Genomic DNA, 72,089 nt, shown 5'->3' with positions numbered 1-72,089 from the left:
ACCATCAAAAGGCTCAGAAACTGGTGCAAACTCTGACAGGAAGTCAGCGTCAACTGCCAAACATGGAGCAGGAAGTGTGATGGTCTGGGGCTGTTTGCTGGATCCAGGGTCGGTGACTTGTACAGAGTGAGAGGCTCCCTGAACCAAAACAGCTACCACAGCACTCCATGCAGGTCCCTCCAGCATGCAGTTGGTCAGGGGTTCATCCTACAGCAGCGGTCCCCAACCTTTTTTGCGCCACGGACGGTTTATGCCCGACAGTATTTTCATGGACCAGCCTTTAAGGTGTCGCCGATAAATACAACAAAATAAAACCAGTACCGGTACCGAAAAAAAGAAGATTTATTCATAACACACGTGAAAAGACCCAGGAAAACCGAGTAAACGATAAAAACGATAACAAAATAACGCTGAAAACCGATAAAAACCCTGAAAACTATACATTTCACACCTGAGCCTCAACTCTCGCGGCCCGGTACCAAACGACTCACGGACCGGTACCGGTCCGAGGCCCGGGGGTTGGGGACCGCTGTCCTACAGCAAGATAATGACCCAAACGTAAGTCCAAGCTCTGTCAGAACTACCTCAGGAAAGAAGAACAAGATGGTGAGCTTGGAAACCTGGAGTGTGCAGCACAGTCTACAGACCTAAACCCCATCGAGCTGGTTTGGGATGAACTGGACAGAAGAGTGAAAGCAAAGCAGCTACAAGGTCCACATTTATGGGAACTTCTGCTACAGATATGGGAGAATATTTGATTTCTGTTGTAGAAAGAATGCCACAGGTGTGCTCAGCTGTTGTGTCTGCCACAGGTGCTACTTTTTCTTTTGGTCTATAAATTGACTCCATTATTTCTTTTTCTTTCTTTCTTTTTTTTTTTAAACTCCAACTGTTTATTTGTACGATGCTTTCATTTCAGAGTCCAGCAGATATTAAAATGCAAAACTTTGCCTACTGTTTCCACCTATATTTATTTATTTATTTATATACTCTTTAAGTGTGATCACTCACACATCACACAAATCACATCACTTTTATTCTCACGCTACACTGGTGCAGCACATGTGAGTGAGATTCTTGTGTGCAAACTTCACAAGAATCTCACTGTTACATGTTACACCATAACATGTTATTCAATGTAGAATTAAACTTTACATTTTTCTGTTTTTCTGTTGTTCAATCCACTTTGAATAAAAGTGACTTAAAGAATTTCTTATCTGCTTGAAAATCTGTAAATGATGCTTTAATTCAGTGTAAGCGATATCTGTCGTCAGTTGGTGTGTTTGGCACTTTAGACTCGTGGAATGTTTTGTGTCAGGTTACAGTCACACAAAACTATGTTCACTAAACATTCAGAATCATCCGATTCTTTTTTAAAGAATTAAAAAAAAAAAAAAAAAAAAAAAAAAAAAAAAAAAAGAATCATCCGATTCTTTAGAAAAGTCATTGAGTCCTTTGTGTGCCTTCCACAGAAGTGCTACCCCCAGAAATGAAAGCAGACAGGAGACATACCTGGACTTGCCTAACCAATAGAAAACAAGAGAGAAAAACAGACACACAAAGACAAACAACAAGAACCGAAACTTCTTGCAATTTGAATGTGTCCTTTTTGTTGGAAAGAAGCTGACTGTTATTTGTTGAGGAAGTCCAAAACGATAATGATAACGTTTGCGTGTCAAGTGGCAGCTTGAGCTGCATTGAGATAATTCTAAGATAGAATAGAACAGAAAATAAAAGAGATGGCTCCCTGGAGATTGGAAAAACACAAAAAAGTGACACAAAGGGGACTAAACTCTAAAATTTCATTGATTTAAGAGATAAATTGTTAAAAAAAGAAAGCAAAAACTGAAATTAATATAAAGAAATGTACAGGTTTTTTTTTCAGGGCATTGGGGTGGATGTGACACAGATTTGCAGAGCAGGCTCTCTACCAATCAAAACAAACAGTGGACCTACTGTATGCAAATACTAAGGATGCATACACATCATCATCCCTCCCCCCACTGGGTCGCTCAGACCATAAACTGGTCCAACTGGTTCCCTCATACATGTACTTTTGTGTGTAAACAACCCCACTACAAGGTAGATGACCCCCCCCCCCCCCCCCTTTTACTAATAAACACCTTCATTTAGAAACTGCATGTTGTGTTCACTTGTGCAATATTTAAACTTGTTTGATGATATGAAACATACAAAAACATACAAAAAAAATAGGAAATCAGGAAGGGCGCAAACACTTTTTGCCTTGTCTCTACCAGAGGTTTCCACACCTGCTGGGCCTGCTTCCCCTCCGCCAGAGGGCTACACCAAGTGCCCTTCTGTCCTTCTGGCTGAACCAATACAAAACAGTTATCTGAAACACACAACACATGGTACTGTATGAGTTATTATAAATCACAAAGTAAAGAGGTTTTAGTATGCAGGTTAACTTGAATACTCACCTTACTCAATGTTGGGGGATAAGTATTTTCTTCCACAGGTCGCTTTTTTCTGCAACTCTGTCTATGACCAAGTCATTGTCAAGGGACATGAGGATGTCTTTCTCTGTAGTCATAAGGTGTCAAGGATTCTGACTTTTTCATCAAAATTATTTTCTCAGAATTCTGAGAAAAAAGTCAGAATTCGGACTTTAATCTCAGAATTCAGGAAAAGAAGAAAAAAAAAAGACGTGCCCACTTTTGTTTTTTCCTAGTGGCCCTAATCCTCTTCCATATATACCTATTACCCATTAGTATATAGGTTGTTTTTTTTTTAAAGTTGTATTTCACAGGAGAGAACCTGTGCTAAAAGATAGAAAGATAGAAAACTATTTAAATTCTCTTTGAATTTATGCACACATTCTCCATTTACTTCATTATATTGCATAAATGTCTGTTACAAGCTTAAATTTAAAGTTGAAAAAGTGTAATTGCAGCCAGGCTATTGATCAAGTAATTGCGATTAATCGCGATTAATGACAGAAAATTGTGCGATTCATTAGTTAATTTTTTAAAAGCTATACATAGTCTGTTATACTGTTTTTATACTGGTGAGAGACTTGTGTTCTGCTCGTCAAACACATTTCATTGCAATGCTGACCCTGTGCTAACTTGCATATGGCAAATAAAGCTGAAACTGAATTGAAATTGAGCTGGTTAAAGAACTGGTGTGGGAGTTTTGCATTCTTCTTTACTAGAGTAATAAGTGTGCCAGAAAAATGGAGCAGACAATAGGCTCATTGACAGCTCCTGGTTTTTGCTTATGCTAACCCTTGCTTCCCTAGGAAGGTTTGTGCTAAAACTAACAATCTACTCAACTAATTATTGTCTAAGTTTTGTCTAAATTTTTACAATGGGGTGTCTCAAGATAAATGTTGACACAGTAGCCTGCTGTGTACCACTTGTGCTTCGCTTTAGCTACTTAGTCACTACTTCAGCTTGTCTGACTGATGCCCTGTTACTGGGCCGAACCTATGTTGCATTTCATTTTCTAAAGAGAGCCCACTTACCACATTTGCCCTACAGCAATGACATGCAGTGACTTGCATACAAAAATGTAAGCACAAATGATAACCACTCCATTCCACTGCCACGGCCTTAAGGTTAAAAAATTGTTGACAATGTGGATGCATAATTAACTACAGGAAGCTTCTGCCCTGTCCCTCCCAGTGTCATTTTGATAATATTGCAACACTTTCTGGAGTTCAATTTTAATACTGAGCATCATAACAATGCTTTGTACCAGGGGTGTTTTTAGAAGCACCCCCCAAAATTAATCAAAGAACCCCCAAAGATTTCCTAATTTTTTGACAATATTTGCTGTTTTTGTGACACACTACTAATAATATATAAACCATACAGTACTTGGTTGAGATGCAATAGTTTAACGACAAATGTTTAAATACCCCCCTCCCCAAATGGTTTGTTCCAGCTCGCCTCTCCCCTACTCTGGCTCTAGCGCCTAGTGATGTGCGATACCACTGATTTCTTTTCCGATCTGATACCAAGTAAAATTCAGGATGGTATCGAGGATACTGATACTTTGTACAAAAACGTATTTTATTTATTGTATCTTTTATTGTATCTCAAATTATAGCTTCATAATGATTACAGGACATCAGACTACTTGTTCTTATCACTTAATAATGCAGAATTATCATATAGAAATAAAAACACTGAAGTTGTGGCTATTTGAGCATCTTGCCTGCCTGCAGCACTAAAAGACTCCGTGAGAGACGTCTGTCTCGCCCTAGCAGCACCTGTCCCTGTCCTCCTCTTCAGTTCGCCTCAACATACGCTCGTCATATTCTGCGATATGATTTACTCTGAGGTGTTTGACAAGGTTAGTAATGTTGCCACAACACCTCACTTTCTTGCCACATGTATCGCAAACTGCATCTTGGCTGTTTGTGGAGGTAAAATACGTCCACACATGACTCCATTTATGCTCAGCCATTGTTGTGAGTGTACACGCCAAGGGGCTGCGACACATTTATACAGCCGTGTTTCGCATAACCAATCGTGGCACAGTCTACAGACCTAAACCCCATCGAGCTGGTTTGGGATGAACTGGACAGAAGAGTGAAAGCAAAGCAGCTACAAGGTCCACATTTATGGGAACTTCTGCTACAGATATGGGAGAATATTTGATTTCTGTTGTAGAAAGAATGCCACAGGTGTGCTCAGCTGTTGTGTCTGCCACAGGTGCTACTTTTTCTTTTGGTCTATAAATTGACTCCATTATTTCTTTTTCTTTCTTTCTTTTTTTTTTTAAACTCCAACTGTTTATTTGTACGATGCTTTCATTTCAGAGTCCAGCAGATATTAAAATGCAAAACTTTGCCTACTGTTTCCACCTATATTTATTTATTTATTTATATACTCTTTAAGTGTGATCACTCACACATCACACAAATCACATCACTTTTATTCTCACGCTACACTGGTGCAGCACATGTGAGTGAGATTCTTGTGTGCAAACTTCACAAGAATCTCACTGTTACATGTTACACCATAACATGTTATTCAATGTAGAATTAAACTTTACATTTTTCTGTTTTTCTGTTGTTCAATCCACTTTGAATAAAAGTGACTTAAAGAATTTCTTATCTGCTTGAAAATCTGTAAATGATGCTTTAATTCAGTGTAAGCGATATCTGTCGTCAGTTGGTGTGTTTGGCACTTTAGACTCGTGGAATGTTTTGTGTCAGGTTACAGTCACACAAAACTATGTTCACTAAACATTCAGAATCATCCGATTCTTTTTTAAAGAATTAAAAAAAAAAAAAAAAAAAAAAAAGAATCATCCGATTCTTTAGAAAAGTCATTGAGTCCTTTGTGTGCCTTCCACAGAAGTGCTACCCCCAGAAATGAAAGCAGACAGGAGACATACCTGGACTTGCCTAACCAATAGAAAACAAGAGAGAAAAACAGACACACAAAGACAAACAACAAGAACCGAAACTTCTTGCAATTTGAATGTGTCCTTTTTGTTGGAAAGAAGCTGACTGTTATTTGTTGAGGAAGTCCAAAACGATAATGATAACGTTTGCGTGTCAAGTGGCAGCTTGAGCTGCATTGAGATAATTCTAAGATAGAATAGAACAGAAAATAAAAGAGATGGCTCCCTGGAGATTGGAAAAACACAAAAAAGTGACACAAAGGGGACTAAACTCTAAAATTTCATTGATTTAAGAGATAAATTGTTAAAAAAAGAAAGCAAAAACTGAAATTAATATAAAGAAATGTACAGGTTTTTTTTTCAGGGCATTGGGGTGGATGTGACACAGATTTGCAGAGCAGGCTCTCTACCAATCAAAACAAACAGTGGACCTACTGTATGCAAATACTAAGGATGCATACACATCATCATCCCTCCCCCCACTGGGTCGCTCAGACCATAAACTGGTCCAACTGGTTCCCTCATACATGTACTTTTGTGTGTAAACAACCCCACTACAAGGTAGATGACCCCCCCCCCCCCCCCTTTTACTAATAAACACCTTCATTTAGAAACTGCATGTTGTGTTCACTTGTGCAATATTTAAACTTGTTTGATGATATGAAACATACAAAAACATACAAAAAAAATAGGAAATCAGGAAGGGCGCAAACACTTTTTGCCTTGTCTCTACCAGAGGTTTCCACACCTGCTGGGCCTGCTTCCCCTCCGCCAGAGGGCTACACCAAGTGCCCTTCTGTCCTTCTGGCTGAACCAATACAAAACAGTTATCTGAAACACACAACACATGGTACTGTATGAGTTATTATAAATCACAAAGTAAAGAGGTTTTAGTATGCAGGTTAACTTGAATACTCACCTTACTCAATGTTGGGGGATAAGTATTTTCTTCCACAGGTCGCTTTTTTCTGCAACTCTGTCTATGACCAAGTCATTGTCAAGGGACATGAGGATGTCTTTCTCTGTAGTCATAAGGTGTCAAGGATTCTGACTTTTTCATCAAAATTATTTTCTCAGAATTCTGAGAAAAAAGTCAGAATTCGGACTTTAATCTCAGAATTCAGGAAAAGAAGAAAAAAAAAAGACGTGCCCACTTTTGTTTTTTCCTAGTGGCCCTAATCCTCTTCCATATATACCTATTACCCATTAGTATATAGGTTGTTTTTTTTTTAAAGTTGTATTTCACAGGAGAGAACCTGTGCTAAAAGATAGAAAGATAGAAAACTATTTAAATTCTCTTTGAATTTATGCACACATTCTCCATTTACTTCATTATATTGCATAAATGTCTGTTACAAGCTTAAATTTAAAGTTGAAAAAGTGTAATTGCAGCCAGGCTATTGATCAAGTAATTGCGATTAATCGCGATTAATGACAGAAAATTGTGCGATTCATTAGTTAATTTTTTAAAAGCTATACATAGTCTGTTATACTGTTTTTATACTGGTGAGAGACTTGTGTTCTGCTCGTCAAACACATTTCATTGCAATGCTGACCCTGTGCTAACTTGCATATGGCAAATAAAGCTGAAACTGAATTGAAATTGAACTGGTTAAAGAACTGGTGTGGGAGTTTTGCATTCTTCTTTACTAGAGTGTGCCAGAAAAATGGAGCAGACAATAGGCTCATTGACAGCTCCTGGTTTTTGCTTATGCTAACCCTTGCTTCCCTAGGAAGGTTTGTGCTAAAACTAACAATCTACTCAACTAATTATTGTCTAAGTTTTGTCTAAATTTTTACAATGGGGTGTCTCAAGATAAATGTTGACACAGTAGCCTGCTGTGTACCACTTGTGCTTCGCTTTAGCTACTTAGTCACTACTTCAGCTTGTCTGACTGATGCCCTGTTACTGGGCCGAACCTATGTTGCATTTCATTTTCTAAAGAGAGCCCACTTACCACATTTGCCCTACAGCAATGACATGCAGTGACTTGCATACAAAAATGTAAGCACAAATGATAACCACTCCATTCCACTGCCACGGCCTTAAGGTTAAAAAATTATTGACAATGTGGATGCATAATTAACTACAGGAAGCTTCTGCCCTGTCCCTCCCAGTGTCATTTTGATAATATTGCAACACTTTCTGGAGTTCAATTTTAATACTGAGCATCATAACAATGCTTTGTACCAGGGGTGTTTTTAGAAGCACCCCCCAAAATTAATCAAAGAACCCCCAAAGATTTCCTAATTTTTTGACAATATTTGCTGTTTTTGTGACACACTACTAATAATATATAAACCATACAGTACTTGGTTGAGATGCAATAGTTTAACGACAAATGTTTAAATACCCCCCTCCCCAAATGGTTTGTTCCAGCTCGCCTCTCCCCTACTCTGGCTCTAGCGCCTAGTGATGTGCGATACCACTGATTTCTTTTCCGATCTGATACCAAGTAAAATTCAGGATGGTATCGAGGATACTGATACTTTGTACAAAAACGTATTTTATTTATTGTATCTTTTATTGTATCTCAAATTATAGCTTCATAATGATTACAGGACATCAGACTACTTGTTCTTATCACTTAATAATGCAGAATTATCATATAGAAATAAAAACACTGAAGTTGTGGCTATTTGAGCATCTTGCCTGCCTGCAGCACTAAAAGACTCCGTGAGAGACGTCTGTCTCGCCCTAGCAGCACCTGTCCCTGTCCTCCTCTTCAGTTCGCCTCAACATACGCTCGTCATATTCTGCGATATGATTTACTCTGAGGTGTTTGACAAGGTTAGTAATGTTGCCACAACACCTCACTTTCTTGCCACATGTATCGCAAACTGCATCTTGGCTGTTTGTGGAGGTAAAATACGTCCACACATGACTCCATTTATGCTGTGAGTGTACACGCCAAGGGGCTGCGACACATTTATACAGCCGTGTTTCGCATAACCAATCGTGGCGAAGCGCATCTGTAACTGGAAAGTCGCCGGTTCGATCCCCGGGCTCTCTGTCCTGGTCATATTGTGCCAGAGGGTAAAGACACTTTACCCTCTGGCACAATATGGCAGCCTCGCTTCTGTCAGTCTGCCCCAGGACAGCTGTGGTTACAACCGTAGCTGCCTCCACCAGTGTGTGAATGTGAGAGTGAATGAATAGTAGCATTGTAAAGCGCTTTGGGTGCCTTGAAAAGCGCTATATAAATCCAATCCATTATTATATGACTAGGAAAGGCGGAAGAGGAAATAGTAATGTAGACAATCCAAAATATATAGTTTCTTTCCACTGTGTTCCTGTTAATGATAAACTACAAATGTACCCAAAATTACTAAAATATCGATATTTTAAAATGAGAATCGATTCTACAGGGAGTGCAGAATTATTAGGCAAGTTGTATTTTTGAGGAATAATTTCATTATTGAACAACAACCATGTTCTCAGTGAACCCAAAAAACTCATTAATATCAAAGCTGAATGTTTGTGGAAGTAGTTCTTAGTTTGTTTTTAGTTTTAGCTATTTTAGGGGGATATCTGTGTGTGCAGGTGACTATTACTGTGCATAATTATTAGGCAACTTAACAAAAAACAAATATATACCCATTTCAATTATTTATTTTTACCAGTGAAACCAATATAACATCTCCACATTCACAAATATACATTTCTGACATTCAAAAACAAAACAAAAACAAATCAGCGACCAATATAGCCACCTTTCTTTGCAAGGACACTCAAAAGCCTGCCATCCATGGATTCTGTCAGTGTTTTGATCTGTTCACCATCAACATTGCGTGCAGCAGCAACCACAGCCTCCCAGACACTGTTCAGAGAGGTGTACTGTTTTCCCTCCTTGTAAATCTCACATTTGATGATGGACCACAGGTTCTCAATGGGGTTCAGATCAGGTGAACAAGGAGGCCATGTCATTAGTTTTTCTTCTTTTATACCCTTTCTTGCCAGCCACGCTGTGGAGTACTTGGACGCGTGTGATGGAGCATTGTCCTGCATGGAAATCATGTTTTTCTTGAAGGATGCAGACTTCTTCCTGTACCACTGCTTGAAGAAGGTGTCTTCCAGAAACTGGCAGTAGGACTGGGAGTTGAGCTTGACTCCATCCTCAACCCGAAAAGGCCCCACAAGCTCATCTTTGATGATACCAGCCCAAACCAGTACTCCACCTCCACCTTGCTGGCGTCTGAGTGGGACTGGAGCTCTCTGCCCTTTACCAATCCAGCCACGGGCCCATCCATCTGGCCCATCAAGACTCACTCTCATTTCATCAGTCCATAAAACCTTAGAAAAACCAGTCTTGAGATATTTCTTGGCCCAGTCTTGACGTTTCAGCTTGTGTGTCTTGTTCAGTGGTGGTCGTCTTTCAGCCTTTCTTACCTTGGCCATGTCTCTGAGTATTGCACACCTTGTGCTTTTGGGCACTCCAGTGATGTTGCAGCTCTGAAATATGGCCAAACTGGTGGCAAGTGGCATCTTGGCAGCTGCACGCTTGACTTTTCTCAGTTCATGGGCAGTTATTTTGCGCCTTGGTTTTTCCACACGCTTCTTGCGACCCTGTTGACTATTTTGAATGAAACGCTTGATTGTTCGATGATCACGCTTCAGAAGCTTTGCAATTTTGAGACTGCTGCATCCCTCTGCAAGATATCTCACTATTTTTGACTTTTCTGAGCCTGTCAAGTCCTTCTTTTGACCCATTTTGCCAAAGGAAAGGACGTTGCCTAATAATTATGCACACCTGATATAGGGTGTTGATGTCATTAGACCACACCCCTTCTCATTACAGAGATGCACATCACCTAATATGCTTAATTGGTAGTAGGCTTTCGAGCCTATACAGCTTGGAGTAAGACAACATGCATGAATGAATGAATGAATGAATGAATGAATGAATGAATGAATGAATGCTTTATTGGCCATATGGAGGTTGCCCCACAGAGGAATAGGACCCCCCCCCCCCCCCCCCCCCCCCCCCCTGACTTACACATACAACACAACAACAAGACAACACAAGGGAATACAGTCGGAGATCGGCAGCGTTAGGAGAGTAACACCGAAAAAATTACACAACAATGGGAAAAGTACAAGAGGAAAAAAAGAGACCTCTTCACACGCTGGGCAACCTATGGGAGGACAGCATGAGAACAGGAAACAAAAAAAACTCCTCTGCACAGAGAGCACATTAATGTCCACATCACAACATCAGAGCACATGACAAACCACAGGGGATGGATAGGGGGATGGGGGGTGATTCGAAGGAACACATCAGTCGTGCTGCACCATGCTATCATTTCAGCGCGGCACACAGACCCGCTGCATTCCCCCGCAGGAACAAGCATCGAAGGCGTTTGGAAGGGAGGGGGACGAGTGCGTGCTTATCAGTGTAAGTGTGTGTGTGTGCGTGGCCATAGTTCAGCTGAGACAGTGTCCTTCGGCCTATCAGGCTAAGTAAACAGTCCTCCAGCCGATCCAGGTGTCCTTCATGGGATGGGAAGAATAGTCTTCACACAGTCGTTATCAGGGAGTTGTTTTGGTGGGCTCCAGCCTTGGGCCTGGGCAGCTGGCGCCGTGGTGTCCAAATGTAGAATATTGTTGATGAAGAGGATGATGTGGACAAAATACTCATTTGCCTAATAATTCTGCACTCCCTGTAGAGCATAAATGATTGGTATCGGAGGAATTGATATTTTAGTATCAATCCGCACATCACTACTATTGCCCTTTCTGATAAAGATTATGTCTATGGCAAAGCAACAATCATTGAAACCGACCACCAGTCCCTGGTGACCATAATGAAAAAGCCCATCCATGCCGCCCCTGCCCGGCTCCAGAGGATGTTACTGCGACTACAGAGTTACAACATCAGCCTGGTCTACAAAAAGGGGAAATACATGTATCTAGCAGACACCCTTTCAAGAGCCCCGCTCGCCCCGCTGTCACACTGCCCGGTTGAACACACTGATTATGAGGTGATGACAGTGAGCTACATCTCCACTGCTCACCTGGAGGAGCTAAGACAGCACACAGCACGAGATGATGTGCTACAAGCCGTCAGCACAGTCATCCAGCGAGGATGGCCCATCAGAGAGAGCCAAGTACAGCCCGCTCTAGCTCCATTTTTTCCATATAGAGATGAGCTCAGCATGCAGGATGGGATCATCATGAAAAGCCACAAAACAGTCATTCCCCAGTCCCTGCACAAAGAGTACAACAACATCGTACACAAAGGCCATCCAGGTAACCAAGCGCAGAGCTAGGAGTGTCATCTTTTGGCCAGCGATGTCAAAAGACATCACGGAAGAGCTGCTCTCTGGCACTGTGTGTAACAGCACTAAGACACATCAGCAGAAAGAACCGCTAAAACTGCACCCTGTTCCAGACCTCCCACGGTCGATGGTGGCTGCTGACATTTTTACCTGGCATGGAAAACAATACCAGGTTCTTGTAGATTCCTATTCAGGATGGATTGAGATTGACCTTCTCCGTGACTCGACCACAGCAGCGGTCATCTCCAAGCTAAAGAGACACTTTTCAGTTCATGGCACACCGCACACGCTCCTCACTGACAATGGCAGACAATACACTAGTCAACAGTTTATTGATTTCACAAAGCAGTGGGACGTCACCCATTTAACCAGCTGCCCAGAGTTTCCACAGTCAAACGGTCTTACCGAGAGAGCGGTGCACAGTGCAAAACAGTTCATGGGAAAATCACACAGAGAAACATTCCCCGTCACACAACTAGGCTCCCCTGCTGAACGCCTCATGTCTCGTCAGACGCACGCAGGCATTCCTGTGTGCAGCAAGCTGTTGGCACCCATTGCAAAAGACACAGGACAAATCTGTGACCAACTTTGCGACAAAAGACTCAGACTGAAGCGTCACTATGATAAGTCCAGCCGCATGCTACAGTCGTTGCAAGAAGGACAAGTGGTCCGGGTGCAGCCAGAGAAAGGTTACGACAAGCTGGGAATTGTGGAAAGGAAGAGCAAGGAGCCACGATCCTCCCAGTGGCAGAACAGCCGCCGCCACCACTCCATGACTATGACCCTGAGTGCCAGGACACTAACCATTCTACAATGGACAGTTCCACACTCACACCGCAATCACACACACGCTCAAACGAAGATTCACAAAACACATCCTCTCCTCAGCCCCAACCTGCTGTGCAGGTGCCCGGCCAGAACATTGTGAACCCGACACCATACTCTACGCATGCAGGTCGCATGTGCAGACCCAATCCAAGATACATGTAAACGGAAAACACTAGGATGCCTCAGGTGTAATCAGTTTTGTCAGTATGTTGAAATATGATGCTTGCTGGCTATTTGCATTTCTGATAATTGCTGTTATGTTAAGGTGTGGGGTTACTCCGAGCATAAACATTGTTAAGTTAAAGTTGTGTGAAGAAGCACTGTTTAGAAACTTGTGAGTGAATTAGATTTGTTAGGTGCTACTAGCTAAATGGGGAGGATGTACAGGGTGGGCCATTTATATGGCTACACCGTAATAACATGGGAATGGTTGGTGATATTAAAGTCCTGTTTGTGGCACATTAGTATATATGAGGGGGCAAACTCCTCAAGATGGGTGGTGACCATGGTGGCCATTTAGAAGTCGGCCATCTTGGATACAACTTTTGTTTTTTCAATAGGAAGAGGGTCATGTGACACATCAAACTTATTGGTAATGTCACAAGAAAAACAATGGTGTGCTTGGTTTCAACGTAACTTTATTCTTTCATGAGTTATTTACAAGTTTCTGACCACTTATAAAATGTGTTCAATGTGCTGCCCATTGTGTTGGATTGTCAATGCAACCCTCTTCTCCCACTCTTCACACACTGATAACAACATCGCAGGAAAAATGCCAGCACAGCCATCCAGTATCCGTAGTTTCAGGTGCTGCACATCTCGTATCTTCACACCATAGACAATGGCCTTCCGATGACCCCAAAGATAAAAGTCTAAGGGGGTCAGATCGGGAGACCTTGGGGGCCATTCAACTGGCCCACGACGACCAATCCACTTTCCAGGAAACTGTTGATCTAGGAATGCTCGGACCTGGCACCCATAATGTGGTGGTGCACCATCTTGCTGGAAAAACTCAGGGAACGTGCCAGCTTCAGTGCACAAAGAGGGAAACACATCAGCATGTAGCAATTTCAAATATCCAGTGGCCTTGAGGTTTCCATTGATGAAGAATGGACCCACTATCGTTGTTCCCCATATACCACACCAAACCATCACTTTGTTGTTCCAACAGTCTTGGAGGGATCCATCCAGTGTGGGTTAGTGTCAGACCAATAGCGGTGGTTTTGTTTGTTAACTTCACCATTCACATAAAAGTTTGCCTCATCACTGAACAAAATCTTCTGCGTGAACTGAGGGTCCTGTTCCAATTTTTTTTTGCCCATTCTGCAAATTCTGTGCGCCGATCTGGGTCATCCTCGTTGAGATGCTGCAGTAGCTGGAGTTTGTAAGGGTGCCATTTGTGAGTAGCTAATATCCGCCGAAGGGATGTTCGACTAATGCCACTCTCCAGTGACATGCGGCGAGTGCTACGCTGTGGGCTCTTGCTGAATGAAGCTAGGACAGCCACTGATGTTTCTTCATTAGTGACAGTTTTCTTGCGTCCACATTTTGGCAAATCCAACACTGAACCAGTTTCATGAAACTTAGCAAGCAGTTTGCTAACTGTAGCATGGGAGATGGGTGGTCTCGTAGGGTGTCTTGCATTGAAATCTGCTGCAATGACCCAGTTACTGCGTTCACCAGATATCAACACAATTTCGATCCGCTCCTCACGTGTTAACCTCTTCGACATGTCAATGGCTGTGAACAAAGAGAAACTTGTAAATAACTCATGAAAGAATAAAGTTACGTTGAAACCAAGCACACCATTGTTTTTCTTGTGACATTACCAATAAGTTTGATGTGTCACATGGCCCTCTTCCTATTGAAAAAACAGAAGTTGTATCCAAGATGGCCGACTTCTAAATGGTCACCACCCATCTGGAGGAGTTTGCCCCCTCACATATACTAATGTGCCACAAACAGCACTTTAATATCACCAATCATTCCCATTTTATTATGGTGTATCCATATAAATGGCCCTCCCTGTAGATCATAGGTGTCAAACTCTGGCCCGCGGGCCAAATTTGGCCTGCAGCCTACTTGCATTTGGCCCGCGAAGCCATACCAAATTACTATCAGAGCTGGCCTACTGGTATTATTCAGCTAATATATATATAGTTTAGTATTAAGCTTTGCTTGTTCCATATTTTTCAGTAAAACGTGTTTGAGTCTATAAGAAAAGATTCATTCTTATATCTGGAGGAATAAATATATTTCAATAAATATTAACGTTAGCCCGCAACTTTGTTCCAGTTTTGAATTTTGGCCCACTTTGTATTTGAGTTTGACACCCCTGCTGTAGATCATTGGTTAAATGATCACCAAGCAATATTTGTTTATGCAGACCTGCCATAACTGTGGGGGCTAGTCCAACCGGAATAGTATGGTGGGGGGAGTTTTGTACTGCCATTATGTTTTGTCATGTGCTGGAGTACGCATTAAAGTGTTACAGCGGACTAACATCCACAGTGATCATTGGTTCGTCGCATCACATGAGAGTGCTACAGTTACTAACAAGAAAATGCGGTGCGGTCGCGGTACTATTTTCCAACAGACAGACGGCTCAAGCTGTCTTCAGCTTACCGCATCTTATATCAGTTGCACGGAAGTAGCTGTCTGCGTAAGTAATCTGGGCGCTACAGCTTTAAGTAGCTGCGCGTGCTCCCACGGATGGCAGTCACTTTCTGCCCGACAATCACTATCTGGTAAAACACCTGGAGCTAAGGGGGCAAAACAATCGCATGAGTGCTGCTGTTTGACTGAGGAAGAATAAAGTAGTCGTGGTAAGCCAATCACATGACCACTTCAAGATGACAAAGCAACAAGGTGATATATACCAGTTTTTAAATTGTGTTGATAGGCCACGTAAAATCAGAGTCATGATAAACAATATATACGCGTGTTTTTTCCTGAATAGTTTCGTCACGTTTACTGTCTAAGGACAGCGCAGCGAGCACTCTCTGCTTATGAGCAAAAAATAAACAACCAAAACAAAACAGCTCGTTCGTGTTGGTGGAAAAATGCACCATGTCGACCAATCAAAAAATGACATGGCAACATGACATGTGGATGTTTAGGAAGAGGGGGAAGTTTTAGGAGCAACGGTGAGAGAGAGAGAGAGAGAGAGAGACAGCAGAAAAAGAGAGAGCGAGTTTTGAGATGTGAGAGATTTGTGACGTTTAGCGTGTTTCGAGTGTGTAGTTAATGTGTTGTCTTGTGTAGTTAGTGTGTAGTGTTGTGGATAGTTTTGTGTTGTGTGTCAGAACAATTAGGTGACTGCAGTCTCCAGGTAGAGAGCAGGAGCAGGGATACACCTGCTGCTGTCAGGCCTGCAGGTATCAGGCTGTGATGTTCTCCTTTATAGTGGACAGACATTTTTTTGGGGAGTGGCACAAATAATTTGTGTGGCATCTTATTGGATGCAGAACAGCTGATGGTTATATAAATAGTTTGAAATGGTTATAAAAAAGGGTAAAAGGTAAAAGGCTGCAAATAACTTTGTTGTTTGCAAAACTTGTGCATATGATTTTAAAACTGACAATTTATACTTGCATTTAAAGTTATGAAATATGATTCAATAAACATGTTTGTGGTTGTTACAGTAAAAAATATAACTTTTTCTACTCAGGTTTTATGTTTTTGTCTGATTTTAGATCAATTCTGTTAATACAGTATATTGTGCTGAAAAGAATGATACCAAACAAGGCAAGTAAACAGTTTTTAAAGGTGAAGGAGGAAACATAGTGGTTAAAATCGTCAATTATACCATGGTCCCCAGAGGGTTAAACATTTTTTTTAAAGTAGTGCAATAGTTACTTTTCAAGTAATTATTACTTTTAGAATCTTGTGACTCAGTTACTAACTCAGTTACTGTTTTGAAGAAGTAACAAGTAACTATAATTAATTACTTTTTCACAGTAACTTGCCCAACACTGGTGATGTCAGTTGAGAAAGAGATGTTTGAGAGAGTTGACCACCAAAAAGTGATGGACAGATTTGTCAACTTCAAGGTGAGGCGACACAGGTTAAAATAAAGGAAAAAACCCTCCAGAGCCATAGTAGCATCTGAGTAAAGATCTTTTCATACATTGTATACATTGTACCATAGGCAAAGTTGCCTCCATGTTTATAATTTTTTTGGACTCTCCTATTTTCAGAGTGTATTTTTAATGTATCTATTATATTACACACACATTAAAAGTGAATTTCTGTCCAAAAAATGCACTCAGTTTACTTTTTACTCACTATGAGCATCACTCATTATTCTCCCCAGTAATTAAGGTTAGGATATATATATTTTTTATTCCAATCCATTCTTCTTTTGCAGCATTTAAATAACCTTTATCAGATTTGATGGTTTTGTTACAGACTTTTAAAAAAAAAGGTGTTTTTCTTTCACAAATGTGGGATTAAATTGTGTTAAAATATACAAAACAGTGATGTCATGTTTTGTGACGAGGACCCAGGCACAGAGAGACTTGATGAATTTAAGAATCTTATGATTTAATAAAGAAACGTCCAGATTTGCACAGAGAGGGTAAAGTTATGATGACTGATAACAGAGACGAAGACAACAGATGACGAGGACAGGGAGGAACAGGTTACCAAGTAGACAGTCAGAGGAAACTCGGGACAACTGGAGATATTTAAGGATGCAGGGACTGACAGAGACAGGGAAGACGTCTCATCGTGATGAGTAAAGTTTATCTTGCCTGGCTGAGCAGCTCTCTGGGTGCTCAGCACCCCCAAAGCTCTGGTCCTAGAATCGCCCCAGCTTTGTACCACTGCGTCTATAATTTCAATGACATCTTTTCCTACAATAATTTTTTCTATGTCCAACAAACATGGTGATAAGATGAAACAGTTTTGCTTTCTGTTTTCATAAAATTTGAGTTTAACCTATAAATAAAATGCCAGTAATTTGTTTTTACCATTTAAAGCTATTTAACCTTTAAGAACTTTTGAGCTATTGAAAAATTACTCCTAATTTCTTTTCAACTAACTGCCAAAGCACACATTTACCTCCCACCAGTCAATAAAATCACTACGCTTACATTCAGAACCATATATTAGCCTTTTTAAGGTAAAAATATGTATAAGTATAATATGTACTACCGATACTTTTATGAGGCTGTCTGTGTCTGTGTGCGTGCATGACAGGAACCTCATTGCTCCAGCTTAATATCTCTATCCTCTGCATGTCACAATACTTCAGAGTGTTACAGAATCATAAACAAGGTGACTTTTTCATGCTCCACCTGCATGTAAATACTTCCTTTCTTTAGCTTTCATGAATCCATGATAAGCGGCTGATTCAATTATAATGTTTTTACTGCCATGGTACTGACTCAAATTACTGTCAATAAATGGGCCAGAACTTCTCAAGTGTGTATTTATTAAACATGGGATATTACTGTGACTGTCTTACAGTATCTCTTTGATTTGGATGATTTTTGATAGATGGAATTTTTAACACTCTTTCCTTAGATGAATCGTCGCCTGCAAAAGTGTCAAAGTGTGTGTATCTTAGGGTTGCTTTTGGAATTTTGGTCACTCCCAATAAAAATCTTGACACCTCCAGCTCGGCCTCCTGTTTTTTTTGTAAGTACTATCATCTCATCTCTAGATCAGCTTCAACAGCTCTTTTGCAGAGCTTCAGTTCGGCCACACGGCTGAACAACGAAACACAACTGGGAACTGACCAGTAAAATCTTATACATTGCTCACAGAGACCCTGGACTACAAATCTTATCTTTTAACAGAACAGAGGAATTCAGCGTCTTTACTCACTCTATTGGTGGTGACTAGAATAAACACTCACTGCTGTTGCCGATGTTTTTGCCATCAAATTAGACTGAATTGCAGCTCTGCTGCCCCAGTTTTACTGAATCATGTCATTGAATCAACTACAGGTGAGACTGGATGACTATAAGGCTCTTACTAAAGACCTGGAGGACCATGTATTTTTCAAAAGTCAGTAATTTATTAAAAAAAAATCTTTACTGTGAAATGTGTGCAGCTTCAAATTCTTCACGTGTGACTCTTTGTTCTCTGTGTCCAGCAAAACATCAGTTTGTGTGAAGCAGATGTTCGATGCTGTAGAGAAAACCACAGTGCATGACAGAAATGAAATGAAACCGAAGTAGAAGCAGTGCATCAGCAACACCCAGTGGTTAGCTTTAGCAGTCACAGCCAGGTGTTCCCCTGCATTCAGAGCGCCATCTAGTGGATCAGTCATAGAAAGGCCCTTATGTCAGCGTCTGCTGTATCTGGGAGTTCATGTAAGATTTTTCCCGAGTCCACCGCGGGACAGGGTGATGTCTTTGTGCTGTTTAATGTCTTCGTTCTGTGAGAGGGGTAATGAAACCTCTGTAACAGTCTCTGAACACAAAGAAGATCTTAAATGATTAATTAATGTTATGTTTTTCTGCCACATTCATGCTACATTTACGGTAAAATTTCTAACTTCACTTTCGTTATTACTTACTGTCTTTGTTTTTGTGTAGTGAAATCAGTATTGATATAATAAATAATACGTCATCCTTTCTTCTCCACAGTTATTTTTGCACATGCCTACCTGGCTGTTAGAAGGATTACACAAAGCCTAGGGTGAATTTTTGAAATGTGTTGGAGAGGTAGAGGATGGGATGGAAGAACTCTTAATTTTGATGCCAGTCTGAAGTGTCAGCAGGAGATGCATCAATGACAGGAAAGAGCTGGGGGTTCTTTGGTTCAGGGATATCCTCTGGACAACATCTTCAGCACAGGTTTGTTGTAGTAGACCAAGGATTTTGGAAACCATGCCACCCTTTTGAAGATCACAGTTCCCAATTTAGAGTTGGAATCTCCTGCTGTTAGGCTCTTTATTTAATTCTACCTGCAGATGTGGCGGTATATATATATATTTTCTTTTTAAATGTTGTACTCGCAGATTGTTTATATTTCATAAAATCAAACCTGGTATGTAAGAAAATGACTAGCCTCTGGGAATATGGGGGAAACAAAATGAGGCTGCTGCCTGCCAAGAGTTGGAAAAGCCTGGGCAAGCCATCACACAGGACCCTATAGTGGGAATAATGCCAGCCAGTAAGTCAGAATATAATGAATTCCCATTCTGCTGGTTAAATCTGTAATACAGATATCAAAGCTGTCTGGAACCAGGATCAGTATGTGACATGCACTGTGACAATTCTACTATTCTCTTACAAACACAACAGTCAGAAAAAGACTACAACTGTAGCATATGCCCCCACAGCATTGCAGTATTGCAAGTTTGATCTCTGCTATTTTGTTCCTTTTCCTCTCTACCTCCAACCAGTTGCAGTATGTGGCTGCCCTCCCTTTGCCTGATTCTGCTGGATGTCTTCATCTCCATCATCCTTGACTCACTGGGGTGCTCTGTCTAATATTGTAGGGTCTTGGAGAGACCTACAATAAATACCCCTTATGAGGTCCTAGAGCCAAAAATCGACCACGCCATAAAAAGTGCTATAAAAAGATGATACATTAATATTTTATTCCACTTTAAATTAGCCAATCTTTTAGACCTACTTCTCCTTGAAATATTCATGTCAAGTTTTAATTACATTTCGCGGATTTTAACCCTCTATATCCCAGTTTTGTCACATGAGCGCACGGCCGTTTTTGGCGAAAAAAATGAAAAAATTAAATATTTTCCATAAAATACATTTGAAAGTTATATTTTATTGTACTTTTAATTAGGCCTTTGGATGGTATAAAAATTACCACTGACCTTCACTTTGATCGGCCGTTAGTTTTTCTGCAGGAGCTCGTGTAAAATAAATACCCCTTATGAGGTCCTAGAGCCAAAAATCGACCACGCCATAAAAAGTGCTATAAAGTTTTAATTACATTTCGCGGATTTTAACCCTTTATATCCCGGTTTCGTCACATGAGCGCACTGCTTTTTTTGCCCCAAAAAACAAAAAACTTGAATATTTTCCAAAAATAACATTTGAGGTAATATTCAATTGTTATTATAATTAGGCCTTTAGATGGACCAAAGATTGGCACCAACATTCATTTTGATCGCCTTTTTTTTTTTTTTGCAGGAGCGCATTTCATAAAATGCACACACTATCGGTCCCAATCGACCACGCCCAAAAAAGTGCTATAAAAAATTTATATATTAATATTTTATTCCACTTTAAATTAGCCAATCTTTTAGACCTACTTCTCCTCGAAATATTCATGTCAAGTTTTAATTACATTTCGCGGATTTTAACCCTTTATATCCCGGTTTCGTCACATGAGCGCACTGCTTTTTTTGCCCCAAAAAACATAAAACTTGAATATTTTCCAAAAAAAACATTTGAGGTAATATTCAATTGTTATTATAATTAGGCCTTTAGATGGACTAAAGATTGGCACCAACAGTCATTTCGATCGCCTTTTTTTTTTCAGGACCAGAAAATGGTCTCCAGGCGGCAAATGCTGCTCCTCTAGGCCGAAATAAGTACATCTTCCCGGGGTACGTCGCGACGATGACCGGGGCACGATCACCAGGGACTCCTTTTTCCAGCACACACGTCCGATACCACGTGACAACAAATACGTCATTTCCTGTTGACTAAAAAAAAAATGCACCCTCAAATGGTCCTAGGGGACCAAAAATGGTCCGATCAGCGGGCGAAGCCGCTGCTGCACGCCGGAAATGAGGCTTCATTTCCCGCAGGTCTGTCTAAGCAGCCCGCTGTTTTCCAGCCCGGGGTCAAATGTGGAGCAAGGGCGCCACCCGGTGGACAAATAAAAAAATTACAACTCTAAGGCCCCTTCTCCAAAACGGAAATGAAACTTAAGCCATTGCCGAGATGCTTATGGTATAAATCCTGCAGTGAAAAATAGCGTTTATAATGGGTTTCAATGGGGCGATTTATGGCTCTAGCGCCTCATGTGGATGTCGGTTTTTAGCTTAGCCACCTTAAGCTAATCGAATAAACGGAGACGGCAATTCTAAAGAAAAAAAAAGGGTTGGAAGGTTTGGCTATATTCTATTCAACACAGTGAAAATGGCCTAATATTAAAAAACGCTGTGGATGAGAAATGGCGCTAGGTCTCCCAGAGGGTTAAAGAAGGCTGTCGTTAGGGCTGTTTTGAAGTTGCATTATATAAATTAAATTTAATTGCAAAACACATATTGTTTGAAGATAATTTAATGTTTAGATTACAATAGCAAGGATTCCTTGGTAGGTAGATTTCAACTTTCCATATGATTTGCTCACTAAGTGGTCAGATTATATAAAAGATGTAGCCACCGTAGGCACCAGCTGGTCAACATTGTTTCCAGTTACTTTTCTCGGGCATGGGGATCTACTGGGACTGATTTGCATTTGCTGTCAAACCCATGTGGCCATGAGAAGAACTTCAGCACTGGGCACTTGATTCACATGGATAATACTCCAAAATAAATTCTGCATAGTAGTAACAAAGCCTCCTTACTATCAATGCCAACATCACTCATAGAACATAATGGCATTCATGGTATATTGTAATGCTTTTGTAATTTTAAACAGCTGGTTAGGTTGGGTTACTGGGTTAGTTACTCCCCCCCTGTATTCCTGGTAGTAATGTCAGAGTTAAGCTGACAGACAGACACAATCTTAAAAGCTAAAGGAATGTAATGTTTGACTTTTCTATTTACCTTCCAAATATTACAGGAGGACGTTTGCTTTGATCTCTCCCAGCTTTATTCAGATCCCTTTCATTACTTGAGCATTTGACTGGGCATACCTCAGGCCATGGTGCTGAAAGGTTTCATAGGCTGGGGGTCCCACGGGGTTGCTGGGGTCTTATTAGCTACTCATCAAGATTCTAAAAGACAGGAGGCCCGAGTACAGGGCAACAGACTAACATGCTCCGTCAGCCATACAGGAAAGAGATCATTACAGGAGAGGATAGCTGGTTTTGTTTAGCGCAGACATTCAGTGAACCCAGGACAGCTACACACACCTGCATATCTTACTGTAAACATATTACATTGCAGAATGTTGAGGCTTTCAACCTAATGACATGTTAATCAGAGCCAGAAGAGAACAAAGACCTTGCAAAGACAGGTAGAGAAAAGCTCCAGTTGGTGTGCAAATCACTTTATTCTGTTAATCAGGTATTAGAGGTCAGAGCAATTAGTGAAATCACAACAGAGATTTGTTTTGGTGAGCGAGGGAACAACATTCTCTCCCTGAATGAGAAAGCTTGGAGATTTGGTCATGTATCTAGTGCCACTGCTGTTTAAGATGCTTGAACAGACCAGAATCTTCTTACTGAGAGTCCCACTAATTCCTCCGAGTAGTAGTAGTAGTCATGGTAGTAAAAGGCAGGCTGTAGTGTTGTAGTTATCACAGTCTCTCTTAACAGGTGAATTTGCACAGGGAGCCTTTGCTCACTGCCTGATTTGACAGTGCCAACGTGAAACCAGTCCACCGATTACTCATTCAAACATCTGTAGGCAACTTAATAAATGAAAATGTTCTGATATCTCACTAGTTTTCTTTTTCTTTTCTTTTTTTAATCTGATTCAAAATTATTCACAAATTCATTTGTGTACAAACAAATTAAACAGAATGCAGGAAACGAAGGGATCAACAGTTCCTTGGAGAGAGGGATTTCACAGATTCCCACTTAATGTTTCCCCTTAAAACAAATCAACAACAATGTAGAGATGTCAAAATAAAATAATAACAAAAACAAATTTAATATAAACATAAAAACTATTGGATCATACCCCATACCCCTTACTGTATGTATTTCAATAAGAAGAGGTCAGAAGAAAGAAGAATATGACTTCTTGATGAACAGACTATACAGAGGTTAGACTCTGATGGCACTGTGATGGGATTACAGCAGGTCCCCCCAGAGCCTACATGCTGGTGGTGGAGATAAAGGTAGCTTGAATGGGAATCCCCGGCAGCCTACGTCTATTGCAGCATAACTAAGAGAGGATTCAGGGTCACCTGGTCCAGCCCTAACTATATGCTTTAGCAAAAAGGAAAGTTTTAAAGTGTGGAGTTTTTCCTGGTTTACAACTTGGCAGTTCATTCCTGTGCAGGTTTACAGACTAACAACCTCCTTTGTTAGATGACATTCAGTTTATCTTGACAGCCTTAGATGTTTGTGGTGTTAGTCTGTGAACTCCGTCTACCTGTTGCATTCACTGACAGTTCCTCTGCATTACCATACAATGCAGGTGTAAAGGAGGTGTGAGTGCTGCAGCTGTAATTTCCCAAATGTATTATTGTCTTTGATTGTGTTGTGGTTGCAAGCATGGTTGTTTACCCACAGAGCATTTACTGCAGCTTCCAGCAGATCATTGCTCCATATGGTGCTGGAGGTAAGCTGTGTGGACACATTGTCTTGTTGTAATCTGTAAAGTATTTGCTTGTAGACATGACAGCCCCCCTGTCATGGTTTGTGTCTGGCATGGATGAAACCCGATTTATCTGTCCAACAAACAAACTGTCTTACAAACACAATCTCAAACATTTAAAAATATTATTGTAATGCAATATCACTTACAGAGCAGAAATATGATGCTGCAAAAAGTATTTTCCCTTCCTGATTGCTTCTTTGTTTTTATATATTATATATTACATGCTTTGTAAGTGGCATCATTTGGTCAAGGAGAAAAGCTATCCAAGCCTACCAATAGTTTGAGCTCATGACTTTTAGGGAGTTAATGGACTGCTGATGTGCGATCTCCAGCTCTACTGTCCAGACTGTAGCCATGCGGTATCTCTTGTGGTGTTAGTTTTCCTCAGAAAATCACCTTTTCTCATATAGACTGGCCAGTTTTCCCTTTCATAAACTCTATGATAATGTAGGTCTGAAGGGTCAATCCCAAGACAAGGAAGACATATGTCATGGTCCTGGGTCGTGCGACCCAGTGTTTTGAGTTAGTCTATTTTGATGTTTATTGTTTGTTTAGGTTCATTAAGTTATTCTAGCTCATTTGTAATTATATTACCCTTGTGTTACGTCTCCCTTGCCCTTCATGTGTTTATGTCTGTGTGTCTTATGTTGCCAAGTTCATGTTGGCGTTTCTGTCATCTTCCCCTGTACTCCGTCTCCCTGGTTCGTGCGTCTACCTGTCATGAGTCATGTCTGCGTGGTTATGTCTAATCTCCATGTTTCCTGTTTTACTTTGAAAGTCTGTATTCAATGTCAGTGTATTCAGTTTCACTTCTCCTGTCCTGTTTTTAGGTTCATGTGTGTCAGCTGTGCTCCCATGTGTGGCCACTTCCCCTGATCATCCCTCATGTGTATTTAGTCTCTGTGTTTCATGCAGTCTGTGTCGCGTCGTCTGTGTTCTCGCCTCAATGTTTTCATGGTCAGTCTTTGCAGTGATCATCATAGTCTCTGAGTCTTCTTAGTTTGTCACAGTACTAGTTTTCCCAGTTTAGTTATAGTCTAGTTTAGTCACGCTATCCCTGCTTTGTTTGTACACTTTGTCTTCAGCCATAATAAAGGCTCGCTTTCTGTTAAGTTCACTCCCGTCTACTCACTTGTGTACGCACCTGGGTCCATCACACACACCACCACACGGCCTGTCTCCACAGACCGTGACGCATATGGAAGTGTAGTGGAAGAAATCCCAGTACAAGAAGCCATCAACCCAGGGCTGGTCTTGGAATTATGGGTCCACACAACCCATTATGATTTATTGCAAACTGAAGGAATAAACTACAAGACATAAAAGTTGATTAAAGACAGAAAGTCTTGGATGGATTAACATTGGGACTTTGCTGCAAAGCCATAAAAACAGCCCTGAACACATTAGTGAAAGTGTTTTTGGGCTACATGAAATCTCATTCAGGGCCACCAAAATCCTAGCTTTATTTACAGAACTTTCACCTATTTGGTGTTTCCATTGAAACGTCTTAGTTTGCCACAGTTTCATCGCCCTGCGTTCTCTAGCAAAAATACCTGCTACTGACTAAAATTTCTATTCACTGACATGAAAAAAGTAACAGTTCAATGTCCATGAAAAAAAAATGTGCAAAAAACTTTACAAGACTCTTTCATGAACTGCTGTGAGAGCAGGCGGTCAAAGCTACAGTTTTGCTTTGCTTAAAACAAACTGCACCTTCTGTAGCACTGAAGAGCACAGGCTGAGGTCGAGGCAAACTGAATATAATCTTTTCTATAGAATCTCATTATTAGTAATTATTTGTTGGAATTATCTGACAGATATGTGGCGGTACAGACCATCTAAAGAGTTTCTCTTTCTTTTCTGAAGAATAAATTTCACATATTTTATTTATTTATTTTTTTAAACTAATTAGGGTGGGGGGGGGGGGGGGGGGGGGGCTGGGAGGAGGAGTTGGCCGTCCGATTGGGGTCTGGAATGTGGGGCCTCCCTGCTACTCTGGAGTCAGGAGCGGTCTGCTTGCCTCCACCCCAGGGAAAAGGGTAACACCTCCTGGGTCTGGGTGCAGTTTCCCCCTCTAGGGGCAAGGGTACCTAGACCTGGGGTATAGAGCAGCGATCCCCAACCCCCGGGTGGGTTGGGTGGGAATGGATGTTTGTATCTGTGTGTGCCTGTTTGTCTGTGTCTATATGTCAGGTCGGGTATCAGACGCCACCTCTCTAAGGACATCAGAATCAGAATCAGAATCAGAATCAGAATCAGAATACTTTATTGATCCCTGGGGGAAATTATTTTTTGTTACAGTGCTCCATTTTAAACCAACATTAAGACAAGACAGACAATACACTAACTAAGAATAGTACAATATATACATATATATACATACATACATACATAAGTCACTTATAAATAAATATTTGGAAAAGAAACATGTGTAGTTGTAGCAGCAAACAGTGTGTTAAGTGGATGCGTTGTACAGGGAGATGGCCACAGGCAGGAATGATTTCCTGTGTCGTTCAGTGGTGCTTTTCGGTAATCTCAGTCTCTCACTGAACGAGCTCCTGTGACTGACCAGCATGTCATGGAGTGGGTGGGAGGTGTTATCCAACATTGTCTTTATCTTGGACAGCATCCGCCTCTCCGACACCACCTTGAGGGAGTCCAGCTCCATCCCCACAACATTGCTGGCCTTACGGATTAGTTTATTAAGTCTGTTGGCATCTGCGACCCTCAGCCTGCTCCCCCAGCATGCAACAGCATAGAGGATCGCACCTCTCTAAGGACATCTCAGGCCCTCCAAGGTATGGAGGCTGTGGAGCAGGGAAATTATTTTACTGCTATTGTTAAATAATTGTCATCATTACCATTGCATTAATAATAAAATCTGGAGTTTATATTGCATTCAGGGGTTAAACAGTGTCTCTTTCAGAAAGACTGAGTTGCAGGCTGACAGGAAGTTGTATGCAGAAGTGAAAGCAGATAGTTATTTTGAGCCGTAGGCTAAGACGAGGCTTTAACAATGTAACAGATAGCTTTAAGAAGGCCTTAAGCAGTTATGACTATTTTATACACAATGCATATCTGTGCTTATTAAAGAGTTGGAGCTCGGTCAATTAATTGGGGGTCGGAAGCTTTGTTCGGCGCGATGTTCGGACAATCTATTGTGCAAGTGACTTGGAGCCATAGAAGGAATTGCAATACATGCTTACAAAACACTTATATATCAGATCATTTTATATTAAGGTTTTAGTAGAGGTTCTTGGTTAAAACATTTATTTAATAGAAGACATACACATAGTCTCAGTGAGCTTCTGGTCTGGTAAAAGGTCAGAAGTGCAACAGGTGAATTGAGAAAGAGCATTTGAGGACGAGACACAGACAGTAGGTGAAGAGGTGACACAAAGAGCATGTGAGGTCGTGACACACACACATAGAGTTAAATTTATTTAGAGGAACCGTCCTTGTTGTCTCGGCAAGAAAGAGGAACAATTCATTTTAAGATAAGAACGGAAAGTACCACGCCATGAAAATAGAAGATGATTTTCTAGGTGAAAAGTCATGATGATGTTGATCTGATCTATGTATAAAATGTACCGGTGACGCATGAAGGGGCGTCAGTAAACAAACCCTGATGCTATAAAATATCTGTTCATGCTTTGATTAAGTCGAAGACTACTTCCTGTCTGCGTACAGAGTTGTCTTCCCACACGTGTGTTCATTAAAATCATCGTTTGACTTCACCCGGCCGGATCGGTGTGGTTATTCTTCGATCACCTCTTGTACCCTTCCTCAATATTGAATCTTAACATTTGGGGGCTTCGTCCGGTTATTGAGGAGGGAGAGTTGGAGGTTTAGACGGAGAAATCCGGGGTCTTAGGTGGTCTGACGGGCAGACATGAATTCCAGTGGTCTAAGTGAGTGGGCATAAGCCGGCTTATCCAAAAGGTAAGGCACTACCTGTTGAATTATTTCCAAAGTGTGCCAAATTGGACATGATAAAATTTAAGTCTACTCACTGAAGTTACTGGTGGATGTCTGTTTTGATTTTGATAAGAATCTGAGGATTTAAAGCAGTTGGACTGCTGGTAAGGATTTAATACGGTTGGACCGTGGGAAGCAGTGGACTGCTTAATGATTTTAGTATGTTAGGGAATTTGCTTATTTTTTGGTTATAAGGTTGGACCTGCTTCAGTTATACACTTGTTTCGGGTGTTGATTGTTGTTTCAAAGTATTATAAATTATTTTAGAACGGAACCGTGGGGGTTCTAGGAAGCGCAGTTCTCGGAGGTAACGCTCCCTCCCGGCCAAGGACGCTTGGCCCTGACCTATCGGCGAATAGGGTTAGTACGGTTGGCAACCGGGGAGAACTTGGGAACCTCCAAAATAGCTAGAAGTTAGAGTCTCCTTACCGTTTGGAACGGTATCTGCGCTTTTTTGGGCAGCAAAGGTTGGACCTTGGGTGTTGGACACTTTTAAATTGAGTTAGGGATTTTAGAAATGAGGCCAGAAACAGTTAAAGTCTTGATACTGGTTAATTGGTCGCAAAAAACTCAGGGAATTTATCCGCTGGGCGGTTATTTTAAATTTGTCTAAATTGTGTAGGCGCTAAAGCTGACAGATCTGACAGTAGTTGTAAATATAAGACGTCTTTGTAAAATAAGAGATCTCTGTGTGAAAGGAGTCTGAGGCAATGCTGCTGCTATTTTTAGACGGTGTGTGTGAGTGAAAATGCAAATGAGTAAGCAGTGAACTGTTTAAGCCACAGTTGGTTTTACAAATACTGCTGCAAACATTGTTGAGTGTGTGTTTCAAATGCCATTTATGTTTATTAGAGGACTATAAATAAAGTTTTGAGTTGCCGTAGTGGATGTATAGTAATTGACTGAGTTTGGATGTAGATATATAAATATATAGAGTGCACTGTATATACTTAAGACTAACACATCACTTTCAGTAGTAACTTTTCTCCAGCATTAGTTGCTGGTGTGTTTTATTTTTTCAATCTCTTGTGTGTGCGGTGAGAATTAATAGAGATTTCAATTTTTGTTTGTTTGTTTTTTACTTGCTTTTTTGATTATGACAACCATGTCTAAAATACTCTTAGGAAAGTGGGTTTTGAGTTATATCCCTCAACTCTAGTCACACTTTAAGTGTGAATGCGGTGACTAGAAGGTTTTGAATGATGAATAAAGGTGTGAGAGGTATTTCTTTGGTGATGTAAAGTAGGATGTTTTAAAGTTTGGAAGTGTTTTTAATTTGAGAGAGGCATGAGTGATGTTATAAGAGTTTGAGTTTCTTTTTCTTTCAGTTTAAAACACATAAGTACATACACTTGGTACACCTGTTTACTCTTTGACTTTATTAAAACAGACGGAGTATTTGAGTTTGAATTTCAGTAATTGTATGTTGATATGGTAATTTAGTTTTATGTTAGGTGAAGGAGATGTCCATCTCTGCGTCTTGCAGGATCGAAAGTGAAAGTTGAAGGTTGTGATGTGAATGCTGTGAGTACTCGATTTGAATGATTCTGTGTGAGGTGTACAAAATACTAAATAATAATAACACTATGAAAGTTGATAGTAGAGTGAGTGCAAGGTGATGTGTGACCAGAGGAAGTCTGAGAGAGAAGTGTGTGCGTGGGCAAAATGCAGAGTGTGTGCGTGAAATAAGGGAGTATTGTTTTTACATCAAGGTTTAGTAGAACTGAAGTAGAACGTTATAAACAAACAGATAAATAAAATAAAATAAAGAGAGAAAATAACTGATAATTACATTAATGAATAAGAAAACACACATACACATAGTGCCATATGTGAAATTATTCTAGGAAGGAGTCAGAAGTGAGATAGTTTAATATAAGATGCAATGAAGGAAGCAGCTTACATTCCTTTAATTCCCAGAGCCAGTGTGTTCCCTCCCCTGCCCACTTGGGCCCCGTATCAGGCGAGTATGGAAGGCTGGATAGCCCATGACGGGTAAGATCCCACCTCGAAACCCTGGGACAACCTAAGGCAGGCACAGTCACGATTACTCTCGGCTTCAGTAAGAAGACGGGACCTGACGGGTAAGGCCGCTGGGCTAGGGTGGAGGTGGAAAGTGGCAAGTGGAGCCCTACCTTCTGGCTGAGGACAAGGAATGCTGCTATTTAAGGTAGGAAATCAGAATTTGGGTTAGTAAATTTGGGGAGGAGAAAATTGACTGTTTAAAGGCAAAATTATGAAGGAGTCTGACACCCTGCAAAAGCACCATATGCAAATTCACACACACAAACAGAAAATGCATTAAACTTATAAAGACAAGACAAGCTCATGGAGTTTAATGCAGAGATAGAGATTAAACCTGGCTAAGAACACAAACATAGGCAATGAAGAACAGCTTGCTATTTTGTATGAATGATACAATGGTGTGAATGTTTAATAAAATATATTTGAGTTTGTAATTGAGGAATAGAAGAAGCCATATGACAAAGGGGGTTATGTTTTATGCTGAATTGAAGTATGTTACAGAGCATAAGGGGGTGATTTTTGTTTGCAAATTGTGTGGTTTTAATGAGACTTTCGGTGTATTGAGGAGGTGAAATTATGTGGTGGCAAGACTTGTGTGTTTAAGGTTGTTGTGGTGATGGGTTGATTTTGTCAGTTAGGTTTGGGTTGGTGTTTTTGTTTTTAATAGAGGGAGTTTTAGGAAACATGGACATGTCTAAAAAATTGGGCCCATTATTCTGTAACAGTGCACTTAAAGAAAACCTGTCAGGTGATTTTGTTTTGTTTTTAGGAGCTAATAATCAGCTCTATTTTTCATTTCTGTTTTAAGCAGGCCTGTAACAGTGAATAACGGTGCTGAAAATTATCGGGAAGAGCAAATATAAGGTGGGCTTCCCAGATTACAATTGGCTGAGGAGAGCTACCTGTGGGGACTGATCAAGGTCGTAAGTCCCTGTAAAAAGGATTTTATGCGAGTCAATCCAGTCCAAAAGCATAAAGAAATATTTTCCTATGGAAAATAAAAAATGACTGAGCTCATTTTGCTGAGGGTGGAGTCCCTGATCGTGCGGGAAGCTCCACTATCAGCAAATACATGGTGTGACTGAATGTGAGTGAGGATGAATTAATGTGGACAAACAATTTGTTTTTACCAGAGAAAATTTCTGTTTTGTTTTGTTGACTGGGGTTAGATTATGGGATTATAGTATATTGTTGGGAGAATGCCAAATGCTAAAGGGGAAATATTTTTTGATGTAACTCAGTTATCATTAATTGAAGAAACACATGACTGATAACTGTTCTGTTTTAAGTTTATTTTTATGACATAGATTGGATCATGAGTGGGGAAACTGAGCATTTTTAAGTTTTGTATAGTATCTTGACACATGAAATGTATCAAGATAAAGGGGGGTTTAGGGTTTAATAATTTAATTGTTTAATAATTTAGGATCATTTCAGGACCTTTTGGGTTTTTGATCATTTGGATATGGTAAAACTGAAACTGTTATTTTTAAGTTAAGGTTAAAGGATTAAAAGTGAACTTGTCACGGTTTGCGAGGCAAGCCGTGTGGAGTTGTAGAAAAGGACCCAAAAGGCGGCAGCTCTGGTGCAGGTGAATATTTATTTACAACGGTGGGCACAAAACAGCACTGGTGGAAAAACAAGAAACCGGAAACCTAAACTGGGTAAGCTAATAACACAAACCAGAAACGAGGATGCAGGGAGGTCCGGGGAAATACACAAGAGACGCAGGGAGACCGAGGGGAAACAACACAGACAAACCAGCAACTACCATAACAGAAGACACAACTTAAATACACCCAGAGAGCACGGGGAGAACACAGACATAACAGGCTGGGGAAAACATGGAATAAACACAAAGAGAGACGAGAGCTCATAAATACACAGAGGGGCACAAGGGGGTAAGAGTCACAAAGGGAAAAAACACTTAGGGAACACCACAACAGGACACCTCAGAAAACCTGGCCTAAATAAGGAGCGAAAATACAAGGAACCAAGAATACTGGGCCAACATGGCCCAGGACCAAGACAGAACTGAATCCTGTTTAGAAGATACAATGCCGGTTTTTCAAAGCTGTGAATGAGTCTTAGAGGGAAAATTAGTGAGGGTTGAAGGAGTAGAACAGCTTTGATTTCTTTTGATTTCTAGAAGTAGTGGTTATAATGTAGGCGTACACATACAGATATTACATAGGTTTATCTTTAGGATAAAGGGGGAGCTTCTACGTAGAAATGATTTTTATACATATTGCATTGTGTGCTTTTAAAGGAGTTATGGCTCAAATTTGTCTCTGGAGGGTCACGAGCCTTTGGCTAGCGCTATGATTAGCCAATCTACTGTGAGGATAATATGAGTTCATGAAGGATTGCACACGCTTACAGACACAGAGTTAAGAAACACACATGACAGTATTGATTCCAGGCAACAGGCCTCAAATTCATTTAGCTTTTTGACTGAACTTAAAGAAGGACCAAAGAGGAAGGAAAGCATATATTTTGGTTAGGTCTGATAAATTAGAATTAGAAGGTATTGTTACATTAAAGGGAGCAAATGAAATAAAAAGGCTATACCAAAATGGGTTATAACATAGGAAATGTGAGGTTAAAATGAAGTTAACACATAGGAGTTGTTTCAAGGAAGCATTTGGCTATGATGAAATGTATACAGGAGTAATTGCTTATATGCTTAAACTTAATTGATTAAAGTGGTTGTTTTCTTTTAGAGTAGAGGAACTTGCAGCAGCGACAATTTGTGCACAGGATGTTGATGATCAGATAAGGGAAAATAGAGCGAGCAACCGGACGTGAAAGCAGGGCTTAAAGAGTTTAAAGTGATGAGGAACGTTGAAGAATATACATAAATACAAGTCAATAAGTTAAGAGCATAATTAGGATCATGCTTTTGATTAAAGAGTCCCAAAAAGGATAAGTTAGGGAGATGCAAGAAAAGGTGTTTTGTTTCCTTTGCAGAAGATCTCGACGACCACAGGAGGGGCGAGGATCCTGGAGATCTCGAGGCCTGCTGAACCACAATGTATTGCGACCTCTGGTGTTCCAGAGGTCGTGAGAGGGAGTGTGGAGCAGGGAAATTATTTTACTGCTATTGTTAAATAATTGTCATCATTACCATTGCATTAATAATAAAATCTGGAGTTTATATTGCATTCAGGGGTTAAACAGTGTCTCTTTCAGAAAGACTGAGTTGCAGGCTGACAGGAAGTTGTATGCAGAAGTGAAAGCAGATAGTTATTTTGAGCCGTAGGCTAAGACGAGGCTTTAACAATGTAACAGATAGCTTTAAGAAGGCCTTAAGCAGTTATGACTATTTTATACACAATGCATATCTGTGCTTATTAAAGAGTTGGAGCTCGGTCAATTAATTGGGGGTCGGAAGCTTTGTTCGGCGCGATGTTCGGACAATCTATTGTGCAAGTGACTTGGAGCCATAGAAGGAATTGCAATACATGCTTACAAAACACTTATATATCAGATCATTTTATATTAAGGTTTTAGTAGAGGTTCTTGGTTAAAACATTTATTTAATAGAAGACATACACATAGTCTCAGTGAGCTTCTGGTCTGGTAAAAGGTCAGAAGTGCAACAGGTGAATTGAGAAAGAGCATTTGAGGACGAGACACAGACAGTAGGTGAAGAGGTGACACAAAGAGCATGTGAGGTCGTGACACACACACATAGAGTTAAATTTATTTAGAGGAACCGTCCTTGTTGTCTCGGCAAGAAAGAGGAACAATTCATTTTAAGATAAGAACGGAAAGTACCACGCCATGAAAATAGAAGATGATTTTCTAGGTGAAAAGTCATGATGATGTTGATCTGATCTATGTATAAAATGTACCGGTGACGCATGAAGGGGCGTCAGTAAACAAACCCTGATGCTATAAAATATCTGTTCATGCTTTGATTAAGTCGAAGACTACTTCCTGTCTGCGTACAGAGTTGTCTTCCCACACGTGTGTTCATTAAAATCATCGTTTGACTTCACCCGGCCGGATCGGTGTGGTTATTCTTCGATCACCTCTTGTACCCTTCCTCAATATTGAATCTTAACATGGCCTATCTCCCCCCTCCCACTCTGACGCTCTCAGACATCGGTGCGTTGGTGGTTCTTGGTGTCCGGGGCTGGGTGCTCATGTATGCACCAGCTCACTCCCAGTGACTGCTTGTCAGGGCCTGGCACCTGTGGCAGGCACTAACAAGGTCACACATTACTCCAGTTTTGGCTTCTCTTCATTGGTTGCCAGTAAATTTTAGGGTTCATTTTAAAATTTTAGTTGTAATGTTTAGAGCTCTCCACGGTGAAGCGCCACAGTCTGACCTGCTGAAACCTCATGCTTCATCCCGAGCACTTAGGTCGTCAGGTCAGAGGTTACTGGTGGTCCTACGTACGAGGTTCAAAACACGTGGTGATCGGGCTTTTCAGGCACCAAGGCTGTGGAACTCCTGCCATTGTGTTTACGCTGTCTGGACTCCACTGACTCCTTTAAAAAGCAGCTGAACACATTTTTACACAAACGAGCTTTTAATTGATTTTTTCACTATTTTATATTATTTTATTTGTATTTCTGGTTTTATTGTGAAGCACTTTGTGATTTTTATCTGTGAAATGTGCTATATAAATAAATTTTACTTCCTTACATACTTACTCAGTCGGGCCACTTCGGGGGGTGGGGTGCCCTCGGCCTCTGGGCCTGGGGCTCGGTCACTCTGGCACAGCTGGCCGCCGGCGGACCTCCCGGGCGCGTCACTGCAACCCCCCCTGGCTTCTGCTCCGCGGCTGCTGAGTGAGCCCTCATCTGGGACTCTCCTCAGCTCTTTCTGGGACAGTGGCGCAGCTGCCCCTCTGTTGGTCTTCCTTGGTCTCTTGTGTTCTGGGGGCCTCTGGATGTCTGGAGTCTTGATCTCCTCCATACCTGCTTCATGCCCTGGAGGACGGGGCTGTGGCCCCCCCACACCCTCTAGCAGATCATTACCTGAAGGAACCTTTTAAATACAAGCGCGTCCATGCTCACAGGTGTACACACGGGTGCTCACACACACAAACTACACCCTTTTTGGCTCCTACCTCAAAGCACACTGTGTTCTGTTGATCTTATGTGCTGCACAATAATGTTTAATATTTAGTATTTACTGTTATATTCACATAGATCATCACGATGATGTTGTTTATTATGTTGCTCTGTTTTTGCTTGTTTTCTCTTCTTTTTTTTCCTCAACAGGTGATCCAGGTGATTGATATGTATTTTTTTTGTGCCCTTTATCACCGTTCCTCTCCCTTTCCTTTCCCCTAGTCATGTCTGTCCCGTGTGTAACAATTGAAAATAAAATAAAACAACAAATAAAAAAACAACAACAACTAATTATCTAAGTTAAACTATTTAAAAATTAGTTTAAAGCATTTAGTGTGTTACTGTTTCTGTCTTGGAGCAACTGTAACCCACATAATTTCCTAAAAAGCATTCTGATTCTTTTTATGACTGCAAGACGAAGAAAAATCAAGCAAAAGAAAACTTTATGCTGTCAGCCTTCTGTGCTTGCTCTCTGTGTGGCCTAACTGAGACTCTATGTGAGTGTGCTGTCTGTGTCTATTGTGTGGCACCTTAAAAGAAAGCAGCATCCAGTCACAGAGGAATGTAAAACTGTGGGTGTTGCTTGTTGGAGATGCTAGAGCGAGCCTGTCTTCTTAACTCCTCCTTTCTCTCTCCTCCACACGCCCACCCTCCCTCCTTTGCCAAGTGTTTAATTAAAATTTTTACTTGTTGTTGAAAAGGCTGGAGTTAAGCCTGACATTAGGCTCAGGGGCCGCACGGGGTTCCAGTTGGGGGTTGGTAGTATACGTGGGAGTGGGTCATGTGTGCGGGGGTGGTGGATTTGGAAGGGGTAAGGCATTCGTCTAGCTGTCACATAGCCCTCCACCAACCAGATAGGTGCTGGATAAGCTCCCTCCACCTCCAGTGTCATGGTGGGGGTGGATGTTGAGAGGAATGGGAGCAACAATCCTCTTGATCCCAGAAATACCCTAATAATAATCTGGACTGGACTCAGGCTCTGCTCCTAGTAAAGTGTCAGTCGATGAAATGGTCATTCACACGTATTTTTCTATGCAAATATGCAAGAAACATATTAATCTGTGCAGGAAAGACATATTTAAAGACATATTTATTTACACTTTCAATGCAGGAGTTACAAACTCTACCATGTATGCTTGTCCATTTTTGATATTTTTGGTCAGCATGAAAGACTAAATCATCAAATTCTAATATAAAGCATCCTACAGAGCAAAATTAATGGGTTTCAGGGCATGTTGAGATAAAGGCAACGTTCTCAGTGTCATGAATGTAGCTCTCTTTCAACATTGGCAAGTCAACACAGCAGCTTTTTCTGTTTTTGCAGTGTCATACACATCAGGAATGTTTTGTGTACACGTTGAGACAAATACTGAAAAGAATTCAGTTGTTTATGCAGAAAATCACTAATTCCATTATTGACACTGGTCTGTGCCCAAGTCTGTTTTACACTGATGGGACTGCAACAAATCTATTTTAAGAATATTTGATTTAATAGGGGAAAACTGGCCCTATGTAAAAAAATAGAGCCTAATATTAGTTGTGTCACCCTTAACAGCAGGAAGTGCGCTCAAGCATTTGTGAAAGCTGGCAATCTATCAAGTCTTTCATATCACTGTGGAGGAATCTGGACCACTCTTCTTTGTAGAATTGTTTTCATTATGCTGCGTTGGAGGGTTTTTAAGCATGAATGGTCTGTTTAAGGTCACGCCAAAGCATCTCAATCAGATTCAATCCCCAAAAGAACAGATGAGAAACAAAGTCACTGACGTCTATCAGCCTGGAAAGCGTTACAAAGACAATATAAGGCTTTGGGGCTGTGGTGAACCACAGTGATAGTCATTATCCACAAATGAAGAAAACTTGTAACAGTGGGGAATTTTCCCAGCAGCGTACCAAAAGTACTGTAATCGAGCATCGACCCGACCAGGAGGTCACAAAAGAACCCAGAACCGAAGGCCTCACCTGCCTCACTGAAGCTTAATGTTCATGAGTTGATATTAAGAAAGAGATTAGGCAAAAATAGCTTCTGGGGAAGAGTTCAAAGGAAAACAACACTGCTGACCAAAAAGAACACAAAGATATGAAACAAAAGTTGAACTTTCTGGAGGATTTGCATCCTGTTATAGTAAAACTAACACCTGATTCCATAAAAACATACCAACAGTCAGACATGATGTTGATAGTACGATTGTCCCTTTAGGACCTGAACAACTTGCAGTATTTGTTGAAACTACGAATTCTATAGAACCAGTTAAGTTTGGATATTTTTTTCCTTAATAAATGAAATCATCATTAAAAAAAACAGAATTTTATATTTACTTTTTTTATTTCAAAGATACGAAATATCACGGACATGTTAATGACAAGTATAGACAAAATAACAAGTCAGAATGAGGCAATTTAGTTTTTCACAGCACTGTGCTTGGTGCATCTTCTGTTTACCTGTTAATAATAACAACACACTGTAGTTCTTTGTTCTTCAAGCAGAAGAACACATAAATCACAAGACTTAAATGTCCACAACTGATAATCTGAGTTTGACTTTATCCATTAACAGAATTTCCACTGGTGTGTTCAACGTGCCACAAACATTATTCAGATGGAATCTGTCATTTCTTGTATAAAATAACAAACAATAAAAAATAATAAAATAATGCAAAAGAACAAATCTGACAAATAGTGTTCTGGATATTCTGTCCAAAAAATAATACATAAAGTGATCATTTTCACCTTGTTCCCTATTTGTTGATGTGCCAGACAAGTTGTACATGTTGGCACCGTGTTCATCCGAGAAGGAAGTGAGAAGCATTACAAACATTTTGACTGAGTTTTCAAGGTCTGTGTCCGTAATCAGCCTGTTCTTCTTAGCTACTTTGTTTCACTGCTGCTTTTACTTTTGCTAACTGTTAGTACAGAAGTGCACACAGCTCCCATTATTTATGACCTCAGTCAGCAGTTACTGATGAGATGCAGGTTTCAATAACTAACTTAAAGTCACAGTGAATACAAAATAACATTTTTTTTATTTTGTTAGTTATTGTATCATTAGTCACAAAGTCATTGGATCATAAATGATGACAAAGCAGGGGAGGGCTTTGTCGTGGACGATAAATCGCAGCCAGTGAGCTTGCACTATTACTAAGTTTCTCAGAGAGAGGAATTCCCTCTTCCGTGGTTTAAAACATAAATATGATAACAGTAAAAATGTTCAGCTCGAGGCACTATGGGCTGTAACTAATAGTGGGTGATATCCATTGGATGGCTTGATCCATCTTTTTAGTTTATGTTAACAACCATGTGCACAATGAAAATTTAAGCTCAAATGTACCAAGAACATTAAATGTCTGAGGTCAGTCTTAGTTTTATGGAAAAGTACACCTTACATGTGATGAAACACTACTGTTTGACACCTGAGAAATAAGAAAGAACTTGTAACACTGCGTCAAGAGTCTGACTCACACCCGATGTGTGGATTCAGCTAATATTTCTGCTATATTTTCACTGATCACAGTTGACCTGTGACGATCTGCTCAAAGAGAATCATCTGAGTGCACCCAGGTATTCTTCATTTATTCTTAATTATCAGAAAATCCCACAGAGAGACAGCTCAGGGAGAGAGGTAAGGCTGAGATGTTTCAGAAGGAGGGATGGTGGAAATATTGGACAAAGGACATTCAATGTGGGGCTGCCAGGAAGGAGGAAAACACAGACATCATGAGGGAAGTTCATGAAGGAGGATATGAAGAGGGTGGTGTGAGGAATGGGGTGAGACTGAGGCAGATGATCTGTGACAGATAATTGAGATAACTGTTGTTGTGATTTGGTGCTATAAGCAGAAAAGTGAGCAGCCAATAGAAGAAGAATAGAAAGCTGGTATACATCCCCACAGTGCCTATGTCAGTGCTCATGTCAGTCTAGGGCACGATGTGGTGCATCATTGTTTGATTAAAATATTGCTACAGCTGTGATTTTCATTGTTTACACAAACCTCTGACTATAGAAAAGTGACATGGCCAGTGATTTGTTGGTTTGGGAATCTGCATTTGGAATCCTCAGAATAATGAGGCCAAAATTAGTGTTAATTTATTAGATTTTAATCTGCGAGCTCTGCTAATTGTTTTCACTTGCTGATCACCTGTCCTCAGTGTAGTTATAACCCAGTTTTTCTTTTGTCTTTTCTCCAGACATCTTTTGATATTATGATGACATTATCTCTACTTTCAAACTTTCCTTTTTGCTAAAGCATATAGTTAGAGCTGCGTCAGATGACCCTGGATCCTCCCTTATTTATGCTGCAGTAGGTGCCAGCTGCTGGGGGATTCCCATGATGCACTGAGTATTTCTTCTTCACTCATTTTGTGTTAACAGACCTCTCTGTATTGAATCATACTTGTTATTAACCTCTGTCTCTCTTCCACAGCATGTCTTTATCCTGTCTTCCTTCTCTCACCCCAACCAATCACAGCAGATGGCCCCGCCCCTCCCCGAGCCTGGTTCTGCTGGAGGTTTCTTCCTGTTAAAAGGGAGTTTTTCCTTCCCACTGTCACCAAAGTGCTGCTCATAGGGGGTCATATGATTGTGGTGGTCTACCTGACAATATAAGGCAACTGTTGTTGTGATTTGGCGCTGTACAAATAAAATTGAATTGAATTGAATATTCTTCTTGATTCTTATACTTTTCTGAACTATATTAATTTCTGGACTTCTCGTGCTCCAGACTTTGCATTTAGACTTTGCATTTACCTCATAAAAGTCTTTGTTCATTTTTGGTTTGTCCTATTCAAACCCAAAATACCCTTTCTGCAATTATTCTCACCAAGTTCTTCAAGTTGAAATTTTAATGGAAGAGAAACGACATATCAGCCAATCAACTGATGGAAAAATAATTTTTATGCTATTTTAAAAAGCATAATAATAATTATTTGCAGCATAAAACAAGCCGCTGAATCCACACCACTGTGTTTAGACTGTCTTGTGTGCAGGTTTTATCATTGATAGCTGTCTCGTGCAGACAGCGAGCAGGGAGTTAAGTGACCCGTTCAGTCTGATCCATGACTCCACTCCACGTTTTCCACTCTTCACTCTCTGCTGGGGTGATTACGCTCTGCTTACTCCAACTTCGACCCTGCGACACTCACACACAAACTCTCAAACACACACACGCACATACACACTTAGCGGTCCAGCATGGAGGCGCCTGCTCCGAGCAGCTAACTTTGGAGCAGCTGGAGCGCATATCTTGCTGAATGGAGTACCTGTGGACTGACAGCATCGCATGAGACTGACATTAGCAGCCTGCTCTACCATGGAGTTTGGAAAGGTTTGGTCCAGATATCAGAGGACGCTGCTCATCACCATGATGATGTTCAAACTGGGTGAGCTCCCAACTTTGAGTTTTTGATTTTTTTCGTCTTGAATGTATAAAATCGCAATAACCTCCACAGTTACATCAAAGCGAACCAAAGTGTAGCACGAAGAAGAAAATCTTATAAAGCTGCCCTTTTCCGACAACGCAAATAGTTAATAAGGTATTTTACAACAGCACGATGGCTCTGTGCAGACATACACATGTACATATTCGCGTCAGTGCTTAAGTAAATAAACATGCAGACCACTGCTGACCTAACAGGACATAAAGATGGATTTAATTTATCACCAGACCGGAAAATAGTGCTATCATCAACAGAAAGTACATATTTAAAGTTGTCTGATGAATCACAAATATGATTTACATTTAGGGTATTGAATCCTGTTCTATCCAAATGTTGTGATCTATAATTGTGGAGCTCTACATATTGTTTCCTGTTATTAAAATAACTTTGCACTCTTTAACAAGTGTATCATACACATGTTGTCCGAGTAAGAACCTTTAAACATATTAAGTTCATCCACGGGTGCAGTTTTTTGCGTGTCTAAAGTGTTTGTTTATGTGCTCACATACATCACTCAAACTCTACCCCAACCCCACCAAGATTAGGGTTGGGGCCATTTTATTATAAAACATTTGAACATTTACAACATTTAAATGGAAAGTCCTTTTAACAGCAAACATTGCTGTGCAAAAATTGGTGTATGAGACTTAATTTGAAAGGTAATATCCCGCATTTTACAAAAAAGCCCGCATTTAATATGTGGACAAAACAGAACAATAACACTAGACTTATGCTGCAGTGTGTATGTATAAAAACGGAAACTAACAGGACACACTGTGAGAGTAGTTTGGTAAGTTTTTCATTTAAAGGTAAAGGATGTTACAGATATACTACATATTGTATAACAAATGTATACATATTGGTGCCAAATTAAAGGACGCCTGCAGTGAGGGGATCTGGACGCTCTGTTGTGCTCTGTGACATATTCTGCTATTATGATTTGAATCCACCTTTTTATTAGAGGGAAGTGTTACTATGAAAAAGATCAAATGTACTTAATGAACATGGAAATGGCACCAAGTTACAAAGTGTCTTTAGTTTTTTCTTTTGTGTTTTTTGTGTGTGCTAAAAACTACAAGTGAGAAATATATCTTTTAACTGGAGGTTTAGCACAATCATTTCTTTACTTACATCATACTGTGCTCATGAGATCACAAGATTAACTCGAATGAGCGTATGCTTCAACCTCCTGAATCCATACTCTATCAGAGAACCAAGAGATATAACAGGGTTTAAGTAGGTGTGCTCCTTATGGCTCCTAAATGTGTGCAGGGTGTGTCTGGGTGTGTACTGTTGGGGGGGTTCAAAACCTTATGAAACCCTACTGACCTATTTTTCCCGCAACCTTCATTTGTGTGAAATGTCTGAAGCTCATTTAAACGGTGGTAGAACGGCGGCATGGATTGGCTGTGGGTGGCATTGTTAAAGATCACTATGGTAACGAGCTGAGCGTCCGGCTGCACTGCTGCACAGCTTTTTTGTCTCGGCTATGAATGGAGGGGGTGATGGGTATTAAGGAGCATGGCAAGAGGTCTGGCACGCAGCAAGTTTTAAAGAAGAAGGCAGGCGAGAAGAGACAGAGGAGACAGGGCGATGGTGAAGAGACGAACACGAGGATGACAGAGACTGGAAAACTGGAAGAGTTCACATGAAAGTAAAAGTATTTAGAAAAAGTTTTTAACAATGAGCACATTTGAAAACCTCTCAAAAAGCTGAACAACATAGAGTTTGTTCACAAATATATTTACTGTTACCTTTAAAACAAATTTGGTATTTTTAGGAAATGGGAAAAATACAAAACCAACATGTCCTGAAACTCACCCATTGGTCTCTTGAGTGCTGTCTTCTGCAGATGATGAACACAATGGAGACAAGTGCATTTGTCAGAGCCATTCCCGTCTATAGGACACGAGCTGTGTCTAATTCCAAAAGAATTTGTGAAATGCGGATAGAAAACTGGTGACTAACAATATGAAAAACATGGGGGCTAAGATGTATATAGAAGCCTTGTATTATACTTTAAAACGTCTGTGAGCAGCTAGCTGACAAATTGACTCCCCGGAAAATAATTGGAGTTGGTGTAGCTTATACGAAGAAACAAATTTCCCTCCAGACTAGACACAAATAGTGAGTTTAAAGTGACATGGCCTCTACAGTAACTCACGGAGGAGACAAAAGAATGCATGTCTGTGGCTAGTTGAGTCAGAGAAGATTTGTGCTTTTTTTGTATAAAGTAAAGCAGCCACCTGCTGTGGGGCATTAGGAGCCCAAAGCGGAGCCCAGTCTCTTGTGGTGATTCAATAAAATTCCTCTGAGCTCAACTCGTGCGTTAGCCAGGGGCTTCCCTTTATCTATGATTCACAGCGCTGCTGTTTCCTCAGCCCTGCAGCAGTACTCTCTGTTGACTCTGTGGTGCTGTTGCCGTGACTCAGGGTAAACACATATCGACTGCCTTTTACATCTGCCAAGAGTGAATTTGATTTTCTAGCAACACACCTCTATCTACATCCTTTGTAATGCACCCATCTGTGCACAAATGTGTAGTCACCTATTTGATTCACTTAGCTCTAGTTTTGCTGTTTTTAGTAAGTTAGTGAAATAACTCCAGAAATCTATTTTTAATGCCAACATTTCATTGGGTTAGAACTGGCAAATGTATAACATTACCAGCTCTCTCCTTGATTACTGGTTGACCATCATCACTCTGGACATCCCCAGGAGCAGGTGTTGTGGGGAGGAAAGCCAAGTCACTAATATTTATTCTCCAGCTACCCACTAGACCATTATGTCCACTCCTCCAATAAACTTCCTCGTTAGGGTGTGGGGGCTGTTTCCACCCGGGGAAGTATCCACTGTGTTAGCCAGCTGGTCTTGTTAAGTGGGAAGATATGTATGTGAATCATATACAGTAATGAACAGAAAACAATAATAACATTTATTTGGGTGATGCACTCAAAATCACCATGGCTACTCTTAATGAGGATCATCCAGAACCAACCCTTGAGTCCAAGGTTACGGATACAGTTTCTTAGCTCCAGGATTTCCCAGTTTCCCCTTATTATTCTCTCTATTTTATAATAATGCATAACTTTATTTATCTGTTCCCTTTTTTATATATTTGTTTACCCTTATTTCTTTACTAGTACTATTGGTATTATTATTTTTTTCTCCCCCTCTTCATCTTTTTCTTCATCTTATCATTAATAGTGGTGGGATTATATCATTATTATTAGTAATAATATCATTATTGGTTATATTCATTCAACTTTGGGTGAAAAACGAAGTTGATTTTTGAAGCTGGATTTCTATTCGATTCAATGTAATTAAACTGAATTGAGGGGAAGAAAACATCTGGCAGTTTATTTTAAATAAACCATTCTTTTGCAGATGGTTCAAGCTAATTTAAATAATTCACCACTTCCTGTTGACAAATGGAGCATTTGTCTAAAAGACATCCAAAAAGTAGATAAAATGATAAAATAAAAAACACCTACCTTTGTTTTTGTTTTAAACAAAATGTATTGGTGTCTTTCGGTTGTGGTCAAACGTCTTGACTGTTAATTTTTTCCCCACTGTGATAGTGGGCATGTTGGTGCACTGGATGGCACTAGTGCCTCATAGAAATAAGGTTCTTAAATCAGATCCTCTTTCCAGGACTGTTGTTAAAGGATTTTTTCTGCACATTTTCAGCTTCTTTTGACAACTTTTTGTTATGTGGGACAAAGTTGGAAAAATCTATTCTAATTAGCATTTGAGACATCAGGATGCTTTTTGTTTTCTTTATAATATTTGAACAGATGATGACGTAAGTATTACTCTGCTGTATATGTCTGAAACAACACACAGGCAGAGCAGACTTTATTTCAAATGATGCATTTTGCTACAACATATTACATCTAATGGCTAAAGTATGCCTGTACATGAACTTTACTGACTGCTTACAGTACATCACACTCGAACTGAAGTTTCTGTCTTTAAGGTTATCTTGAATTATGCACATTTAGAATAGCCCCAGATTTGCTTCAGATAATTAATAACTCTCTATTTCAGGCAACAACTACATGCTTTATAATGCAAAACATCCTTTTTCATGTCCTTCAGGCTGGATTTGTCCATACCACAGCATAGTGATGAGACAAAATCTTCTGTTTTGGTATTAAATGATCACAGGTGATACTGCTGGATAGAGCGGAAAAGGTGGTTCAGGTCATGTTTACATGATAGACACTACTTCATGTCACTTGATAACGATGAATTTGAGAAAAGCCAACATGTGGAATTCCTCAAGAGTCCCTCGTTGGACCTCTTGTGTTGAACATGTACCTGCTTTGCTCAAATTCTACTTGTGCCTTACAACAGCGGTCCCCAACCCCCGGGCCTCGGACCGGTACCGGTCCGTGAGTCGTTTGGTACCGGGCCGCGAGAGTTGAGGCTCAGGTGTGAAATGTCTGGTTTTCAGGGTTTTTATCGGTTTCCAGCGTTATTTTGTTATCCTTTTTATCGTTTACTCGGTTTTCCTGGGTCTTTTCACGTGTGTTATGAATAAATCTTCTTTTTTTTGGTACCAGTACTAGTTTTATTTTGTTGTATTTATCCGCGACACCTTAAAGGCCGGTCCTTGAAAATATTGTCGGGCATAAACCGGTCCGTGGCGCAAAAAAGGTTGGAGCCCATATGGAAAAGAAATAGTAAAAACTTACATGATTTACTCATGAAAGTGGCCACTTTCTCATTACTTTCATACATTGTTTTAGTAAGTATCCAAAACATCCAAGTTTCATTATATAATTTTTCAAGGGATCTTATATCTGTTTTCACTCTTATATGCTTTTCATACAAGTTTCACACAAGACAGATACAAACTTTATAAGATTTATACATATCTCTGCCTTACAGAACATCCAGGTGAACAGGAGGAGGTCTTCTATGAATTGCTAGAAACAAAACAAAGTGAGTTTACCTGTGGAACAAAGTGTGTAACAACCATGCATGAGTATTCGGCTGTTAAGGTCTATGTACCCCTATTCCCTGATTCTCTGATATAAAAATATAATAATGGTTCTACAAAGTCTTAACAACAAAGTAGAGACATTCTGACTGGGACACACTATTATTATTTTGTATTTTACTAGTAAAAAAGTATTTTTTGAGCTCATTGCCCAATGTTTTAGAGCTCAGAGTTAAAGTATGGATTAGGTTCAGTGTTAGGAAATCTGCGAATACAAATCAAATGAAAATCTGACTATTATCCAAAAGAGGGATTTAAAAAAGAGCATTACACTGAGTCAATATCCTTCTTCTCATCAGAGGGAATGGTCATGGTCTATGTTAAAGTGAAGACTCCCTAAAGAGACACGCTGAGGTCTCTGGAGAGCGTCGGCAGTTTGACATCACTCTACCTGCTAACAGTCCACGTCTCTGCTTAGTGTTATTGTTGGATCGAGAGGCTGGTACCAGTCAGTGTCAGGGATCGACCCTGTGCGGCCGTGATCTATGATGTGTTCTGTAATGGCACGGGGGCTGATGGGCTGTGTGTGTAGGAGGAGCTGTTATCATCTCCCTGGAATGTGTGAGGGGTTGACTGAGTTTGGATGAAGGAGTGAGGACAGCAGTTGTCCCTGTTTGCCCACTTCTACAGTGCTGATGAGAATTAGAGCCAGTGCGGGTTAAAGCCCAGAGTTCTGATGGAGTTCAGCTTTCCATACTAGTCTGGGGAGGCAGGTTGGAGGGGGTGAGAAGGAGGGAGGCTAAAAAAAGAAAACTAGAAAAATGTTGATGTAAGAGAGACTACACAACGTAATATCTGACTCGCTGCATTTCTGTCATGGTCCTGGATCTGGTGACCCAGTGTTCATGTGTTTTTGAGTTTTTGTTAATATTTCTTGGTTTTGTTCAGTTAGTTTTTGTGCTTATGTTAGCGTTTAATCTTCAGGTTTTGGACTGTTTAATTGGGTTTAAAAGGAGGTTTATGTTTTTATTGTACGGTTGGTGTTCTTGTTACATCGTTTAGTTTCTTGCGCTTCATAATCATAGTTCTCCTCCTGTGGTTGGTCCGTCATCCTTATCCTGCCTGTGTATTTCAGTCTCCCTCTGTTTGTTGTCCCGATCTCCGAATTAGCTGTCGGTTCTGGTCGGGTCATGTATAGGTTGTAGTTCTAGCTCACCTTTTGTTTAGTTCATGTATTTTACTTTTAGCAAAGCTGCTGCTTTAAGAGTTGTGCGTCCTAACCTAGCCTGCCACACAGCTCATCATGACACAACAAAACCAATATAGTCCATGTTTTATCAAATACATATCACACTTTCATATTCAAATTTAGTAGTGTAATTTTCATAATGCATTTTGTATCACAGTTGCAGGCCATTATCAGTTGTAATCACTTGATTAGATCTACTTCATTAAACAGGAGGCTGTCTAACTAATCCGAATTAGAGATAAAATATTAAAGCATCTGTAGTTTAATAGCTGCTGTGGTGGCTCCTCAGGACCTCTGTGTTCTGTAACACCTGTAATAATAAGAATGACAATACTACTACTAATAATAATAATCTATAGTAGATGATTCTCTGCTAGACAAATTATTGGATGTGGTGGATTTCCTTTATCTGATTTCCTTAATTGCATTTGTCAATAAATAAATTATGTCTTAGGTGCTGCTGAAATGTATTGTGCTTTGTATTATTCATACAGCCTACATACTGTGCTTAGGACCAACAATTAACTCGTTTTATCTATGAACTCTGAATAATGTCCTTTAACCAGGCATTTGTGTTGCTAAAGAGCGCACAAACATTTAACTGATCTAGTTGGCTAGTAGTGCACATTGCTGCTTATAATGAGCACTGAACAGTAAACTGTCCTCAGCTCAAGTGTTTCCTGACTAATATGTCTTTGGACTGTGGGGTGAAGCCAGAGTACCCAGAGAGGACTCATGCAGGCACGGGGAGAACAAACGCCACACAGACAGGCTTCAGCCAGATGGCAGAGAGACTATAGTGCTCACCACTTTGCTGTAAACAGTATAAGAAATATATAAATATTTAGTAACTTTCAGATATTTAAGTTTTATTCTTTTCTTAGATTGACATTTTGTTTTAATTTCAAACTCAAAAGATGTAATTATATCAGGGCCCACTTTAGACACTCAAATATGAAGACTATAATATGTCTATAATATAACATGAAGACTATAATATGTCTATAATATAACATGAAGACTATAATATGTCTATAATATAACATGAAGACTATAATATGTCTATAATATAACATGAAGACTATAATATGTCTATAATATAACATGAAGACTATAATATGTCTATAATATAACATGAAGACTATAATATGTCTATAATATAACATGAAGACTATTATTCTTTGTTTTTTAAGAGTCTCCACGTTGGATTATCGGCCTCAGCGTTGTATTCGGTCTACTCCTTCACTACAGCCATTAATCTTCAGTCTCATTCTCTTTCCTCCTGTTTCCTGTCATCATAAGTGTGATTATTGGTCATAAGTGAGCATGCTGAGGCTTATTATCAACTATGAAATTAAAACAGAGGAAACAAACAATGCAGCACTTCTCAGGTTTGGAAAGCAGAAAGGTGGTGCATGGAGATGTGAGACACTCATGTGAGGAGGAAGTAAGAGCAGATAAAGAAGGTGATAGCAAATGCATGTGAGAGGAACTGGGGGTGTTAAAGTGGATACAGTGGGAAATGAGGACTGTAGGTGTTGCAGGGAAGATATAAACAGATTGTTACTGGGAGGTTGTTAGCAGTGGGACACAGTGGCTGCCATTTTATTGGGGTGATTTTATTCAAAACATCTTACAGTAATTCCATAAATTTGTGAGTGTAGATGTCAGTAGTGAAAATCCAACACTTTGTTAGTGGAGGAAGGAGAGGGAGGTGTCACAATGGGCTTTCTTGACATACAGGTGTTTCTTCTGCTTTAGGGGTGATAAAGAGTAATTTTACAGCTAGACCGAAACTTTGGAAGAGCCTTATAATGCAAGGTTCAACATATAAAATGACTTCTCGGGTATTTTGTTGCAGTGCCCACATTTGTTCTTGTCATTGCGTATACAGGCTGAGGTTAAATGAACATCTCTGCAGGATGCTTCGTACATTTGGAGACGGGGTGAGTCTCATTTGCACCTCAAAGGTGAATCCTTCCTGCAGCTACACCTGCGGCAAATGTAGAAAGATCAGTTAACCTGACAAACATTTCCATGCTCCAGTAAATGATCCATGTGGTATTTATCATAATTATCTATAGTTTTATCAGATAAATTCAAATAAATGAAATTCCACACAAAAAAATACATAAATAAACTACTATTAATTTTTACTAATTGTTAGAAATATATATGAACAATATCTTTATAGTTTTTGTAAAGTTTCAAAATGTTTACTAAATACTGTGTAGTGTGGACATCCATTATGTTGACTAGTGTTTATAATACGTGCTTTAAAGACTGTGTTAATATAACAGGGGCCTCAATAAATCACAACACTGTGAAACGAGCTGCTTCACTTGGCTTCGTTTGTCTCACTTTGGTTTAGTTACTAAAACTACTGAGGATGGTAAATGTTGCAGTTTGGGTTAAAGTGATGAGCTGGGACAAACACTAACGCCACGACGTGCAACGCTAACAGAGACTTTATATGTTTGAGTTGTAAGCAAATTGGACTAAACAGCCCTTCTAAGGGCTGAGTTAGTGAAGAAACCTCTATCACAAAGTGACAGTAAAGAAACATGATTTTATGTGTTCTTAACAGGAAGTTTGTCTTTCATTTCCAGGCCTGCTGTGCACAGCAGCAGAAGATGCGTGCTTATCGTCTCCTTGCAACAACGGCGGCTCTTGTTTTGACCACTTTGGCGACTACGCGTGCCTTTGCCCCAAAGAACCAGTGTGGTACACAGGTAAAAACTGTGAGGACCTGTATGATGCCTGCATCGATGCAACTTGCAGCAATTGCACAAGCAAACCTGGAACTGGCAAGTACAGCTGCCTCTGCCCGGGTGGTTTCGCAGGGCTCAATTGCACCCAGGGTGTTGATGAATGTCAGAGTAACCCCTGCCAGGGTAATAAGTCCTACTGTGTCGATGGAGTCAATGGCTATTCTTGCCACTGTCCAATTGGTTTTGGTGGTGAGCACTGCCAGGATAATGTGACCAAATGTTCAGAGGAAACATGCCAGAACGGTGGCACCTGTACGGACATCCCTGACACTGGGCACCTGTGCCAGTGTGCTGCAGGATACCAGGGGACAAACTGTGAGGAGAACGTAGACGAGTGCCAGTCGGAGCCCTGCCAGAATGGAGCCATCTGTAAAGATGGAGTGAATGCATACCAGTGTTTCTGTGTGCCAGGATTTCAAGGCTCCCGCTGTCATTTGGACATCGACGAGTGTGCCTCCCGACCCTGTCAGAATAATGGCACGTGTTGGGATGAGGTAGATCACTACAGGTGTGACTGTGCTCCAGGCTATAAAGGTGAGCAGGTATTTGAAGCAGGTTGTGTTTACAACAGGCAGAGCAGCATAGTCCAGGAACTGTAAGGTACCGAGCTTCATATGAACATATTTTAAATTTACAGCTTTAACTGGCTGTTCTAGGTTTAGAATACTTTCCCAAATAAGTCCAATAAGATTTAATTACACTTATATTGGCTCATTTAACAGTAGCAGTGTATAGTCTGTAATTCTTGTCTTATTATAATCATACATCTTTAAATAACCTTTGTCACTCCCAGCAAACATGTAGGTGTAACATAGACCAGGTACTGTTTAATCATTGTGTCAGATGGGAGAACAAGTTGCTGTGGACAACAGGAAATTCTCAGGTTTCAGATTATTGATTTGCTCCAAGCTTATCGCTCAACAAAAATAAGCTATATTTAAAATTGGTAAGTCATGCGTAAACATTCCTCAATAACCTACAAAAGGATGCTGGGCTGGTAGAAATACGAGGCAGTGGTACAGGAAGCTGCAGTTTTGAGACTGCAGAGCTAAAAAGAGCTTAATCGGGAGGGTATATTTTGGAATATGATGTAAAGAGAACAAAACATCTCATTGTGTATATCACAGTGTGACACAGTGTGAATCAGGTAGCTGGCATTGTTTAGTTTAATGTAGTTTGTACCACATGACAGTGGCAGCTAAAGATGATCTCTTGAAACTCTGCAAAATAATTCCAGTGAGTAACCCCGAGATAGCTGTCTATCCTCAAACTGCTAATCCTACATCTGATTATTTCAAATGTGAAATGTGATCATTGTGGACATATATGACAATGCATCGCCAAATCTCATGCGCTGGCCTTCTGCCATCCCGCCTGTGTCCTCTGCAGGGATTAACTGCGAGGTGGAGATCGATGAGTGTGAGGTTCGTCCCTGTCAAAATGGCGCCACCTGCCGAGATCATGTTGCCATGTACTCGTGTGAGTGCGTGGCTGGATTCCAGGGGCAAGACTGCGAAGTCGACATTGATGAATGTGCCAGCTGGCCCTGTCTAAATACAGGAAAATGCATAGATGGTGTGAACAGGTAGTATTTCTTTCAATATACTGAATATACCCTGGATGTCATTAATGTGCCCCATATGGAAAAGAAATAGAAGAAACTTTTAAAAGACTTGCATCAGATGTGGCCTTCTTCATATAGTGACTCATGTAAGGCTGATATGCTTCACTCATGAAAGTGGCCACTTTCTCATTACTTCCATATATTGTTTTAGGAAGTATCCATATACAAGTTTTATTTATATAATTTTTCAAGGGATCTTTTATCTGTTTTCACTCTTATATGCTTTTCATACAAGTTTCACACAAGACAGATACAAACTTTATAAGACCTATAAATATATTTTCCATACGGGGCTGTTTCCCTAAACTTAAACTTGAACCATATCTTCATACTAGAATTGAATGATTAGAGTCGGGGGTGGGGGTGTCCCTGACATGCCTAATTTTTCTACATGTAAAAAATGTAACCCTCATAGTTTACTGTGCAAATGAGCTGTTTGAAGAAGGAAATACAACAGATTCAAAGCATCAAAAACCGAAGTAAAACTTTAGCAAATCAAACTGTTTTGATATGTAGTGATATTTACTGTAGTGAAATAATTATTCGTTGTTTTTCAAACTGACAGCATTTTGTACTGTTGAAATGCATCACCTGTGTCTGAAGATAAAAACATGTGTAGTACAATCATGTAGTACATATAAGTAGTAGTACATCAAATAGAAGGAATTCATCAGTGCAACAACACGACTCATAATCCTCATAATCACTGTAATCAAACCTTATAATTTAGCAGGATAAAGGTAATGAGCAGAATATTTAACAGTCAGGTGGACTGAAAAACAGAAGATAATCGGTGTTAGGAAGAGACTAGTGTACACTAACATACAGGTGCACTGTGTCAGTCTGTGTTGTGTCTGCCCAGGACTGCACGGCAGACATTAAAGTTGATCAAGGACAGGAATTAATCCTCTTACTGTCTGTCACGGTCATAGTCCTCACACAGCTGTAGGTGCTGTGAATGCCTGGGACAGTAAAATGTATTTTAACAGCATCGAGTGAAGAAGATAAAGGATGTAGTAGTTTCACATTATAAGCATCAGTATGTAAATCTTACACTGAGTCAGAATCAAATGAGTGAACATCATTTAGAAACAAAATCGTAGAAAAATCATTATTTAAATTAATTGATTTTTTGATGCTTTACTGGCCTGTACTTAAGTTGCATTTAGCATCACAAGTACATGTTTATTATTTGTTTACAGCTGCAACCATTATTTTGTCAGTGTAATAAAAAAAGGAATTTTCTTACAGCTGAAAAAAGTCGATTTATAAGAAATCAAGTCAGTGGCTTTGATACTAAAACTCTTTGATCTGTCTGCATTTGTAGTATTATTCAAGTAGAATTATTATGAATTACACAGCAAAACATTGTTTCCATTTGTATATTTTTTGTAAAAAAATAAAATAAAAATAAATCAAAACATAACATTTCATTGTTTCAGCTTGTCACATGTGAGGATGCACTTTTAAAAATTTAATCTTTTACAATTTCACTGATATTTGTGTTTTGTGTACAATGTTGAGGTCAAGCGGCGATAACAAGATACTTGGAGCCCAGTGGGAAGTTTTCATCTTAACCTCCTAAGACCCAAACTCTTCCATGGCAGCATCTTTAATTTCTCTTTGTTTTTTGGGTTGATTGGAACCTGATGAATGTAAAAACAAAGAATTACAACATTTTTCTTAACCTGGTTTTTGTTTCTGAGAAAAATCAGATCCACATTTGAGGACATTGGCTTTAAACTTGGATCGAACAGTGGCAGTGTAAAGTCCTTGTAAGTGGATATCAGGCCCTTGTAGAGCAAAATGTATTTTGGTCTAAACACCCCAAAATGTGATGCCACACACAGACAGCAGGTGCTAGGAGGTTAAAATGCACTCTATGTCAACCAGCTACAACAGTGCAACAGTAATCTAATGTGTAGTATGATAGACATGCTCAATCAGTCTAAGACTGCCTATCTTGTCTCTTCTAGTTATGTCTGTGACTGTGAGGGGACAGGCTTTGTAGGCGACTACTGTGAAGAGGATATTCCTGAATGTGCTTCTGACCCCTGCCAGAACGGAGCCACGTGTTTGGAGGGGACCAATCAGTACAAGTGCCTGTGTTGGCCAGGTACGCTGTGGTTCAACTTAAAGTCTAAACCACCTCTCACCATGGTTTAGGGCTTGTGTTATATAACTACTCACCAAAAATGCTAAAAAGTGAAAAAAAGAAAAGCTGCGGGGTTTCCCATGCATGAATCACACTGAACAAAGCAGTTAAGGACTCTTGAGTCTGAGGGCATAAAGAGCAGAGCCACCATTCAAAAGCAGGGACATTCTTTAACGTAGGAGGACGTACAAAGATGCAGACGCAGGCTGAAGATGAGAAAAGCTAAGCTGTGTTTAGCAGGTGTCCCTGAGTCTGATTATTTACACTAATTTAAAGCCTTTTAAAAATCAGATGAATTATTAAAAAAAAACTGTGCCCCCATCGTTTGAAGGTCAAACTATCCAACGAACTGTAAACATGCTGTTGTGTTGGACGCATCACATCAGCTTCTGAACAACAAATTCAGAGATTATTTCTAACTTTGCATTGCTCAGCACACTTAAAACACTGACATGCTGGCGCCGTTTTCTGCTTTGATTGCTCAGAAACAATCAATCTCATATCTAATGGAAGGAGGTTAAAGTGGAAACGATGTCCTGCTAAAGAAAGAAACAGTAGTTCTGGGGAGTAACTAAAGAAACAGCTTTAGAAAAGTCTTGGGGGGCTTGAATATTTCAGTAAAATGTTTATTTTGGTTACATTTGATCCTCCTCAGAAAGTATTTTTTTATATATTTAATATTTGAATATTTCTTATTTTGTAGTTATTGTAGGACTGAGGCAATATAGCATGATGTTCTTACCACCATGTAAGTATGTTGACAGACTGAATATTATTATAAGAATAAGTATATAATGTGTTTGTGTTTATGTGCAAGCAGGTTACGAGGGAGACGACTGCCAGGTGGATATAGATGAGTGTGAGCAGCATCCCTGTCACAATGGTGGAAAGTGTTTTCAACGCTCAGATGTCGTGAACTACAGAAAGCTTCCTGAACTCAGCACTGCTGACTTCAGTTATGATGTGGCCGCCGGCTTCATCTGTCATTGTCTGCCAGGATTCATTGGTAAACCAGACAAAAACCACTTGAGTTTCTCTGCATGTGCCTCGTTGATGTGAAGGTGACGTGGATATAAATATCACTGATATAATCCTCTTGCAGGAGACGACTGCTCTGTTAATGTGGACGAGTGTGAGTCTGCTCCATGTCAGCATGGAGGAAGCTGCCAGGACCTCGTCAACTCTTATCAGTGTGTCTGTCCAGATGGCTTTACAGGTAGGAGACACCTCTTATCAGCTATTTAATTTTACCCCCTAACAAGTTGTGTTTTCTGTTCTCTTCCTTCAGTGTCACAAAGTAGAGGCTGTTATATAATCTACCAGGACAGATGATATAGAATCAGTGATGTACCTGATCTGGTGTCACAGTGGTGAAGTGTGTGCTGAGCCTTGCCTGCACTAAAAAATCACCGTCAGCTGGAGCAGAAACGACAGTATCTCTTTAAAAAACTCTTTATTTCCTTTTAAATATTTCTGTTTTTTTACCTCAAGGTCCTCGTTTGTGTGACAATTTGAACTAAACAGTTCAAATTGAACATTTTCATTAGGAGTCAGTGTAGATGGATTACCTAAGAATCTGCTATGCCAAACAAAAGTGCTTCCAAACTACTGAAAACAAACTGACCCACATCACTAATCTGGAAGCCCAGAAATCTGTTCTGGAAGTGATGAGTTCAGCCGAAGGCTCTCATCAAGAAAATCAGAGCGTATTTGCTAACAAAATGATGACAGTAGAGGAAAGGAGTGGATGAGAGCGCACATGATATAGAGAAGCATAGCTGAAAACAACAGAGCCAATAGAAGGTGCCATATGTCAGGCATTAAATGTGGGTCTCCTAAGAAACTTGTCAGGAGGGGGGGGGGATTACAGCAAAGCTGCTTAGTAGCCTAATTAAAGTCCAATGAATAAAGGACAATAAACAAGGACCTTATCCAAATGATACATATGTCATGTGTCTTCCATCCTGCACTATATCCAGGAGCAGGTGTACTTAGAACAGCACAATGATGCACAAGGAAACTCTTATTTTGTAGAATCTGAAGATTATATCAAACATGTTATGCGTATACTTTTCCTTGGTGTGCCGGGTTTTTCATGCTTCTTGCAACACTTAATGTTCTTTTGGTTCTTCCCTGAATTTAGACTCTTCCTTCTTTTGAACTGGGATGCTAGATCATCTGTTGAAGGACTTCTTATTTTTGTAGTGGTTGAAAATGACTGTGGCTGAAATAATGGTCCATCCTATACTTGTTCCCAGCATGTCAAGTACTGCTATTTTGTCAAAGCCCCTGGTATCTCAGACAGTATCCTGGCTGGCTGTGGTTCAGAAGGTAGAGCAGGGCGTCTGCTAATTGGATCTCCTTGGGCAAGATACTGAACTCCAAGTTGCTCCTGATGTGTTCATTGGAGTGTGAATGTTGGCTAGAAAGCACTTACATGGATGAATAGGACATGTATAAAGCTCTTTGAGTGCTTAGGTAGAAACGTGCTACATGCATATGTTCTTTGTTGCAAGTTAAGAGGTGCAAGACTAACTGATGAATCATTTTTTTCAAATTATAGGAGAAAATGTTGACATAGAGACATTTTTATATATTTAATAAAGCTTAGAAATGTAAAAATCAAATATCTGTTACATGACAAAAATTTACAAATAAAATAATTTTTACATATCACAGTAATTTGACCACCGCTCCTGTTTTTACTGGTGCAGTGTTCAAAACTATAGTGTCTGCAGCGGGTGATTATTCGATCAGCTCTTCATTATGCTGTGAGTGTCATCAATCCAGCTTTCAGTCAGAAGCACGTGCAGTTCATTGCTACTAATGATTTCGCTGTGGATTTAATTCATACAAGAGCAGAGGGTCTAAACAAAATGAAATATAGATATATATTGTATATATTATTATATAGTCCGGTGCTTTTCAAACCTGGCCCACACACCTTAAACACTGAACATGCAGCACCTCCTGCTGGCTCTTTCCAGGAAGTACTTGGCACTGGTGAGTAACTACAAACCAGCTCATGGAGCAAGGAGGGGACTGCAGCTCAGCATTCCTGTTGTCATACACTGACAGGAGCCAGCTGGAGGCTGGGAGCTAATCGCTTTGATAGGACTGAGCTGCAGATAGGAGTAGGAGTATAGGGTGTGAGTGAGGAAGGAGGAGGAGGAAGAAGGGAGGGAGGAATTCACAGACTGATGGAGGAGGGAGAAAAAAGGCAGAAGGAAAGGTGGGCAGGGCTGGTGTAATCACTTCTGCCTGTCTGCCTGGTACAGAGTAGAGAAGAGGAGGCACCTCTGGTTTATGTGTGTGCGTATGTTAGAGAGAGAGAAGACTTGGTTATGTCACTTCACTCATCCAGTGTGAGCTGTGTGTCGTCCAGTGCCTCAGTGGGTCATGGAAGAAAAGAGGCTGGTGCTGCTGCTGTGCTGCTGCTGTGGGCCCTGGTGGGTAACAGGTATGATGCAGCACTCTTTGATTGCATAGAAGAGATTTGCATAGAGTTGCAAGGTTTTTATGAGAGTGGCGCATTGGCAGCCTGAAGGAGCAGCTTTAGGACACCTCGGGTTTAGAGTGTTTCAGAGGACTAGGTTAATGCAAGTTGACTGCTGCTGTTGAGAGTTAACGTTGAACAGAGTTTGACAAGGCGCTGACCACCGATCACACAGAGGGTGTGTCATACACAGCTAACAAATGCAATATTTAAAGGTTCAGTTGGTGCAGTCAACAAGACAGTCACTAAGTTAATTGTGTTAGGGAGACTGAAGATCCTATTGTTGTCTAATTGTGAAATTAACAGCTATTTCCTCAGGTCATTTCCTCATCTGTTAATCGCAGAAAGCTCATCCCTTGTCTTCATCTACATGTGCGCTTCACTGACTTGATATCTAAGAGATGTTGTAGTGAAAATATGATCCATGTGAATGTATTTTAGCATGGCAAAGTTGGACGAGTGTTGCTGGAGTAAGTTGCAGTGACACTAAATGTCAGTGTTTCCTCGTGCAGGTGTACACTGTGAGGTAGACATCAACGAGTGTGACAGTAATCCTTGCAAGAACGGCGCCACCTGCGAAGATGCTGCCAATTCCTACAGGTGTCACTGCCCTGTGCTGGAGCCCGTCCATGAGCCCTGGGGGGGGCCAGACTGCGACGTCAGGCTCGTCGGCTGCCGGCAGCACCAGTGCCAGCATGGAGCAGGCTGCGTCCCTGTTTTGATCAAGAACGGTGAACACGGCTACACCTGTGTGTGTCCTGCTGGCTGGACAGGAGATCACTGCAATACCTCCACCACCTTCTCCTTCAACTCAGAGGGTTACGTCCATATGCAGTTGCCTGTTTTCAAGAACAAGACAAAGCCAAATGTTCTACACATGCAGCTTCGATTCAGGAGTACTCTTCCTGACATGGTGCTCTACTACCGGGGCACCGTGGAGAACTTTGTCTCTCTCGAGCTTGTCAAAGGCTCCCTCCAAGCAAAGGTAAAATCAGGGAAGCTACTGTGGGCCAATTACCCAGGCCCAGTCAATGATGGAGAATGGCACACGGTAACCGTGACCATGGATGAGAGATTGGTTCTGGCTGTAAAAGGACCCGGCTGTGAGGAAGGATGCCAAGTAAAGAATGAGGGTCGAAACCATCTGATCTTCCTCCAATCCAGCTCCTTCCAACAGCTGTATATAGGAGGGGCACCACAGAAATATGTGGGCAACTTGTCCAGTGGAAAGGCATTCATCGGCTGCATGGAAGACTTTCAAGTTGACTATAAGCTGCTGCTGCCTCAAGATCTCATCAGGGAGGAGAATTCGGGCTTGGAACTGGGATGTACCAAACCAGACTGGTGTGGTGAGGACCCATGCATGCAGCGTGGACAGTGTGTGGATATGTGGGTCGGTGCCAGCTGTCAGTGCCATCGACCGTACTATGGAGAAAACTGTGGAAAAGGTAGGAGTAAACATCTCACCTCTGCTTCGACTGAAAAAAAGGGTTTTCTGGACAAATTAACAGAACAGGGAAAAACTTCTTAGGTTTAGTAACCCAACACACAAAATCCCAGGTGTCCTAGTTATGGTTAGATTCACAGCTCTCCCTTTATTTGGAAATTTTACCTGTTGGGTATAACTATGAACTGCGAGGTCACAAAAAGAGACTTGATTCAAATGTTACATCTTCTTAAAATGCAACCTTAACACAACACCATCTGTAAACATGGTTTGATCTAGTGGATGTTAAGAGGTTACAAGTAACAGCTTTAATGCTAGCTGCATCTGCGTCAACAGCCATATGTTATAAGAAGCAGATATTCCAGTCAAACCAGAAGCACTGAAAAGTGACTCCAGGGTTATATTAAGCAAAATCACCTCTTACCAGCTAAGAGTAATTTCCACCAAAACTAGAATTGTAAGAGGGAAAATTCAAACTAATGATTGATAAAGGCAAAGCACCTTTCAACAGCTCAGTGAAACTAAGCAAAAATGTTTTATCAGACTATGGCTTCCTTTTAAACAATAACATCGGTCAAAATCTGTTAATAATGTTCAAGCCCAGGACAAGTCTTGAAAATGGTTTCTCATTGTTCAAAGTAGGTTCTGTTTGAGGGGATTGTTGTTGTTGTGAAATTACACTATAGAAATAAAAGAAAATTGAATGAAATTGTTTCAAAAATACTGATTACAGAATGTAAAGTAATAAAATAATAGAAAAAGTAATAAAAGTAAAGTAATAAAAAAGCAGAAAATGACCCAAAATGCATCAGTTAAAAACTGAGTAACACCTTTTTATTTGACCTTAGAGTGCAGTTGTGGTTTCTGCACAACTTGGCATTAATTTAAACTAATTTAGCCAATTACATTTAGTTTTTGAATGAAAGAAATTACTATTTGCTCTAGGATCTTATATGATATATCACACAAATAATCATAATGAAATTATAATATCATAAAGAAAGAATGTAATAGTAAATGCTACTGATGCTACTGAAGAGCTCACTAACCAACCTCTGCAGTCAGCCTGATTCATACATGTCACAGTGCTCGTCATTTGTTTAGTACTTAAAATCTTAATATGAAAATAAAAACTAACACATTTGCATAATAAATATAATAAAATCTAATAGTTCATGAGATAAAATACTAAAGCTCTGTCCTTCTTCCCCCTACTTCAGAGTACCCTTCCTGGACCTTTGGACATGAAAACAGCACCAGCTATTCTATGTTCAACATATCAGAAACTCACGGTGACAACTTTAGCGTTTCGTTTTTTATGCGCTCTCTCAAACACAGTGGCATGCTCCTGCAGTTCCATCGAGAAGGAGACGCCTACCTGACTATCTACCTGAAAGAAGGCACTGTTGCTCTCTACAGTCCTCACACCACGCTTCTCTCAGAAGCGAGATCAGTTACTGATGGGAAAAATAATTTGGTGATTGTAAAGGTACATTGTGGCCATGTGGTTTTTCCCAAAGCGGGCAATAATCGTGCCTTAGGAAATGTGAGTGTAGAAGCCGGGGATGTGGCATATGTTGGAGGGCTCCCTGCAGGCAAGAGCACGAATGCCTGGGGTGGAAACTTCAAGGGCTGTCTGCAGGACATTCGACTGGATCACAAGCATCTGGTTGCTGAAGGTTATCCAGAGGGGATGGAGGTTTACCAGGCAAGCACCGAGGATAACCTGCTGCCAGGATGCCAAAGTGATGATACGTGCAAGGTAAAGGATGCGGTGCATCCCTGTTTAATTTCTCATGATTTACAGTTTTATTTATAATCATTTATTATGGTGATGGATTGGTAAGTACAGTCCCCTCACAGTGAGGTTTCCTGTTTGGAAACATTTCTATTTGACTACAGACAAAATGAAAATGAAATGAGAGAGATTAATATACGCTGTAAAGTTGATTTATGGGAAAATATATGGCTCTTGTATCTCATGGCAATTGCAGGACTGTCTAATAGCTTGGTTGTGATAACCCTATTATCATTCATCTGGTTGAGAATCCTGCTGATCTGTAAGTTAGCGCTCAATCCTCTTAGTAGCCTTAACCTATGCGGTCGCATCAGGTGAGAGATTTTACAAGCGATGGTCTAATCCATCCATCTGTGTTTGTCTGTGCACAGGATGAACCGTGTTTCAATGGTGGACAGTGTCAGGTAACCTGGAATGACTTCAGATGCAACTGCTCCACCAACTACCGGGGTCAGCTATGCGAGACTCGCTTGTGGTGCGTCGAAAAGCCCTGCCCCGAGGGAGTGCGCTGCATGGAGCTGCAGGATGGTTATGAGTGTGAGTAATCCCTGAGCAGTGATTGGCACTGTGTTTTTTCAAACCAGAGAGATTCAGGTTTATTTGTTTCTGCTCTTTTTCTTTTAAATCAGGAATCTTGTATTAAAGTTTTTAACATTAGATTTTTAGGAGGACCTCTCATGAGATTGACAGAGAGACTCGGTGACCTTAACAGCTCTGTAGCAGGTGCATAAACATTATTTTGCATCATATTGAAGTAGTTTTTTATGGCTTTGTTACGTTCCCCCCGAAGGGGTCTAGGCATGCGAGTGAGGAGACCAGTAAGAAATGAGTCCAGAACAGAATGAAAGGAAAACAGACAGAGGCTTTTAGTAAATAAAATAGTCTTTATTTTAGATAATCTTAACATAAAGAGCCGGCAACGCCGTTTTACCAATAACACTTGGAAAAAGGAAAAGAGGTTGCAACAACAAAGAACACAACAACCAAACAAAAACACACCACGAGGAGGCACTTCCAGGGGCCCACAAGCTCACCCTGTCACTAGCAGCAGCTAGCTTTACTGCTGCCGAGGCCCACAAGCCCACACTACTCACGTGAAGCAGTTACACTGCACACTGCTTCCACACTATAGGATCTCTCCCAACAACTTCAACACCCAATGTGAGAACACCAGAGAAAAAAACCACGCTGCTCACAGCTCATCCCCAGCTTAAATAGCCTCAGAGGTGATTGCTGACTGGATTCAGGTGGCAAACGAGGCTAACTAAGAGCAGCTGTGTCCTGGGGAGAGAGGAGAGTGAGAGAAACAGAGGGGGTAGGCGTGGCAAGAGAGGAGGAGGCGGAGAAAAACACCACGCCCACACAAGGGCAGTTTCAGGAGGCCCAGCTAGGGCCGTAACACCCCCTCCCATAAATACAAACCAGTGGTTTGTCACAGAACGTCCTACCCAACTTTTAAACATATCACTTACCATGCACCATAATAACGGTTAGGCATAGCCTCCCAAATCTGCCAAGACCTTTTCGATGGGTCCAAAACACTGAATGGGGTTGGCTCAATTCCCTCAAAATAGTGTCTCGAGTGACAGCCAGATGTTTTTCGAGTCATTACACAAGGAGAGCCCAGCGGATAGCTAGAAGGCCTTACTGAAACACTTTTCAGGCGCTTCTTTGCTAGGTCATGGCGACAGGCATGCTGGTTAGCCAGAGGTGCAGGTTGGAATGGTTGTATCACACCCAATCTGTCACACTGTAGGTCATCTGGACCTGAAAGATGGCTTTTACTGTGTAGCAGCATTGAAGTGGCACAGAGAGCAACATGACAATGGTTCTACAGAACTATATTGTTTAGTTATCAAGTGTTACTCTTTACTTTGTTGGTGCTACAGCTAATCATTTAGCTCTTTAAAAAATCAAAATAATCTGGATATGAATTTATATAATCTTTGATATTTCTGGTTCTTTTTGTGCTTAAAAATGAATTTTGCAATTTATTTAGGTTTTTTGGAGGGAAAGCAAGAAATCACACTGCTGATGTAGAAGACTAAAAATCTGATGTATCAAATATGATAGACTAGGTAGAGCAGATGGTACATCAGTCAGAAGGTCAGTGGATTGATCCCCGGATCCTCCAGTCCATGTGTCCAAGTCTCTTTGGACAAAATACTTGAACCCCGAGTCTGTGAAAGTTAGATAAAAGCACTTTAAGAGTGTGTGTGACTGATTGAGACTTAATCAATTAGCAGGAATCATTTTTAGTGCTCATCTAATTCTAAAAGTAATTCTTTCCTCCCATTTTTACAAAGTGTTTGCCACAGAAGACTTGCTGAATAAAGCAGGTCCCTTGATCCAGAAGGATATCTGGGCCTGGATTAGTTATTTTCTTAGCATGATGCCACTGTCTTCCAAGTTTTCTTATTTCAGTCTTACAGTGTTATTCAATACTTCCTGAGTCAAGATTCGACTCTAAAAGACGTCTAAGGTGGGCGAAGTCTCAACTCTGATCAAACTTTCAGCCATATCCTTCAGGAAAGACCAACAGACAAATCAAACAATGACCTCCTTGGTGGAGGTGAAAATTAACGTGATGTCTCTGAACCAGCAGCATTTATTTTTTCAAAAATTGTTTCCTAATATTCCTGTTTGTTAGTGCCAGTAACTCTCATGACGTTTTCCCCTCACAGGTTTAACTGAAGCCATTTTCCAGGACAATTCTCTCCAGTACGTTGCCCAAAGCTCCCTGCTGAGCTCCATAACCAACATCACCATGAACGTACGAACACGGGATGAGAACGGGATCTTGCTGCGTTCTGTCAACACAACCGAGGTCTTCTGCCTGGGCCTGCTCAACTCCAGCCTGCTGGTCAAACTGGACAGTGGGGATGGTGCAGAGCTGCAGGCCTTCACGAGCGACAGGACAATCGCTGATGGGGCATGGCATCACATTCAGCTCACCATGGTTGACCCAACACAGTCAGAGTCGCGCTGGCGCCTCACCGTAGATGGACAGAGAGCTGGTGTCAGCTTTGGAACAACTGGCAACCTCAACTTTCTCAATGACACCAAAATCTGGCTGGCAGAAAAGTACACAGGATGTTTAGGAGAGGTGAGGCTGGGTGGGGTCTACCTACCGCTCATAAAGGTAGCAGATCCACCTCAGATGAGCCGATTCACCAGAGTGGGTGGCCACGAGCCAAGCATTGGGTGCCGAGGTGCACCTATTTGTGATTCGCAGCCCTGTCTCAACCAGGGTGTGTGTCAGGACCAGTTTAATGAGTTTAACTGCAGCTGCACACCTGGATGGGAGGGGGAGCTGTGTGAAACAGAGATAAATGAGTGTTCTTCAACGCCTTGTGTCTACGGGACATGTAAAGACCTCCTGGCAGACTTCCAGTGTGAATGTGAGCCTGGATACAAAGGGAAAGACTGTGGGGCAGAGGTGGATAACTGTCTGGAGTTCAAGTGTGAGAATGGAGGAGACTGTGTGGAAACACAGGAAACTCACACCTGTTCGTGTCCTCCTGGCTACATTGGAAAGCGTTGCCAGTGAGTATAGCCTTCAGCTTCTCTACAGCGCATTCTTTTAACCCTTGGATGCACAACCTACCAATACCCACATTCTTCCACGAGTGGGGTCAAAAATGACCCCAAATAAAAACAAAGCGTTTTTGCAATAAACTGGGTTGTTTTTCTTCAAAATCTTTAAAATGAAGAGTTGTAACATTTTCTTATTCCAGGTATTCCTCATAAAACTGCATTTTTAATTATTTTTTCATTAATTTTAAGAAATTGCAGTTTTTGTATCACTACCCCCCCCCCCCTCCACAAAATCAAAGCGCTTTTGCAATGGTAAATGGCCTGTATTTATATAGCGCTTTACTAGTCCCTAAGGACCCCGAAGCGCTTTACACATTCACACACTGGTGATGGAGCTACATTGTAGCCACAGCCACCCTGGGGCGCACTGACAGAGGCGAGGCTGCCGGACACTGGCGCCACCGGGCCCTCTGACCACCACTAGTAGGCAACGGGTGAAGTGTCTTGCCCAAGGACACAACGACAGAGACTGTCCAAGCCAGGGCTCGAACCGGCAACCTTCCGATTACAAGGCGAGCTCCCAACTCTTGAGCCACGAGAAAGACATTTCTCTAATTTTGATTAAGATTATATATTTTGTTCAAACAAAAGAGAAATTTCATTTTTGACATGTACATTGTTTACTTTTCATTTACATTTTAGCACTGAACAATCAGTCAATCAATCAGGTGTCAAAACATGTTTGTCCCTATGTCTGGAGGACGAAAAGAGGTCCGGAGACCATAACACAACAAAAACATCTTATCTCCTCTCACTGCGTGCAGCTGTCACAAACTACTTGCTTCTGGCTGTGATCATTGCACACAGGGGTATTGCATTTCAAACAGCAATCAGTGGCTTTGCGATCTTTGTTTCTTGGACACAACTGGCACCTCTTCTTCTTCTGCTGGCCCTGTGTGCTTCTTTCCTGTGGCTGGATTGCAGCCGTTCTTTTTTCACTCCACACCTTCCCGTTGCATCAGTGATGTAGGTTGTGGACATCTCTGGACCTGGAAGCCTTCATGACTGGAAGAATGTCTGGCTTGTTCTGTCGCAAAGTTTCCACAATAGTCAGAACCTTCTCAAGGAGATGCTCTGCAAGATGGTGAAGAAGTTGTCAGTGGTGATGTTGTGGCCTGTGTGTCTGAATCCACTGCACAACTGACTGTCAGTGTTTTCCCCCAGATTCTTCTGGGTGTCATCCCCTGGTTGTCTGCCTTGGTACACAATCCCATCAATTGCATATGGGATGCGTGCATCACAAACCCAGAAGGTTTTTATGCCATACTTGGTGGGCTTACTCGGTTTACTGTAGAAGCTGGGTCATACCTCTGAAAGGCACAAGTTGTTCATCCACTGTGACACAATCACTGGGGATGAATTCCTACCTGCAGTTGATCAGGAACAGGTCCCATATGTAGCAGGAAGCTGCCATGTGGTCTGTTTCAGTCGGTTGGCTCTGGTCCTCTTGTCATCAAAGCGCAAGAAATGGCAAATATCTTCAAATTGACATAGTTTCCTTTTACAATGGGTTATGCAGAGGACTCCCAAAAACACGGTACAATGAAAAACAAGTTCATAAATGGAGATAATACTTACATACTGTATATGTTGCTGTGTAAAAATGATCTCGGTGGTGAGACTGCTGACATCAGAAGTGTAAGTGGGACGGTCGGAGTTGCTAAAAATGAAAAGCTCATAGAAGATTTCATAGGAACTGCTTGGGCTCATTTTTGACGCCACTTGTGGAAGAGTGGGGTAGTGATACAAGAACTGCAATTTTTAAAAAATAATGAAAAAGTAAATACAAATGCAAATGGCCTCATGTCCCAAACATGTTTTATGAAGAATACCTGGAATATGAATATATTACAACTTTTCATTTTAAAGATTTTGAAGAATCAAAACACGTGGGGTCAAAAACGACCCCGCGTGTGCATCTCAGGGTTAAATGTGCAAAACTGCACCAGGTAAAACTTTGCCTGGTTCTATATTGAAATTTCTCCTGCAGTTGTTACTTTTTTATTTATATTCTTAAAGAATTTAAAATTATTCTTTCAAAGGATGATTACAGGCTGCCTGAACGTTATGCAGAGATTTATTTCAGATCGGTTTGTCAGTTGCTTTTGTTTGTTATAGCATTTATTGTATAATGCAGTGGTTCCCAAACTTTTTTTGCTAGGCCCCCCTTTGTTTTATAAGAAAATCTCATGTTTGTGTGGGAGCCCCGTCAATAACGTGTCCATTATGCTAGCATTGTCCAAGCAGTCTTTTCTTTTTAGTCATACTTTGCCCCCCCCCCCCCCCCCCCTTACAATGGCTCTGCGCCCCCCACTTTGGGAACCGCTGGTCTAATGTATGAACCAATATTTCATGTCTGAAAATATTAAGATAGTAAAGCAGCTAGCTCGCTGTACTTTAAGTAGCACAAAGCGGGCATTGTTTCTTTTTTTTTAGAACCTTACTGTCTAAAGCACCTATCAAGTAAAGGCAAGCAAGATAAACCCAAGATGTTTTGATGAATCAGCTTTTATTAGCCATTCAGTACATTGCTACATCTGTTATCTACCAATTGCATTAGCACACAAGCTAGAATTAGCTACCATCAGTGTAAGTGCTCTGCCCTGCTGGCCATCGTTTACATTCCTTTTTGCGCCTGGACTTTCTCTGTCAACTGTAAAGAAGTTGCTTCTCTTCACAGCTATTCTTCATTTTCACCCACAGCTGTGTGATTTTTTTTTCTCTTTGCTGCATAAATTTGGCCTCATGTTATAACTGAAGCTCGCTTCAGGTAACACTTACCATTTAACGTTGTGTTTTATCCTTTTTTCAATATACATGTGCCCTGAAAACTATTATTTTTTACTAGAATTAAACACTCTATAAAAAATTAACAATTAGTAAACTAGGTGATCAACATGAATAATCTGCCAGTGTCATCTGAAACAAACAGAAATGCCAAACATTTGATGGTTCCAGCTTCTGAAAGACTTGTTCTTCCAGTCTGTTTTTCCAGTCTGTTTTTCCAGTCCTGTGTTTTACGGAACAAAATATCCAATAACCGGAAGAGCTGATGAGCTTCAGCTACTAAAAATAATCATTAGCTGAAGCTCTGCTGTCGAAAGCCTCCTTGAGAAAATGTGTTTGTGTGTCTAATAGATGGCGTTTTCCTCCTGTGGCATGCAATGCGAACACTGAGTGTCTTAATGGAGGAGTTTGTATTGGAGGCGACTCTGGGGGCAACTGTACCTGCAAGCCAGGATATGCTGGAGACAGGTAGGAGTACGACACTGCACACTCTCCTCTTCCACACCCTGTACTTTTAAAAGTACATCTGAACCACATCTAAGTAGAAAGGTCAGAAGGGCACATGTGAGCTGCTGCTCTGTCAGTCAGTATTGTGCTAAAACCTTGCTGATGTGTTTCAGGTGTGAGACAGAAATAGATGAGTGTGAGTCCAGCCCTTGTCTCAATGGTGCCACCTGTCTCGACAGACTCAACCACTTCCAGTGTGTGTGTGTGTCAGGATACACTGGCACGCTTTGCGATAGCAATGTAAGTGACACACAACTCCATTCACCAAAACTAGTTGTAAGTTAATGTGCTTAGTTCTGCTCAATGGGTTTGCAGTTTGAAATGCCTTTATTTGAGTCAGGTTTCCTTTAGCTACAAGAGAAAATGATTAAACCTCCAGAGCAGTGCTTGAAATTGTGCTTCAGTCTTTATCCACACTTCAAACTAAGCTGGTCTGTGCTGTTCTCTTGCAGAAAGAGGAACAAACAGAGCGAGTTCCATGGTTGGCAGTGGCCATTCCTTTGACCACTCTATGTGTCTTACTGGCCATCCTGGTGGTGTTTTTTCTCATCATGACAGCACGAAAGAAGCGTCAATCAGAGGGCACATACAGCCCCAGCTCACAGGAGGTAGCTGGGGCCAGACTGGAAATGGGCAGCGTCCTCAAAGTGCCTCCAGAAGAGAGGCTTATCTAAGGCTTGAAGCCTTTCCTCACAGACTTACATCCAAAGGATGCATATTAAGGGCGAGAGATCAAATAGTCCTCAGTGTTATCCTTTACACAAGGAAAGAGGTAACAAAATAATCAGTATCACATTTTCTCTCTAGAAAAACTTGTGACATTCACAACTTATAGGTGAAGACTTCAACGTGGATGCTGACAGAGGCAAACTCAGACTGTGCTGGTAGAAAGAGTTTGGTCATTCGATGTTTAGCTCTCGTTGGGCGTTGCTTTTCACACTAAATCTGTTTTTGCATAAATAAAAAGGAAAGACGAAAAAAACTGCACCACAACAAGGGCTCGGGAGTAGAGCGAGAGCACCACGGAGCCCAACACGTGGAGCTGAACTCCAAAGTGCTCAGGTCCAGATCGAGTCTGAGCTTTTATGGGATGTGATCAGAAGCTAAACGGACCAAAATGTCTGCTGCTCGTCCCAGTGACAGACCCCATGTTTTAACTGAGAGAGCCAACGTTAGGTTTTCACGCTGTGGCTGATGCGTGCATGTTGCGCACTACTTTGTTCCCCACTATTTGTGGTAGTTGTAGTTACACACTGAAGTTTTAGATTTTTCTGGAGCCAGACGTCATTTTTATATCCGTCATCTCTTTTGCCATATTGGGTTTTCCTTTCTTTCCTTCCACAGTGAAGCTTTTTTGTCTGAAAGAATGCATTTTGAATTAAATTACCTTGATGTTAAATTTCTAATTCAAGAATGCTGCCAGGGATTCCACTTGCCTAATATAAACGATGTCCCACTGGAAAAGAGCATTGTTAACGTTTTAAAATCAGTCAGGTTACGAGCGACTCGACTACAGTCAGGCGTTGGGTATTGGCTAAGTTGATATATATGCTCACCTTTTTATGCAATTTTTCCAATTTAAAAATAATGAAAACGCTATTAACAAACAAACAAACAAAAACTGCAATGCCAAAGGATTTGATGAGACTTCGTCGTAGTTTTTCAGAAAACAAAACCCAAACATAACTCTAACCCTCACCTTAGTTGTGTTGCTGGTGACCTGGTGGATGTTAAGAGGTTAAAGTACAATGCAGTATTACTCACGGAGCACATCTGGCTCGGGTTTGTGTGAATAAAACAGTACAGAAAGTTCCAACACGTAACATACCGACGCTACGTGACAAATCCTCGGCATGTTCAGAGGCATGAGAGCCGTTTGGAATGAATCTCTACATGTCAATGTGTTTTACATTCTGACCATGAATCACTTTAGAAAACACTGTCTGATAGGGTTAGGCTTAGAGCAGGGGTGGGCAATCTCAGTCCACGAGGGCCGGTGTCCTGCAGGTTTTAGATCTCACCCTGGGTCAACACACCTGAATCACATGATTAGTTCGTTACCAGGCCTCTGGAGAACTTCAGGACATGTTGAGGAAATAATTTAGCCATTTAAACCAGCTGTGTTGGTTCGAGGACACATCTAGAACCTGCAGGGACACCGGCCCTCGTGGACTGAGATTGCCCACCCCTGGGTTAGATCCTCTGCTCTAAGCGTGTGTTAGCGCCGCGAGCGTCATTCTGTTGGATTCAAGAATCCGGAGCGTCTCATTTCACGCTACATTGAGACACCTCGGTCCGTGACAGATCGTCGGTCTGTTACACGTTGGGAATGAGAATCTCTGGAAAGTTTGTGTGGTGGAAAATGAGATCAGAACTCTAAACGGAGCGTGTGGCGAGACGTCGCTGTGGCGAGACGTCGCTGTGGCGAGACGTCGCTGTGGCGAGATGTCGCTGTGGCGAGACGTCGCTGTGGCGAGACGTCGCTGTGGCCTAAGTAGGAGAAAAAAAACTAACTGCTGTATTATATTGTCAATGTGCACTGTATGACTCCACACAGTCAACCACACCATTCTTTATTATTGAGTAATTATAATGTCATTGTTGTTTGCTGCAAAAGTTGAAACCACTGAATTTGTTTTTATGTTTGTTTATTTTGATGTATTTTTCGTGTCAGAGCGTTTTGTTGTAGAAATGTTACTGCTGTAGTCCGAGGAGGTCACACCTGTATTTGTGGACGTGAATACACAAAGGAAACACACACATACCATTATTACATGTTTATACCTTCCAGTGTTTATCCACTGTGGCCAACGACCAATCATTTCGCTTAATTTCAGCCTGTTGTTTTATATTGTTTCATAAATACTGATCAGACTGAATTTGACTTTGAGAGTAATGTAAAGAATTCCTCATTCAAGTTAACATTTACAGGAAAATTTGAAAGTTGGAAAGTCTGTGCATTTGTAGTCCTGTTCACCTGCTCGCTTGCCTTTTACTCTGTATTCACCAGTGCTGCTGACCTTTACAGTTAATGGATGGTGCAGAGGTCATACACTCATGTAAAACTTTAAAAATCATGGAAAAACACAAACAAGTGACAAACAAGTGACAGCTGAATATTGTGAATGTTTCATGTTTGAAGTTTACATTGATTTTGTTTCATCCAGCCAATTACATCTGCCCTAATACAGATCGGTGGCCAAAAGTATATTCATATCCGTTTCTGTTTTATTGGGTTAGTGAGGTGCCGGATTTCCACTGAGGAGCAAAGCTGCTGTTCTACTCGAGACAGTTCTTAAGGAAGGTTATTCCGATTGTGAGGTTACAATAAACACGAGTGATGGTTATATATCATAGCTTAGTTTTATTTTGCATAGGATGTGTAGAAGAGAAACGTGCTGGCAGACTGTGTTATAGTTCAGATGTTTTGGTGCTCCGACAACTCTTACACTTGTTCTTGGTTTGGTCTTTTCTTTTGCTAAAGGAACATTTCAGTTCAGTTATGTGCTTATAAATCTCTGTTTTACATGTCATTGTATGTTAATTCCAAACATAAATGTTCTTAATTGATTTGTGGAAGAACTCACGCCCATACAGCACATTTGGAAGGAAGTGGAAGCCAAAACTTCGACCTGAATATGAAATGCTGTTGATAAACATCAGCTGGGCAATGAGGACTACGGGGAGGGAAGCTTTTACACCTACACATTAATGCTCAGAGTTTTTCTTATTATCTTAAGCAGTGTTATATCCACATAATTCTGCTCATTATCTGTATATTTTTTGAAGATTTAAAACATTAGAGTTTAAGTTACAGTTTACCTTGTGTCCTCTGTATGCACAGAGTTTAATCGTAAATGCAGAAATAGACACCCCAAGCAAACATCCCAATCATCAAGGCAAATTTAACAGAATAAAAATATTCCTGCACTATTTACTGTAAATTCAGAGGCTTTATTTGCAAGTCTTGCAACCTGGATGCCCTTTAATATGTAAGTGTTGGCTGGACTATGCTGGTGAGATAAATGTGGTTATTCATGAAGTTTTCTGTGGAAATAATCATACTGTGTTGTAATTATTAGTCAGGCTTGTTTATATTTCTGCAGGGCTCCCATAGTGTTTCATAACAGCCTGAAATCCTTAATTGGCCCCTTTAAAGTGAATGTAGAGGTACGTGCCTTCATAGGATCCTGTGTTATTTGTAGCTGTTTAGGTGTTTTGCATCTTAGAGATGACATATAATACTTTAATCACATGTTGATTAAAGTATACATACAGTATTACACAATGTCTTTTAACAGAATATGCACAGGGTAGGTAAATATCTCAACTACGTACAGAATGATAATAATGATTTTTACACTGGTGGTGTTTTTACTGAAACTGTGCCATGTTAGATCTGTGCACGAGGCACCCGACTCCAAAAGATTACAGTCTGTTCAGAGAGCACTGACAGTTTGGTTTTGTTGTTTAGAAATGTTATTTGGTTTATGAGTGAAATGAATGGGTCAGCACACTGAGACTGTAACGGTCTTACAAAGCTCGTGTGTGTGAAGCTAAATGTATATTTCCCATCAATGTTTCTGGTTACAGTGTTTGTTTATGTATATAAGAGAAACGAGGCTGGATATGGGATCAGGTTATTTTGAAATGTGTCTTAATCAGTGTTAAAGTAAAAATAAAACACAAAATGTATAACATGGATGATCTTTTTTTCTCTGTGACGTCAGTGATGTGTATTTTACATTTGAAGATCCACCATGTCAGGCTTCAGGTGCATTTCATCTAAATGCTAAACACATTCTCAGTACAGCGCATCTGGAGAGTGCTTACAGCACTTCACTGAGTCAACATTTTGTCGTGTTACAGCATTATTCAATATTGAATTACATACATTTCTCACCTCGAAATAATGACCAAGTGAATACACTTTGAAGGTAAAAAACAAAAACAGAACATCCTTTTCAGGGTTGCGGGGGGCGCTGGAGCCTATCCCAGCTATCATAGGGCGAGAGGCGGGGTACACCCTGGACAGGTCGCCAGTCTGTCGCAGGGCAAAAACAGAACATGTACATATTTATTCACAGCTTTTGCCATGACACTCAGAATTGAGCTCAGATGATCTGTCAGATGTTTCTACAAACTGATTGGACTCCACCCGTGGTAACTTCAGTTGATTGAACTTATATGAAAGGCACACACTTATTATAAGGTCCCATAGTTGACAGTTCATGTCAGAGCACGAACCAAGCCATGAAACCCAAAGAACTGTG

General features: G+C 40.7%; 1 protein-coding gene across 1 annotated transcript; it reads left to right on the top strand.

Annotated features, from left to right (window-relative positions):
* Positions 1-40,160: 40,160 nt before the first annotated feature.
* On the top strand, positions 40,161-70,147 carry LOC147316673 (protein crumbs homolog 1-like). Its single transcript, XM_086313203.1, has 13 exons — positions 40,161-40,380; positions 49,244-49,939; positions 50,795-50,990; positions 53,006-53,145; positions 54,005-54,190; positions 54,287-54,400; positions 57,193-58,128; positions 59,348-59,889; positions 60,297-60,462; positions 62,610-63,471; positions 66,661-66,777; positions 66,930-67,056; positions 67,269-70,147. The coding sequence occupies exons 1-13, from the start codon at positions 40,281-40,283 to the stop codon at positions 67,488-67,490; spliced, it is 4,404 nt and encodes a 1,467-aa protein (XP_086169329.1). The 5' UTR covers positions 40,161-40,280; the 3' UTR covers positions 67,491-70,147.
* Positions 70,148-72,089: the final 1,942 nt, after the last annotated feature.

Source organism: Aulonocara sp. 'chitande type north' Nkhata Bay, linkage group LG12 (genome assembly GCF_057382095.1).
Source record: "Aulonocara sp. 'chitande type north' Nkhata Bay isolate Kocher_YH1m ecotype deep benthic linkage group LG12, A_spYH_male_GT1.1, whole genome shotgun sequence".
Lineage (NCBI taxonomy): Eukaryota > Metazoa > Chordata > Actinopteri > Cichliformes > Cichlidae > Aulonocara > Aulonocara sp. 'chitande type north' Nkhata Bay.
This window is presented reverse-complemented; position numbering and strand designations above follow the sequence as displayed.

What these genes read in the sequence shown, in the direction of transcription:
- LOC147316673 (XM_086313203.1), top strand. Translation starts at nt 40,281, where the DNA reads ATGAGACTGACATTAGCAGCCTGCTCTACCATGGAGTTTGGAAAGGTT. An exon ending in CAAGTGCCTGTGTTGGCCAG is followed by an intron (nt 53,146 to 54,004) that starts GTACGCTGTGGT and finishes ATGTGCAAGCAG; the next exon opens with GTTACGAGGGAGACGACTGC. An exon ending in AAAGTGATGATACGTGCAAG is followed by an intron (nt 59,890 to 60,296) that starts GTAAAGGATGCG and finishes GTCTGTGCACAG; the next exon opens with GATGAACCGTGTTTCAATGG.